The sequence below is a fragment of the Teleopsis dalmanni genome, chromosome 2 (genome assembly GCF_002237135.1).
Source record: "Teleopsis dalmanni isolate 2A chromosome 2, ASM223713v2, whole genome shotgun sequence".
In the NCBI taxonomy this organism is placed as follows: domain Eukaryota; kingdom Metazoa; phylum Arthropoda; class Insecta; order Diptera; family Diopsidae; genus Teleopsis; species Teleopsis dalmanni.
Genome location: NC_051847.1, coordinates 179,301,220 through 179,372,962, shown reverse-complemented (window position 1 = coordinate 179,372,962; position 71,743 = coordinate 179,301,220). Strand labels below are relative to the sequence as shown.

General features: G+C 28.4%; 9 protein-coding genes across 13 annotated transcripts in view; 1 reads left to right on the top strand and 8 right to left on the bottom strand.

The window, feature by feature from the left end:
• Nucleotides 1–727, bottom strand: part of LOC119676277 — a 2,862-nt gene extending 2,135 nt beyond the window's left edge. Inside the window, exons 1-2 of the mRNA XM_038087515.1 lie at nt 649–727; nt 528–572 (exon numbers count right to left, since the gene is read on the bottom strand). Coding sequence (XP_037943443.1) covers nt 528–572; nt 649–717 — 114 coding nt within the window. The 5' untranslated portion in view covers nt 718–727. The remainder of the gene's footprint in view (nt 1–527; nt 573–648) is intronic.
• Nucleotides 728–5,760: 5,033 nt separating this feature from the next.
• On the bottom strand, nt 5,761–6,464 carry LOC119686462. Its single transcript, XM_038101045.1, has 3 exons — nt 6,353–6,464; nt 6,173–6,237; nt 5,761–6,101 (listed from the first exon to the last, which is right to left on the bottom strand). Exons 1-3 carry the CDS (start codon nt 6,422–6,424, stop codon nt 5,918–5,920), a joined length of 321 nt encoding a protein of 106 aa, XP_037956973.1. The 5' UTR covers nt 6,425–6,464; the 3' UTR covers nt 5,761–5,917.
• Nucleotides 6,465–11,455: 4,991 nt separating this feature from the next.
• Nucleotides 11,456–12,369, bottom strand: LOC119681722 (sarcocystatin-A-like). Its single transcript, XM_038094988.1, has 4 exons — nt 12,340–12,369; nt 12,070–12,205; nt 11,857–11,966; nt 11,456–11,790 (listed from the first exon to the last, which is right to left on the bottom strand). The coding sequence occupies exons 2-4, from the start codon at nt 12,133–12,135 to the stop codon at nt 11,598–11,600; spliced, it is 369 nt and encodes a 122-aa protein (XP_037950916.1). The 5' UTR covers nt 12,136–12,205; nt 12,340–12,369; the 3' UTR covers nt 11,456–11,597.
• A 4,345-nt stretch (nt 12,370–16,714) lies between these two features.
• Nucleotides 16,715–18,332, bottom strand: LOC119681771 (sarcocystatin-A-like). The gene is made up of 3 exons (XM_038095049.1): nt 18,205–18,332; nt 18,000–18,112; nt 16,715–16,927 (listed from the first exon to the last, which is right to left on the bottom strand). Exons 1-3 carry the CDS (start codon nt 18,265–18,267, stop codon nt 16,741–16,743), a joined length of 363 nt encoding a protein of 120 aa, XP_037950977.1. The 5' UTR covers nt 18,268–18,332; the 3' UTR covers nt 16,715–16,740.
• Nucleotides 18,333–23,195: 4,863 nt separating this feature from the next.
• Nucleotides 23,196–24,176, bottom strand: LOC119675306 (sarcocystatin-A-like). Its single transcript, XM_038086502.1, has 3 exons — nt 24,100–24,176; nt 23,471–23,580; nt 23,196–23,405 (listed from the first exon to the last, which is right to left on the bottom strand). The coding sequence occupies exons 1-3, from the start codon at nt 24,154–24,156 to the stop codon at nt 23,207–23,209; spliced, it is 366 nt and encodes a 121-aa protein (XP_037942430.1). The 5' UTR covers nt 24,157–24,176; the 3' UTR covers nt 23,196–23,206.
• Nucleotides 24,177–26,009: 1,833 nt separating this feature from the next.
• Nucleotides 26,010–26,895, bottom strand: LOC119684878 (sarcocystatin-A-like). The gene is made up of 3 exons (XM_038099010.1): nt 26,801–26,895; nt 26,553–26,662; nt 26,010–26,263 (listed from the first exon to the last, which is right to left on the bottom strand). The coding sequence occupies exons 1-3, from the start codon at nt 26,855–26,857 to the stop codon at nt 26,065–26,067; spliced, it is 366 nt and encodes a 121-aa protein (XP_037954938.1). The 5' UTR covers nt 26,858–26,895; the 3' UTR covers nt 26,010–26,064.
• Nucleotides 26,896–29,487: 2,592 nt separating this feature from the next.
• LOC119682591 (sarcocystatin-A-like) lies at nt 29,488–30,803 on the top strand. 4 transcript variants are annotated; one of them, XM_038096068.1, is made up of 4 exons: nt 29,488–29,550; nt 30,004–30,188; nt 30,351–30,460; nt 30,550–30,803. In XM_038096068.1, the coding sequence occupies exons 2-4, from the start codon at nt 30,132–30,134 to the stop codon at nt 30,746–30,748; spliced, it is 366 nt and encodes a 121-aa protein (XP_037951996.1). In that variant the 5' UTR covers nt 29,488–29,550; nt 30,004–30,131; the 3' UTR covers nt 30,749–30,803. The 4 variants fall into 4 exon arrangements, with proteins under 4 accessions (XP_037951996.1, XP_037951997.1, XP_037951995.1 ...); XM_038096069.1 differs by having other exon boundaries at nt 29,517–29,678; XM_038096067.1 differs by having other exon boundaries at nt 29,517–29,749.
• Nucleotides 30,804–37,964: 7,161 nt separating this feature from the next.
• LOC119683584 (sarcocystatin-A-like) lies at nt 37,965–41,339 on the bottom strand. The gene is made up of 3 exons (XM_038097345.1): nt 41,211–41,339; nt 38,256–38,368; nt 37,965–38,194 (listed from the first exon to the last, which is right to left on the bottom strand). The coding sequence occupies exons 1-3, from the start codon at nt 41,280–41,282 to the stop codon at nt 37,996–37,998; spliced, it is 384 nt and encodes a 127-aa protein (XP_037953273.1). The 5' UTR covers nt 41,283–41,339; the 3' UTR covers nt 37,965–37,995.
• Nucleotides 41,340–52,910: 11,571 nt separating this feature from the next.
• On the bottom strand, nt 52,911–59,849 carry LOC119679170 (zinc finger protein 418-like). 2 transcript variants are annotated; one of them, XM_038091373.1, is made up of 7 exons: nt 59,638–59,849; nt 58,377–58,814; nt 58,014–58,309; nt 57,527–57,939; nt 56,927–57,318; nt 55,497–56,211; nt 52,911–55,431 (listed from the first exon to the last, which is right to left on the bottom strand). In XM_038091373.1, the coding sequence occupies exons 2-7, from the start codon at nt 58,802–58,804 to the stop codon at nt 53,833–53,835; spliced, it is 3,843 nt and encodes a 1,280-aa protein (XP_037947301.1). In that variant the 5' UTR covers nt 58,805–58,814; nt 59,638–59,849; the 3' UTR covers nt 52,911–53,832. The 2 variants fall into 2 exon arrangements, with proteins under 2 accessions (XP_037947301.1, XP_037947300.1); XM_038091372.1 differs by lacking the exon at nt 59,638–59,849 and adding an exon at nt 59,041–59,534.
• Between the last annotated feature and the right edge of the window lie 11,894 nt (nt 59,850–71,743).

The window sequence follows — 71,743 nt, the reverse complement described above, 5'->3', positions numbered from 1 at the left end:
ACCGTCCTGAAAGGCTTTGTACCACTCATAAACTTGAGTTTTCGATAAAACTGATTCCCCATAAGCCTTTTGTAGCATTCGCAACGATTCTGCACACGAAATTCGTTCGAAACACAAAATTTGATGCAAACTCTTTGTTCAATATTTTTTTCCATTGTTTTTTTCGCAACGCACTACTGAGGTGAACTGGTTTCAACAGCTGCCGAAAACGAACTGTCTGACAGATCGCGCTCATTTTTGGCATAGTAATTAAGGAAATTGCTGCCAAACTACATAAACTTAAAATATCGAAAAATATACAGCGCGCGAATTTTAAATGAGAATTTCCGAAAACTTTTCGGTCTTAATGTATAATAAACTATTTGTGTACAATATTTAAGAGAAGAAAAATATCACGATAATTAGTGAAAATTTATTACTAATTAAAATTTTATACGGAATATGTATCTACTAATTGTGTTAATATTAATCTGAATTTTTTAAAACAAAAAACTTTTGTTAATTCACCATTCCACTCCAATACTTACAGGTTCCAGACAAGCTCTATGTATTCTACCAACACAAATTCCATTCTAATGCAACATGCAATGTAATTATAGATTTTAATTAATTTGTAATTAATATAATTTAATCCATTAAAATACTTACAGTACCACAGAATTGTAAAATAAATAAAATTAAAAATTTCACCAAATATCGAGTATATAGCTTCGACATATTGTAAGCACTTCCACAACTTCCGAGACGTAAAAATTTACTAAAGTTGGTACTTTGTGTGCAAATAATACTGGGATTAACTATAACTAAAATTTTCAATAATTTGTAAAAGTTCTGGTGAATGAACACATATTGTATGTTTTATGTACTAAAATTTGTGGCTTTGTTTTATGAACGCATTTTTTAAAACAAAATAATTATTACTAATGCTTATTATATGTTAATTAATGCAAATGTATCTGATAATAGCTACAGATACGACTATACTATATGTGTGGGGTGTGTATGTATGTATGTAAAAATATGAACGTATTTTATCTTCTATCGCGTCAATTTTAATATTAAAAAGAATATGTATTTTTTTTGTCACTAAAAAAATTAACAAAATTTATTAATTAACAGTTAAGGTTTTATCAATACATTGTGACCGAAAGGTTTTCGGAGGTTCTCATTTAAAATTCGCGCGCTGTATATTTTTCGATATTTTAAGTTTATGTAGTTTGGCAGCACGTCTTAATTACTATGCCAAAATGAGCGCGATTTGTCAGACAGTTCGTTACGGCAGCTGTTGAAACCAGTTCCCCTCAGTAGTGCGTTGCGAAAAAACAATGGAAAAAAATATTGAACAAAGAGTTTGCATCAAATTTTGTGTTTCGAACGAAATTTCGTGTGCAGAATCGTTGCGAATGCTACAAAAGGCTTATGGGTAATCAGTTTTATCGAAAACTCAAGTTTATGAGTGGTACAAAGCCTTTCAGGACGGTCGTACGACCGTCGAAGACATGCCGCGTTCTGGACGACCTTCGGCCTCTACCACCGACGAAAACATTGAAAAGGCAAAGGAAATCGTGTTCCAAAATCCTCATGTGAGTGTTAGAGAGATAGCACGAGAGCTAGGCATCGGTCGTGAGAGCTATCCGCCGTAAACGGCCTCAATTGTGGAAGGATAATTCATGGATTTTTCATGACGATAATGCTCCCTCGCACCGAGCCAACATTATCAACGATTTTAAGGCCAAACATTCAATAAATACCATCAAACAGCCACCGTATTCACCTGATCTTGCACCGTGTGACTTTTTCCTGTTTCCCAAACTCAAATTACCACTCAGAGGAACGCGTTTTGAATCCATAGAAGACGAAAAACAGAATTCGCAGAGGGAACTCAAAGCCATACCGGAAAGCGCCAATAAAAAATGTTTTTGATGATTGTAAGAAACGTTGGCATTTGTGTACGCTTCTAATGGAGCATATTTTGAAGGAGAAAAATAAATATTGATGAAGATTAAGAATTTTGCGTTTTATTTAAAATTTCCGGAAGCTTTTCGGTCACAATGTATATATATTTCTTTTAATTGATTATTTGAAGAATTCACTTAATATCTATTCGATTTAAAGCATAACTCAAGTAATATTAAGGCCGTGTGCGAGTTCGAATAAATTGAGGTAAAGTAAATTGAAATTTTGTAGAGATTTTTTGCACTGCACTTATGTAAATATTTATTTATTTATTTATTGGACTTATTTATTATTTTTGTTTAAAAGTTTTTAAATTTCTTATAAAATCTTATAAAATTTTCACAATGTTAACTCCTAATTTAACTAATTTTTATCTAATTTACCCTACTCAAAACTCTGGTAAATACCAACATTCGCTGCTATACCGACATAACTTACTATTTCCCTCAATTTACCATCAATTAACTCGAACTCGCACACGGTCTTATTATGATATATTCTTAAAATACTATGTCACTATGTCGTAGTATCGTCTTCATGCATTCACACTTCAATATAACTTCGCTACCGGCAGATATCCATGAGCGAGTCCAGATCTCAAATTCACAATTATGTTTGATTTTGTTTACATCGAGCAAATCTACGTTGAATGATTTAAAATTGCCTATTTCACTTATTTCAAATCCTGTATTTAAGAATTCCAATCTAAATAAGTAAAAGTTATTAAAAATAGGGATTTTATTTTATAGTATAATTATTCGAAAAATTACTCAAAGAATGGTCCATCTTCTTTCAATATTTTCATTAGTATTATGCGTAATGCATGTTCTGCATATTGTAAATCTTCTCCAAAAATTGGTTTGATTCTTGAATGTTTTAATAAAGACAATTTATTCTAATTAAAAATTAATAAATAAATTATTAATTAAATTACTTTCAAATGTTTTTAAAAGAAAAGTTACTTACTACATTGCAGTCACCGTAAAATTCTGCTGAGACTAAAATAAAACTCAAAGTAAATATCATCAAATATGTATAATTCATCGTAAAAAATATATAACACTTCTTTTTCAAATTTTTAAAAAAAAAATTTAATAAAAATAAGAAGCTTTTATTAAAATAGTTAAAAATAAATATAATAATTAATTGAAAGTCGAATGCTTTTTTTGCTGTTATATGGGTTGAGTTCTTTTATTTATACCATAATTTATGTATTATCTTTCATGGACATTTTGATTATTAAACAATGCATTATGAGTAAACTAAAATATATTTTGCATAACTCAAAATTAAATAAATATTATTCACATTTCAAAATTCATAATATTTATATAAAAATTACAGCAAACAGCTTGCAAAATAAATAAAAAGGTTTTTCTCAACAAATATTAAATATTAGTTTTTATTTACACAATTTTTTTATTTCTGATATAATAAAAAAATAGTTAAACAATCAAACCAATCTTACTTTTTTTACCAAAAAACTTTATAATATATGGAATTTAATTTATATCTAAATCAGATATTAAACTACAAATAAAATAGATATATTACTAAATCTATATGAAATTATGTTTAAATAAAAAAATTTTAAGAGTTCTATGCCTGTCACTTACTGTCCAATCAAACTATATACGGACTATAAACTAATTAAAAAAAAATTAAAATATATCCTTAGACCACTGATGATGAGTACGTGACAATATTCGAAACAGCGTTGTATTATCAACCAAACTTCAATAAATTAACTAAATTTTTGTTCTTGTCTTTTCTTTGCCATTCGAATCCGTCTAACTTTTAAATAGTTTCTTTTTGTCATAAATACGTTCTGTTGAACGTATTTTTTTCTTTTTTTTTTCAAATGCTCACATGTCAAAAAGTTGCCTTCATCATCGTATTGGAAAAATTATATTTCTCTATTCCTTTCCATGCATCCATTCAGAAATTATGGCAACCCAGCAATCTTCTTTTCCTGTTTTTAATTAAATAGTTTTCACACTGTAACACATAATAAAAAATTCATTTTTTTTTATAAACGATTTTATCTTGCTTTTATATAGTATTTCTATATGGCCTACACTTCTTCATTATAAAAGGTAGAAGAACAAGAAATAGAATGGGCCGATACTCTCAAATACCTAGGCATAACCTTTGATAGCAAGCACTCCTGGAAAGCACATTTCAAGTCACAACGAGCTCAAGCTGCCCGTATATTACACTCCCTTCACCCGCTCATCAGCTACAAAACTCTCAACATAAAGAATAGAGTTAGCATATTTAAGCAAATTATTAAACCAGGACTACTCTATGGCAGTATAGCGTTTTGCCAAGCGCCAAGCTCAACTTTAAAAATTCTTCAAAGAGGGCAAAATATTGCCTTAAGAAAACTGGTTAACGCCCCATGGTATGTAAGAGGAGCCGATATCCACAGAGATCTGAGAGTGGATTCAGTTGAAAAATACATTAAAGATCGTGCTCTGAAACTGTTTAATATAATTGACAGTCACAATAATCCAACTCTCAGCATCCTAAAAATACAGCGAAATTTGATAAACACAGGCAGATACAAAGACATCAAATCCATCATATTATAAAGCCCCGTAAAGCCCCGTATTTAGTGTGACTTAAAACTGTCCACAGATAAAATAGAGTAAAGGTGCTGATTCACCAACTCAGATATCTGAATATCAATCAATCAATCTTGCTTTTATACAGTATTTCGTCCCAATTTTATACTTTTATATAGTATTTCTATATGGCCTACACTTCTTCATTATATATTATATGTACTTTTTAAAAGTCCTTTGTCTTGCTCTCCATGTATTACTATCGTCCCAATTTTATGCTAAATAGTATATTCGTCATCTAAGTTGGATTAAACTAGGATTGTATTATATCTCAAATAACATATCAAGCTACATACCTATAACACATAACATAATAATACATATTAAAAATTCGTCTTTGTCTTATAAATAATGGCTTTTATCTGACATTTCTATGTTTTCATTCTATATTATTTTTCATTCTAAGATTATGCGTCGTACTTTACATGTAATATTACTAACTAAATTTTTACCAAATAAATTAGTTAGTTGTAATTGGAATTCAGCTGATAACTTTCCGCTATCTTCAATCAGCTATTTTTCACTATTATGCTACCGCATTCCTTGCAAAAAACTCTAAGATATGCAAAGACAAAAACTGAATCCATTCCATCGAATTTAGATAATCTATTAAATAATCTATTATTTAGATAATAGATCTTTCGTCCTTATCAATGAACAGTCTGACAAACTGTCAAAAAAGTACTTTTCTAAAAATTTGTTTCTTCTGGAAACCAAACAACTACAATGCTTCGACAACCGATGTCTTACAACATCGACAACCGGCATCATCGGCATCCTATGGCATAGATGTATCAGTAATATGCACTTTTGGGAGTTGACTGATCAAACAGGTTCCATTCTGTCTAGACATAGTACCCCTTCTAGCTAGTTAATCGACCCTACGACTCTTTTTCTGAGCAATCTTAGTCTTAATACCATCAACTTTACCCCTAGTGAAAGCGGACAAGCAATTTCAGTCCTTACGCCCTTCAGACGATACTAAAGCCGGTTCTTTCGTTAAACCTACGGTTGTCAGTTTAAAACTAAAGTTCATAAAGTAAACATTCCTTCGTGGCATGAATGTTTTTCTTTCACTTGTAGACAGAAGTTGTGTTTTAAAACACAGAGCAAAACTTGCAATGCAGTTAAAATCACAACTTTTATTTTTAATTCCAAAAAAGATTTCATGTACACACATATCAAAACTAATACTTTATATTTTTGTAATTAAAGCTTAGATATTTTAGTTAACGATAATTAATAATAACGGACAGTTCAAAAAAAACAGAGATGCAAACCATGTACCAATTTAGTTAATAACACATCCCTGATGTCATACTATCCTTTTCTATTCAATCGCATTCAATGGAAACAACAGGAAAAGGTGTCAACTGTGTTACCCAGATTGTGGCAATGCATTCCCTAATAATATTTTGATTATCTAAAAAACTCCCTTCTACCGTAAAAAGCTTTCCAGTACTCTCTTCAGATGTCGTGAAATCATCTTCGACTGATCCGTAGGTCAATTCCACAAGGCTGTAAATATAAAATATTTCTTATTTTTTTATTTTAATACATTATATTATATACAATTACAAAGTTTTTACCTCACAAGTGACAGTGTTCGACCTTCAGCCCTATTCAAATATTCACTTAACATTTCCTCAACATCCTATAGCTCATCATTAGTTAAATCACCGGGATAATAGTCATAGTACAGAATAAAAAACAAGCCACTTAATAATAATGTATAAATATTTAATGAAATCATTTTCATTAAAATATACCTCATAATAATAATCGTCTGCATCTGGCACAATTTCAGTAAATAATAATAAAAATATTATTTTTCCAAGCATTCCAATCAATACCTTTTTGTTAACTTTAGTGTTTTTCAAATGAAGTTTAGCTTAAAACTGTTTTCATTTAACAAAAAATAATTACTTATATCCATAAAAATTACACTCATAAAATAGTTTTATAAAAAGAGTTCCGATATATATACCAATTTTACATATACAGGTGTGCAGATATGCAAATATACAGATATACTATCCGGTAAAACAGATATACTCTGTTCAAAATGATAATTAAAAAATTAATTTTACAGGTATCATTTAACACCAAGTTCCGCACCCACATGAGCGGAACTTGAAATCATCTTACAATATAATAAAAATATACAATAATATAGTATCAAAGAATCTATAGTACAAAGAAGTGCCACGCTCATACAAACGAAATACCCACTTTATTTTGCTGGTGGATTTATAATAAATCCACCCAACCTCATGCAACAATGTTCGATCGAGTCACAACTGGTATGATGTCCATTTTAAACCTATATGTGAGTCGAGTAAGGCTGACAAAAGCCCGACTGCATTCGTATTCAATCATACATGCAACCCTCTGTATTATATTATACGCATGTTTGTATGTTTGTTCGCTGTAAAATGTTCAAACGATCAAACAGCATTTCAGTGACGAAGTCAAAATTGTGTACGTTTGATAAGTTTTTGAATTTGAAAGCATATGAAACAAAATTACCTGTTTGATATTGTTATGAATTGTAGTGTAAAAACACATTACAAATTTATTTATGTCTCAAATCTGATTTTTTCCTTTTTCTGACTTTTCCAATTTTAACATTTCAATCCTTTGTAAATAGCATTTATGCGCTTCCTCAAACCAGGAAGCATTATTAGTGGTTTTAGTGACTTCTATACATTTTTTCAATATAATTTTTCTTACTTTTCTAATATTTTTATTTTCTTTAAAATACTTTTAAAACACTTTTATATGAATCTTAAAAACATTTTTTAAAATAATCACAAAAAGTCACCAAAAATTCAAACTATTAAGAAGTAGTTCCTTTTGAGGTAAAATATATGCACAAATGTGCAATAAAAACATACATATTAATATACTGTAGACTTCATGTCTCCAATATCACATTTGTACATACATAATGGTTTTTGTAGTGCATCATTTTTTGCAATAAAAAAAATAATATATTCTATTACTCTTTACTCCTATGATATGGGCCTTTCCAGTACAAGAAGATAAAGCAACAAAGTATATCGAAAAATTATTTGAGGGATTTCTTTACCATTCACTTCGTTACTAATCAATGTATATTAATAAAATAGACAAATAAAAACAAGAAAGGCAAAAGAAACAGGCGTATAAAAACAATTGTGGGTTGCAATGAGTTTGAACTGAACATCATACCAGTTGTGACTCGATCGAACATTGTTGCATGAGGTTGGGTGGATTTATTATAAATCCACCAGCAAAATAAAGTGGGTATTTCGTTTGTATGAGCGTGGCACTTCTTTGTACTATAGATTCTTTGATAGTATGATAAGTGCTATCTATATATAGTATATATAAAACCACAACTCAGGTAGAGATTTGAGTTTTAGTAGTAGAAAGAGTTATTAAATGGAATTAAATTTGGGTTAAAATTAAAGAGGATTGAAGTAGATTTATAAATACCATCATTTTCCCAAGTGAGGCCTGAAAAAAAATCTATTATTTTCTAACCGGGTTCGCAAATTTGGTTAATAAATAAATAGAAATTAGAGAACTATAAATCAGGCGCATGAATGTATGACTCCAGATTTAAAAAATCCATCGAAGCAGATTACGAAAACCTTCTTAATACAGGCCATGAAGGACACAAAGACAATAAAATGGTTGATTACTTAGACGAAATAATTGTTAATGTGCCCTTTATTCGCACTACATCTTGGATATGATTTGGATATTCATAAAAAATCACTTAAATGATATCATCAGGAAATGAAAGGAGAAAAAAAAATGCCAACGTCAAGCAAAACATTTTCATGTCCCAGCAAAGAGAAAACTTTCACGAGGTGGGACAGATTTGAGAAATTTTTATGCTTACTTTGAAGGTGACTAAACCTACGATAACACTTAAATAAGTGATGTTTAGGCAATAGACACCAGAATCTTAGCTTACATTCTATATGAAAGTCTAACTTTTGGCAGAAGAAGGCATCACAACTCAAGTGGTATTGTTATGCCTCCATTTAACAAATTCGAAACTATGTTTGGAGTAACAATATTCAGGGATAAGGTTCAGCGCATGGAATTTATTATTCAGTTAATAACAATACTAATTCACCAATAGAACGACTCTTCAACAAAATGCACTGTCTCTCCGATAAGTACTGACATTCTTACATCTCATAACAAAAATTATTTCTTAGAGTTCCAAAACCAAATTAACCTTCCATCCATTAAGATTTAATAGGGATATTAAGAGTAAATTCCTGGGTCCCGAAATTAAAAAAAAAACGAATTTATTCGTTACTTATTTAAATTTCAGACTTATTTTCCTGATTGCAGGTTTTCTACGTATTTGAGATTAAAATAATATATGGATGAAACACTCCGAAAATTCTTTAATTTAATGGTGTTAGAAATTGTATTATAATGAGATAAAGTGCATAAATCATTGATGGAAAATTATAAATGACAAAAGAGACCAAATACTATTTATGTCTTCGATCATTTGAGCGCTTACATGAATAAACTACTAAAGACTATAACAGACACTCTCAACTAATCCTTGATTTTGATGTAAAAATTTCTTTTTTTAAGTCTTTATACTTAAAGAACTAAGCTATAGCGGCTTGAAGCTTAGTGAAGAAAATTACTAAAAATAGACGACTTTATTTAAACCCGCTGTTAAATTGGGAGACCTCAGAAATAGGAATCGCGTCACACATGATACCATATATATGCTTACGACATAAACCAAATATTACTAAACAAATGCTTTTTATAATAACAATTTACAGGTTATATCACACAGTTATTTTTCATTAGCTATATAAAAAGTTTTGATGATGATTTATAGTCGCAGACTGTCAAAACCTTTAGCAACACATAAACGGCAATGGCATAACTTTCACATATTTTATAATAAAATTATATTAACATCAGAGGTCAACTTCAACTATGTTAGTACAGAATTTTGTATATATAAACTTTTTCTAACAAACTGTTTGAGAATTATAAATAATCAAATATATATATTCTTATAAAAATTTAATATAATAAAACATAACTAGTGCAACTACGAGTATAATGAACCTATAGAACGCGTCACTCAAGTCTTATATCTAAAAATTTTAATAGTAAACACTCATTAGTATATTACATACAACTGTATGGCACATATGGTCAAGTATATAACTATGTTATATATTTTTTCACAATCAGAAATTATTTTTCTTGATACCAAGATTAGGGCATATCTAAAGTTTAACAATAAAAACCTTCGAATACTTAGCATGTCTTTTTTCCATATGTTATACCGTAACATAATGGGCTTATAAGCCTAATAGGATTTTTGGGGATCGCCAGTATAACCTATCTACATGTGTTTTTGAAAGTTTAACCACAATTGACTAATATTAATTTAAATATCTATTAATAAAAATTTGTAAAATAATCTTGTTTTTGAATAACATTTTATAGGTTTTAGCAATTTAAATGAACTAAATATTAGTAAGTTTTTTTAGCTCAAAAACTTAAAGATAATGTTACCCAAATTCAAGCAAACATAATACATATACCTATATATAAATACAGACAAACGAATATTGCTTAAAAGATTCGTCAAGTGCTACCCATTTAGAGCATGAGTATATCTGGGTTTTATTTTGGTATAGGAAACATATGCTCGTTAGTTTCCCGTTGAGTCCAAAATAAAATGTGGTTCAAGATAAAGATCTAGATTTTCCTGAAACCAATAATATGATATCCGACTTATTCCGCTTTACAAACAATTAATATTCCCTTTTATTGACAATGAATTCTTAAATATAAAAGGTTTTTTTTTTGTTCTTTTTACCGAGGGACTTTAACCTACTAAAATCATCCCAATGTCCGACGCTTGTCCCTTTCCGCATCACCAGTTGGGTATTTTGTCAAAAGGCCGTCCAGATCACGAAGCTCAAACGTCAGTTTTTTGTCGTCATTGTAGCATTCTAATTTACTAATTTCTAATTGCATTCGTCATCATTGTAGGTGTATTACTACAACTGTTCTTTGCTCTTAAAACTGCTTGGACACATTTCATTTACAATGTTGCTAGGAGATGGTAGATATTCCAGAATCTCCATGAGTAGTTCCAGGTCTTCATCGCAGCGAAAGTCTACATGTTCTACGCTTTCTGAAACTTCGTGGCAGTTTGGGCAGTAATGACTATCTGCCAGTTAAAATCTCTAAAGATATTCTAAAAAGACTCCGTGACCGCTCAATATTTAAGTTAGATTATAATCGACTTCACCATGTGATACTCTAAAATTTGCCAAGAGAGGGTGAGCTACTTTGCTTTATACGCTATATTTTTATATAGCGTTTTATATATAGTATATATGATTAAATTCATTTATTTTAAATAATATAAACATATTTTTATTGTTATTCATAAGGGAGGGAACCTATTATTTTGAACATAATATAACAATAAAAGCGTTAGAACTACTAAACGTGTTATAATTATTTAAAAAAATGTAAGTATTGGCAACTCTACGCTGGTCAGGCAGATAGTTATATACCATACATATGAGAGAGATATTGTTTTAGAAAAGTTGAGACATTCTCTCAAAAAAAGCAAACAATTTTAGTTTTACATATTAAGTGCTAATAAATACTACTGAGAAAAAACTTCAGCGTATCTGCTAAAATTAACACTTCATAATACGTAACTTAGTGTAACTCTACAGCTTATATATATACATATATATTAATAAATATTATAATAATATGCAGTAATATACAGTATAAATAAGTGACGTATACATATGTAGATTGTTTGTAGAATATTAAAAGTGAAATAAATTTCAAAAAAGTATATTTTTGAAAATTTTTTATTAATGCAAAGCAGTCAATTTAAATAATACTAATTTGCATACAATGATATGTAAAGTAAATTCTTTGCTTGATAATTAAATTTAATTAGATTTAATTTTGATTGCTTCAATATTCATTCGCTTAGTAAGTTTTCGTAATCTCGTTTTCACCCTCGCATTGAAGAGTAACTTCTGTAGAATTTGGTATCCAAGGTCGAGTCCATATTTTGACTATGCATGATTTTGTATTGTTTTGATTATCCGAAAGCTCTGCATTGATATTATAAAGCGTTCCAGCAACAACTTGACGTGTAGCGCGGATCACTTTCACAATTCTACAAATATTACCAGTAACTTTTTTATTCAAAATCCATAAATTATTTAATATATACATATATTACATATAACGTGGTACGTCACCGCCAGCTATCTCAGCTAAAGAAGTCGCTAACAGTTCTTCAGCCTCTTTTAAGTCATCTCCAGTTAATGGCTCCGGACCACCAACAAATTTCTGTTTAAATAACAAACAATTTATATTTTATTTTTATAGATATCACTTTTTTACTTAAAAGTAAATTATACTAAGTAAATTAATTAAATTAAAATATACACACGTCAGATTGTGCCATCGCGACTAGCACGAACAGACTGAATAATAATAAAATTTTTTTTCCAAACATTCTGATCGCCGTCTCGTTATTCACTTTATGGTAATTGCGTGTTCTAATTAGAGTTTTACTCAAAACTGCTCTATATCGGCGAGAAACAATTATTTTATACAATTTGTGTGAAAAATATTACTGTTTCAATCATTTCATATATTTATTTTTCATAATACATCGAATAGATAAAAAAATATTTATTAAATAAAAAGTGTAAACAACCTGCACTCTACAATCGGTATATGCGAATTCAGACCTATAATTTAATACAAGAATTTATTATTAATGTTATTGATTTTTCAAATATTAATTTTGTTTTAAATATATATATTAATAAATCAAAGAATACTAAATGGTTTTAGTATTGTTCAGTAATTGCCAAAATCAATGTAAATATAAAATTAAATGTTTATCAAAACAATCCATCAATCCATGATAAGGTATTATGTATATGCCGAAACCTTGATTGCAGTGGAAATGATAACAAAATATTATTTTTATAAAATAAAAGATAAAATAATAAACAAAAAACGATAAAAAAATAAATAAAACCAAACTGAAAAAAAAATATAATATTAAATAATCTACATCCTAAAAAAATTACAGTAAATAATATACTTATATAATAATAATTATATATAAGTATATTATATAATTGTTAACTTAAGGCTGTACAAAATTAGTTATAAATAAAAATAAAGAAATTTATATACACGTAAAGTAAAAGTTTGAACCGATTAGACCCTTTCCATAAATACTCTTAACGCAGCGACATCTACAGGTGCATAATAATAGATGCATGATCTATATTTCAAATATATATACATGGAGAAACAAGTGATTATTATATTTTGAAAAAGTCTATTTTAAATATGGAAAAAGTGACTTGGAAGTGTACGAGTGTCGTACATTGATTTTAAGTTGATTTAGCTGAGAACTTTGAAAACTTTGTTCGAGCACAGCTACTCGCTATGGACAAAATATGGGAAAATCCAAAAAACTCATCAAAGACAGGATTCAGATATTTAAAAAGCACAATGCATCGAATTTTGTAACACATTTACATTTTTTATGCCTTATACACTTTAACAGATGACCGAAAATACTATAAAGTTCAACATTAAAAAGCAGATTGTCCTGAAAGGAATCAATTCAAGCATGCCAACCATTATTACCTATAATAAAACATGATGTTTCCAATATGAGCCAAAAACAAAATGTCAAGAGCGCGACATGAAATTCAACCGAAGATTCAAACGAGAAAAAGTAAAGCATTCAGAGGAACTAAACTACGACAATGTAGACTGGTTTCTTTGATTCAAATGCAATTGTCAGACAGAACCAAAAATATTATCTATTTGATAGAACTGATAGAATACGACAAGTTAAAAAAGAATACCGATAGCTAGGCTGTTGGTTATTGTCGCATAATACTGCACTGTTCCACAAAACCATCATCGAATGTAATCTCTGAACTGAAAGAGTCATAATTGTTATTGATCATTCATTGATCTGATTTTGCTCCATGCAAGTACTGGAACTATAAGCGCTTCAATATTATTTCGATTATCCAAAAAGTCTCGATCGACTAAAGATAATTTCGCTCGATGAGCATTAAAAATGTCTCGTCAAAAGTTCCACTATATACACCTGATTTAACTTTATGCAACTAATGGAACAATAGTACCAAATAGAAATTAATAACCGAATTAACTGAATTTCGGTGAATGAGTACAAAAAATCTATTTATTCAGAAGGAGATTATTTTATATAAACAAGAATAAAAAATTAAAATAATAAACATTTCGTGTTTTTTTTTTGTTGTTGTTGTTTTCGATATTGGTTCTATCTAATATGGAACTATACATTACAAATAAAATGCTTATAGGCCATAATGGAAAGTTTAGACAAAATTTAATTTCTTGCTTAACTGCACAGTTTTAAAAGATATATATAATTATAATTAATTAATTTTAAAATAAAAAACAAAATTGTTATTGCTCTTATATACAAAATATTTCAATCCATTAGATTTTTATTAATTTTATATAGCATAATTATATTAAAAATGTGGGGTCTATATGACATACAATAATTTTCATTCAAATTTATTATTAAAAAAATGTTAAAATTAATACTAACAATAATATACCTACAAAGAGATCTGTAATAGCATGGCGCTCTGAGCAATTTTTGAGCAATCTTTATGGCGTTGAGCAATTTTTAGAAAATTAATTATTTATATCTGGAACTAAATAATTTTGATCATTTGATATATATTTAGTAATTTTTCTTTAGTATTTTTATCATACTTTGTATTTTTAGCATACTTTGTATTTTCAGGAAACTTACAAGGATAACTACAATTGGTTACTGTAGGGTATCTGTATAGATCAGCATTGCCTATTTATTTTCAATAAGAATACTTATGTGAATACTCACAATTTGCTAATGTCTTGAAGTTATTTATGTAGAAGTCAGCATTTTATAAATAATTAAGTAAATTTTTATAACAGTTTTGTACATTTTAGTTAATTTTAATTGATCATTGTTTGTTTTCATATCCATTCGCTGTAATGAAATTGATAGTGAAATTGTTGAGTAAACAAAAGTAATACTCACTTCAATAACAGTATTGGTAATTGATTGCAAAAATATTAAATAAATTGATATAAATTTACAGATAATCAATATTATGAAGTAATATAATAATATTTACATTATTTAAGTGCAAGAATATATCGAACTATTTAAACAATTTAAAGAAATCTTAATACGTACTTTCAAGAATAACTTTCTATTAATAATTTAAGTCTTTTTTATATATTAAGCGATTTTCCCATAAATTGTTGCTAAAATACGATACTAATTCTTTATTATACTATAGTTTAACAAATTATTGAAGATTAATTAGTATTTTTCCAATTCACCTAATCCAATTCGTAACTCTTTAGTTCATAGAGATATTATCGGCAATTGCAGAGCAGACGAAAGGCTGCTTCAGGACCTCACTCGAAACACCTACCTATATGAGCATTTCGCTAACATCACGCAAATTGTTATTGAATTCTTTCTGTACTGAAATTTTTAATAAAAAATTGGAAGACTCAACGATATGCATGCATATGTATGCAATCTGGCCACGTTCTGATAAAAGAAAATCCAAAATTCTCATTGAGATACCCCGTAGAGATATCAGTCTTTTGATAAACTAGGGAACCATGCTAGAACATTAGGTCTTCCTTTCAATCAAATCTATCGCCTCTCATCTACTATGTTTTTGCCCAGCTAATGCAATTTAGCACTTTACCTCTCTTTCTTGAGAATTTTGAGAAATTACAGAACCTGACACTAAATACGATTTTGAGCTTCGCAAAGGTTCTAAGTGGTTTTAAATTCTGAGTTTTTCGTATATATACGGTAACACAATGGGTAAAAATGGATCCACTAGAGATCGCCGGTATAACCTAACCTAAACTAAGTCTTTAGTTCAAAATATATTTATCTGTCTGACGAAAAAAGATAATGCTGAAACATACTAATGAGGATATTCAGTGCTCGGTATTGCTAAAGTGCGAAAAAGAAAATAATTCTTCCTCTTACTCAGACTTATTATAAGCCATATTAAAGTATGGCAAAAAAAATTTATTCTGGTATATATTCTAATCCCTTTGACATAATTTTCAATACGCCAGGCTAATAATGTAGGCATTCAAATTTGTTTCAATTATTTTATTTTAAATTGTAATATTTTAAAAAATTTTTATTATTTTTAATACATATTTAATAATTTTTATTTTTTTTGTGAGTTCGAAAAACATTTTTATATATCGTTTACCTCATACATAATCATATTAAATAAAATTCCTCTTCAGTATCTAAAATAAATATTTGCTTATTTTAATTTGATAAGTTTAGATGAGTTTTTTGAGAATGATTATATAAATATGTTTGAAATCAAAAATGATAAGAGACATATAAAGCAGGTATCGGTGGTAATAACTGTTGTATCATTATCCCGTCTATAGATAGCTAGAAGCAAACTCAAGCTTCTGGTGCTCACAGTTTTTTTGTTTAATAGGTTGGATTTTTAACTATTTTTTAAAACAGATTGACAATAGAATACCTGAAAAAATTATACATATCGTTCGCCAAACCAAGCCTATAAGTAGTAGACTAAATACCATGCGCTGGAACTTCGTAACACTTTATCATCACAAGTTGAAAAAGTATTATCTTTTTGATGAAGATATAATTGTATAAAATCCATGCTGAAGTATTAAGCATTCCTGTTCTGAAAATTAATTCCAACTTTGCCGGATTGGTATGAATATTTATCTTTCGTAAGGCGTATTGAAAAATAGTCCTTGGTACACGAAAACTACCAGCGATGTAAACGCTTTTATATCAAAAATATAAAATCTATATCTTTTCGATAGAATAGTAAGTTTATTATTCCATATTATATATTAATACTGTAAATAAAAACATTTATAGGTTAAGAAAATTAAAAAGTTACAGTGTAATGTTCTGCATTAAATCATTTAATTTTTTAAATATTGTTTATCAACAATTTGTATAATATTAAGCAAAATTAAATGAAAATTCATATATATATTTTATTTAAGCTGGAATTTTTTTTACAATTTTGGGCTCTCCTTCACATTCGATACCAAGTTCCACATCGGGTTGTGATTTAATATTGATAACACATTTCTTATTTTCGTTCTTGGCATTGATGAGTTCGGCATTGATACTGTACTCATTTTCATTGTTATTGGGATGAACAGCGGATATAACCTTAGAGACGCTATAAAAAGATTATTAATTTTTAAAAAAGTATTTTTTTCAGTATTTTTTATATTATTCTAGTTATTATTCTAGTAGTATTCTAGTAAATTCTAGTAAAAACAAGTAACATAATTAAGTGGAACGCTTAGGACGAATATCGCGGATCATAAACACAACATAAAAGTCCGTTTAACCCTCAATGATCAAAGGACAGCATTAGCGACCCACTGCTCTACGATGAAACATTCTCAAAATTTTGAAGATATATAAATCGTTAACGAGGAGTCAAATTATCGACATACAATAATATTCGTAATGTTATATATGATTGATGTTCCAGAAAATCATAGACTAAACTACAGCAATGACACAGAGGGTCTTGCGTAAATATACAACTCTCTGACCAATCAGAAAAATTAACATATAATTAATAATTATAAAATTCTATTTTCTTTTCCATTAGTTAATCCTTTATTTTTGTTCTTTAATTTTGTTTCCGTTTATTTTTGACTTTTTAATTTTTATTATTATTATTTATTTTTATTATTAGTTATTATTTTAATATATGCTTATACTTTTCTTCGGAAGACGGAAAGTGTTCTGTTCGGTTAGGGTCTGTTGCAGCACAAAAGAATAACCATGGTCACAATGCTCCGCTCCGTTGTGAGCTGGTGCCCTGTTTATTCCTATTCCTATGCTTTTATTTACATGTATTTTAAATAATATCATTTTTACTTATGTACACTGAAGATGGTTCCCACCGAAATAGACCATCAAAATAGGTCTATCTAAATACCAAAATATTTTTCAAAAATATATTATATTAAAAATTTTAACACAACCGAAATAAATCTTGTAAAAATTATAAAACTTTTTGATAAATAAGTATTAAGAAATAATTATTAAAAAAATTTATCAAGTTTAAAAAAAAATTATTATTGAATATATTTTAAAATATTTTTTAAATAAATTACTTAAGTACTGTTAAAAAAATGTAAAATTATATTTAAAACAGTTATTCAACACGTTTTCTAATATCTTTATATTTTATAATAACGAAATAAAAAAAAATTATTTTAACGAAATCTTACCGGTATTTGGGTCCTTCGCCAGATGCCAATCGTAAAATGGAGTTCTCTAATAAATTAGCAGCTTTTCGTAGTTGTTCATCCTTTAGTTCTGGCATTCCAGTAGCATTTGCTGTCTTTTAAGAAATTTTTTTTATACATTTGTTTCATAAAATTGAGCACATATTTATCTTATTTTTTATTATTTTTATTAAGTTGTTAAACTTACTACATGAGCAGCAACAAATACAATTAGAATTCCCATAATAAGCGCAACTTTTAATCCAGCCATTTTGATGAGTTAGTTTCCTTAATAGTAATTCAAACTGCAACTTTGACAGTGAACTGAAAAACTTGATCTCGTTTTATGCCTTTTATATACTTTTGTAAGCTAAGATTTAACCCTAATTATTTAAATTAAATCTCATAAATATTGTTTTCAATTACTTTAAATAATTACATGATTAAAAAGTATTTAGTATAATTTCATCATTATTTACTTTTGTGGAATATACCAAAATGCAGTCTCCTTAAATGACCTACCCATTTAATCGAAAATATTGATTTATTTAATAACTATTTAATATATGCAATAGTTATTCACATATATGATTATATGAATATGTAAACATCGCTGGTGGTATTATCCTAAGTTTCATCTGTTTTATATTTTACGCTATACCTTTATAAGTAAAGAACTAGCTGCCATATTAGTATTGATTCTCATAATATGTATATCAGACAGATCTATCCAAATACTATATTTAGATAGTGGACTTAAATGGAAACCGATCTTCCTTTCCATTTTTCGAAACCTCTGCTATCAAAAAGGGGTAGACTTGTTAATCAACTTTAAAATCTAATGGGTATATATGTTTTCACCATAGATCTGTAATAAGTAATCGAGATAGTTACTTTACACTAAAATCATTACAACAATTTTTATTACAAATAAAACGATAAAAGATAACATAATAATAACATTATTATATTTCAATAATTTAAGAGAAACCACTTTTTTGTTTGATATTTTGAATCATAACACATCAATATATTACTTACTTCATTTGCCTTTAAAACCCGGTATCCAGTTTCGACCTAGCACATCACTCCTGTTCAGGCCATTCTGCTATGTGCGTGCCTCTTTAGTCTTGTACATCAAGTGCGATTAGTGTTCCCTTAACTTGATACCTTTACCGGAAATACAATCTATCTCTACACCTTCTTTCTCCAATTTCAGTTTCTATCACCTTTCTCGATGGTGCATCGATATCCGTTCTCACAACATGATCAAACCAACGAAGCCGCTGGATATTAATTCGCTGAAGTATATCAATTTCATGATAAAGATTATACAATTCGTAGTCCTTCTATTCGAATTAACTTTTCTCTCAAAAACTCTCAGTTTAACTTTATAATTCTGTGATTGCATTTATGTTTCTATGCCATACAAAAGCACATATTCCCGCCTAAAAATATTATAAAAGTTATGTAGATGAGAAAGAAGAACCGATGGAACACAACTGCTACAGTTACCTTCCTGAAAGTAGAAGCAGCACAAACTTTGTAGAGAAACAAATCTTTAGCACTATCGCAGAGCTGTTCAAAGCTTAGACTAAAATCATATAAACATTTTTAAAAGCAGCAAAATGGTAAAACAATTAAAATCTCATATGAAATATTGGTATTACAACAAATCCGTAGGACCAATTAATCAATCTACTACTACATTAACCTAACATAACCTTTTACATCTTGACTAACAACTACACTAATAGCGATCAGAAAACTAACTATGAACTATTAGCGATACGCGGGCGACGATTCAGAAACCACGATTTAGGCTAGTATTACCGAATGCCCTATTTCTTTTTTGAATTTAATTAAAAATCTGAATGAAAAATGCTCAAAGAAGAGACTAAGTTCATTCCAGTAATTAAGAGTGAGAGTTGAAATAAACAGCTTTAGTACTTAGAAATTTAAGTTTATCTAATCCAGAAAGCATGTTCTTAAAATAGATGTTCTTAAAATAGAAATACTGCACAAACACTGGGGATAGATTAATTATATACTCTGTGACCAAGGTCACGAAACCCATGGTTAAAAAAACAATAATTGAAGAATCTGATTTTTTTTTATCGAAGTATAAAAACAAGTATAGGTGGGCTTATAGGACATGACTAACAAAAGGTACGAGAAACGAGTGTAAGCAATTGAAACATTCTTACTGATAGAGTTGGAGAAGTGCTTGCCGTCAGGCTGTAATCTCATAGGACGTTGCACTCAAAAATATGGTTTCTTTTCATTTGATCAGAAGTGATTGCAGATAATATAGCGAAAGCGTAGGAAAGTAAATGATGGATGAAATGCTTGTATCAGAATTTTTTAACTTTAACAGTTAAGAAAGATGTGCCTTCAAATTTGCCTAAAAGTGATGTTTTAAATAGCGCATATTACATGTATAAAGAAAATGCCTAAGTGGATAGCACAAAACTCTAGATTAATAAGTTGGATATGAAAACCCCTAGGGTAATATCTTCTCTGACAGAAATCTTGAAGAGATTGAGTTTAATTTTTTAAGTAGTGTATTAAATAAAGAGGGTCCTGAACTGAATTAGAGTTTTGGTGAAGGTTGGACGGACGCATAAAAATGAGGCAGCCATCAGCAAATCAAAATTTGTTTGACACGGGGCTATGGAGAAGAGGTGTCTGTTATAAAAAAATTAAAAATTTAGAATATTGGAGAAAACCAACAGTAATGAGAATATATAGAATAATGACTTATACTACAAATTCAATATTTTAGGTAATAATATATAACATTACGAGCAATAGAATTTGATATGGTATGTCAATTTATGGGAAAGAGCCATGGAAAAATTCAATATTTTACATGATATTAAAAACAAAGTATGGAAACTACTAAGTAGTGTTAGAATTATATACTATGAAGATGAATTAAACTAAATTAAATACTCTCGTATTATTTATAATTACTTACTCACTTTGTTTTATAATTACAAATCTTTTTAAAATATGAATCATTTGATTAAGTGTTCTAATTACTGAAACACTCTTTTAGGCTACTAGTAAATCACTTATTTTACATGGAAATACTGGGTGTTTTATAGTGCTAGTAATAAAACACTGCTACGATTTTGTTCATAGTTTTCACACTTTACAGATATACAATATTATAAGTAATGTATTAATCAATAGTACATAGATGAATTACCCTGTAACTCTTAGTTCAAGTTCAAGGTGAGCTAAATCTTTTGAGTCATTGTTTATATAAATATTTATATTTATTAACTAACAATTAACGTAGATTATATTAGTTTTTTATTTCAAAAACTGGTAGTTTTGCTTTTGCCGATAGTTTGTTTCTATTGTATTTCCAATAATTGGTTAGAAAAGTAAATTATAATTATAATTTTAAATTTATGCACAATAAAAATAAAACGTTCTAATATGAAATTTATGAGTTTTATAAAATTAAGTCAAGCTACTCTTAATGACCAGATCTAGTCATCCGATTATTGTACTTTATACGACCTCCATTATTTATTATTTAATTTTGCATTAATTTCTTTCAGCATATAAGTATATAGCATATATTATTTAAATTAAGTTTAAAAATACACTTTAAATAGAATTAATTTTTAATATAATAAATAGTATCGAGTTGGAAGTTAAATTGATTAGATAAAGTTATATAAACAAAATCTTAAGAGCTTTTTAGGAAAAATTTGAGAGTAGAGTACAACGGCTATTGCAGCTGTAATATAGGTAGTTTATATTTCTAAGGAAAGGCTCGTAAGTTGACCTTCCTTACGAATGGTAAGGAACAGACATGAACTATAAGTAACACTTTACGTTGACAAAGACGTCATCTGTGCTTCACTATTTTCAAGAAAGGTAAATTGTGCGAACTTTCTGAGAGCTGCATAGATTACAGTTTGCCAGCAAAAGGTACCCCTGGGATAGAATTATAAACACCTTTAATTATTTCATCTGATTTTAGGTAGTTCCTTTCTAAAAGGAATTATAACATTATAATTTTACATTATAATTTTAATCATCGACATCTTTAATACGACATCTTATGGTAATACTCAAACTACTTCTCAGTTCAAAAATAATCCATCGACAGTTAGTTAATAACTTTAAAGGAATATAAATAAACCTTTATTAGTGGTTTACAGTTTACCATATCATAGAATTCAATACAAAATCTACTGTTTTTAACTTAGTATAAATTTTATATTAGTAATGTTATAGTTTAACATGTAAAATTTTACGAAAACATTGTGTAGCCAAAGTAAATAATATCAACAAAATACATACATGTACATTAATACATATATTAAAATGATAACATTCAACAAAAAAAGAAAATTGTTTAAATTTATAAACGAATCCTTGAGCTAAATTTTATTGGCATATAGCTCTGAAAAGTATTATACCAATCATTTCCTACTCTCGTTTCTCACCCGATTATGCCTAATTGATATATTAATTCCTCCATTAATCATTAGAATGTCTAAAATTTGAACTGAATGAAAGTTAATATCTTCCAATCCTTATTGTAACATAACATTTAATGGTGTTTGAGATTTTCAAAATTTGATTAAGAGAAGAGTAATCAGTGGAGTATCCAGGGAGCTGGGTATTAGGTAATAGACTTCTTCCCTCAGCAATATAATTTGCACATAATTTACTGCAAAAACATTGTTATTTAATATGCTTTCCAGTACAATCCAACTTAAGTCATTTATTTTAATGTGTAGACATGTTCGGGTTATTCAAATAGGAAAACTTTATCTTTCTCTACGCATAACAGCAAGTTCTAGAACTCAAACATGATCGAACATTAAAATGCTCCAAGATAAGCTGGACGATTCTTATCTTGATTATCTAATTAATATTAATCAAGCTATTATCTGTCAAAACCTTTTTCAAGTTATAACAAGTAAACGTACTATTATTATTATCTTAATAGACCTCACATATTTTGAAGATAAAAAATTTTAATATTGTAATATGGACTTAATGGATTTTTACACAATAATAACTATAATAATAATTAAAGCTCCACTGAAAACAAGCGAATTAGTGTCCAATATCTTAATAGAGAAAAAAATTAATTTAAAAAATCATAAAATCGCATATAACAAAATTTATTAAAACTATTCTTAAATTATAAAACCTCAACAAACAATAATATATTCCTATGCACTATATTTTTTCAATAATTTCTCTTCACCTTCACATTCGAACGTGACTTCGATGCCATTTTCTAACCAAGGCTGTCCCGAAATACTGACGTCACAAGTTTTAGTCGTTTTCTTGTCATCAATGAGTTCAGTTTTAAATTTGTATAATATACCGGAAACCACTTGCTGTGTTGCTGATATAACCTTGGATAGTCTAAAAAAATAAAAATATATTAGAAAGAATTATACCCTGATAAGGTCTTTGTGCGAGGAACTTACTTATATTTGGGTCCATCACCTGCAGCTATTTTAGCTAAAGATTTTTCCAAATACTCTTGTGCTGAAGTTAATTGGTCACCAGTTAGGGTTTCTATTTCATCGGCAGCGGGCTAAAAATTATCAAAAGTGTGATTAACTAATAGTTTAATTATTATTTATATAAAGTTTGTTCATTATTTGAAGTTGTCCACTTCTCAAATAATTAATCTTTTGTTTAATTATTATTATTAACTTAATTAAGTAAAAGTTCATGTTTATTTAACTAGATTAATAGTTTTTTTTAAACTATTTAATTTTTATTTAAATGTTCGGTGAAAGTTGACGTGTCCAGTATGTTCAACTTTTTCAAAGTGTGGGTTTTGTATTTTTTTCTTTTAATTATTAAATTTATTTCATTTTTCACAATTCTCAACCATTTGTGTTTAAATTTATTAAATTATTAAACTTTTAACTTTTATTTTTAAATTTATTATCAATTATTAGACACCGGATGTACTTGACACGTGCTCAATTTTTTTCGCCTTAGTACTTATCTCTTTTAAAATCTATTTTTTCATTTAGATAGAAATTAAATTCATTGATTTAATTTAATATTTATTTAATTCAATTATTAACAATTATCGACTCACTTCATCTTCGGCAACAACTAAAACAATAGTTAAACACAGTAAAAATAATAATTTCATATTTTTTGAATATATTTCAATGTGTTTATCTTTAAAAAAATTCTTTATAATTGAAGAAGATCTGCTAACTCTTCGTCTTTTATAGGAAAAGAAGAGAAATAAAGCGTAGCGAATTACATGTCTACCGGTTTTAGAATTAATTTTATGTTAATTAAAAATTAACGGTTTTAGATAAAATTTGTCTCTCTATTCTTAAATAAAAATCATAATCATATATATAACATAAAATTTATAATAAATAAGATCAATTCTATTACGTCATTATTGGGTTTTAAATGATCTAAATAATTTATTAATGTCTGCTAAATCAGATGTTTAAAGATTTGAAGATTTCGTTGATAAATTTTATTGAACAATGTAAGTAACAGCGGGAAGCGACTTTAACCTGTTAAGCTTATGTTAGGAAATTGTTTTCTTCTTCATTACTAGTTAATTTAAATAAATTTTGTTTTTTATTTCCTTATGTCATATTTTCATATGACCTACAATTTTACATATTTTTCTCAAAAATGTGTTAAAAAATCTACATATTTTCATTCAAAATTTATAAAAAAAATTAATAATTATGAAATAATATTTGTACGTCTATTTCGTTCTGTCAAAGTTAACACGAATGATAATTTTTTATATTATGTTTAAGGAATGCATTAATAATTTAAGAAGAAAATAATTATCCTGCCATTATATGTTATATATGTTTTTAAACACAATAAAGAAAAATTTTATTTCTATTATATTAATAGTTTATGACAAAATTAATATCTAGTTAAGTTTCTACCTTACACGGAATCAACGAATTTCGAACATCGAAAGTGTACAGTATGAAATATCCTATTTGTTAGTGGTTTAAAAAACAAGTGTACGTACAGTACTGAAAGTAAATACAAAACTTCGTGAAGTTTACTTCATATCCATAATAAATGCCATATGAGTGATATTTAGAAATCTTAATAACTTATTTTGCCAAACAATTCCTTAAGGGTATTTTAAATGAGATGAATGTGAACTCTCCTAATAACCCCCTAATAATATTAAATTATAAAAAAATTACTTAGTTCGTGTGCGAGTTAGGCTAACGACGTATGCGAGTTAGGCTAAGGTCGTGTGCGAGTTAGGCTAAGTTGCGTTCTAAATGAGGGAAATTCTAAGTTGTGCCGATAATGTAGTGATGTGGCGATACGTGTTGATAAATGGCTAAATGTGTGCAGTGCAAAAAATCCCAAAAAATCTTCTATTTGGTTTAGCATCAACTTAGCCTAACTCGCACACGTCCTTACTACTCATGTGGGTCCAAATGTAAAATACTTCAATCAAATATGCAATATAAAATAATTTGTTATGTAATGTTATTAGTTTTTAAGATTCTTAAACTTCTTGTTAAGCTTTAAATAAAAGCGTTTTAATGAAGACATATTGTTAAATAATATAAAAAAAAACATATGCAATAATGTTAGGTTATGTTATGTTACCATATAAAAGAAAACTAAGAAGTTTAAAAACTACCTTGTACCTTTGGAAAAGCTTAAAATGCTTTTAATAGAAGGTTTTGGAGGTGGTCCAAGGGCTTATTGTATTGAATATTTGTTGATTATTAAATATTTATTGTATAAAATAAATATACAATAAAAATTTATTAAAATTTTGTATATCTCTACATCGAGCGACGATAACGCTTTTGTTAATATCGTATTCTTACTAGTTGTTTATGTATCTATCATATATTATAGAATAAAAAACATATGTGGAATAATAGAAAAAGTTTTCAAGAATTTAAACAATCACTAAATAAAAAATCTAAAATAATAAAAAATTACAATAATTATTCTTTGTTAAGTAAAAATAATTTACCTCACTTCATATTTTATTTAATATTTTACATCTAAATAGTCTCTATTAACAACAATTTTCTTAAGCACTATGTTTTCGCACTAATTTTTCCTCGCCATCACATTCAAAAGTAACTTCGATTCCATTTTCCAACCAAGATTGACTCCAAATACCGATATTGCAGATTTTTGTAGCATCATTGGAATCAATTAGTTCAGCCTTTATTTTATAGGCAATACCAGAAACTACTTGAGATGTTGCTGATAAAATTTTAGAGAGCCTAAGAAACAAATACACAATCAATAATAATAATTATATCAATAATATTATATAGGACGTGTGCGAGTTAGGCGAAGTTGATGCTAAACCAAATGGGAGATTTTTTGGGATTTTTTGCACTGCACACATTTAGCCATTTATCAACACGTATCGACACATCACTACATTATCGGCTCATCTTAGAATTTCCCTCATTTAGAACGCAACTTAGCCTAACTCGTACACGTCCTTAGCCTAACTCGCACACATCCATAATATATAAAACATTATATAATGTATAAAGAACTTACTTATAACTTGGACCCTCGCCTGCGGCCAATTTAGTTAAAGACAGTTCCAAAGCTTCTTTTGCTGAATTTATGTCGTCGCCACTTAAGTTTTGTACTCCACCTAAAACAGGCTGTAAAATATGCAAAATATTTTAATTTAAATACTTTACTGAAAATTTCATATAAATTATTTATATATATACATATGCATATATTTATGTATATTTCTTATATGGTAAAAATATAATAAGAAATTAACTTTTACTCACTACGTCATTTGCGGCGACCACAATAATGGCAAGACTCAACAAAAATATGGTTTTCATTTTCTTAGGATTGTTCAAGGTGTTTTTCCTCGGAAATGTGATTTCTGATTGCTAAAGGCCTGTCAGATCTGCGTCTTTTATAGTTCAGGAAAAAAATAAAAACAGCATAGAGGCGCTTATGTCTTAACCAGTTTTGGCAGAGAATTTATGTTAATTACTTATTTACTATTTATTTGCCAATATTTATTTGATTATTATTCAAAAAAAAAATTTAATAAAAACTATAAATAAAAATAAAAAAATAGGTTGTGTTATAAATAAAACAAAAATAAATTGATTTACATCACTTTGACGTAATATACCATTTCACATTAAAATCAAGTTTTATGACTCTAAACAGATTGGCCCAGATTATTCTCCAATTTTTATAACATCAAATTAATTCAGTATTCACGAAAAAAGCGACAAATTAGTTCAAAAAAAACCCGTTAAACTTACTTTAATGGAACTTTTTAATTATATTAAATAAATATTTAAATTTTTAATGATTCTACATGTTGTTCGATATTTACATTGCTTTTCATAAGAACTCAGTTTTAAAATAATATTTATATTGATGTAAAACTTATACTCTTATTAGTGATATTATAGAAAATCGTTATCACTATAACTTTGAAGTTTGTGGTAAACCATTTCCTTCCTTACAATTTCCTTTACTCTTATCTATTTTTTACATTTTTTATTTTATAATTTACGTATCATTATTCCTTTGTTCTTCTTAACATCCTTTTGTAATCTGCAATCTGGATCCTTGTTTTCTCGCATCAAGAATCTTTTTTAGTATTCTTCCATTTTTCCTTACATCCTCAATAGAAATCCGTACCATCGCAACTATTGCATTTTCATAAATCTTTTAAAACTACTTTCATAAAATATATTTAAACAAAGATTATATCTGATATATATTCTTCTTAAATATTTTTGTAAGAGTTTCCCGTTTTCTTCTGATCCTATAATTGTTCTATATTGTCCATAGCTTATTAATTTTGATTTGATTAGTAGTTCTTGGGTCAAGTGCAATGTGTACATTATTTGATTGTTAAGAGAAAGGGTCTATTAATACTTAACACTAATCCCAGACACCTAAATTTTTGCATTGCTTTAAAAAATGAATTTTCTATGCTTTAATGGTTTCAACGGTACTTTCGAGTTTATAGATACATTTATATATGTTATAGTTTGCTTAAGACTACTGGAAAGGGTTTATGGCTCATTAGAAGGTTTTTTAATATCTTAAAAACTATAATATGTAGATAAATGAAATTTGGGATACAAAAAACTTGTACTATATTACTAAGGTTCAAAAAGTTTGGTGAATCTCTACCCACTGTAGGTCCCACCCTCCATGTAATTATTTAAAAAAAAAATTTTTTTTAAACAACAATTTTTGCTTCCATGAGACTACACTTATTCATTATATATATAAAAATACCACTTAAAATAAAATGCTAGTGATGTGCAAATTAGTTTTTAAATAATTTACGAGATTGTCCATTAGATTCAAAGCAATTTAATTTTTATTTCAAATTTGAATTATAAATTTCAAGCAAATCGGTTGAAAAACAACAAAGTTATCGCACATAATATCAGACGCATGTCCTGCAGTCCAACGATTGAAATTTAAGTCTGCTGTGCCCAATCCAGTAAAAGTAGGATCTCGCAAACTTCAACAATTATCGCAGGATTAGTCTTTAAAACATTGCATATAAGGTTCTATACCTATGAAAGGTTGAGGCTAATCGTTAAGCAACTGTTTGGACATTATCAGTGTGGCTTCAGAACTGGTAAATCCGCCATAGACCAGATATTCACACTATGTCAAATCCTAGAGCAGACCCAAGAAAAACAAATTTTTGTTAACGATTTTTGTTAACGAACTAATTTCCCGGATTTCGTGAAACCCACGTCACCGTTGTTGTCACTATAAGTTGGAGAGTGTAAGAGACTTTGTATATTTGAGAACCCACATTAACACGAAAAATTTCGTCAGTGTAGAAATTCAACGAAGAATCTCTTTTATCTAACAGATGTGACTTCAGGCTAAATTGGCAATTGAGAAATGAAGTTTTCTCTCGACAAAAAAAAAAACACCTTTACAAATCTCTTATATAATAATGCCTTTCTTGCTTTCTTTCGTGTGATACAGAAGCATGGACAATAACCTACAGTGATAAAAAAACATTAGAAACATACAAGAGAAAAATTATGCGACAGATTTATTGACACCTTCAAGGAACTCTATGAGCTATACCATTAATACCAACATTGTTAAGTGTATAAAATTAAACGGGCTCCCTGTCTGGATCATGTCTTACGAATGGCCGAAAGAGGTCCAGCTAGAAAGGTGTTTAATTTGGTACCCGTTGCTGGAAACTGCGGTTGAACCCGTCCCATCATCAGTGGAAGGACCATGTAACTAACGATATTACTGATCAAGCAAGTTACTGATTGAGCTATCAAGAGGAGGCTGCTGGAAACGACTCACGTTTGTAACGGCCAACTAAATTGTTAAGTAAGTAATATAATTTTTGTATTTCGAATTGTTTTTTTTTGTCAAATCTTTCGACAACATTAGCTCTGGTTTCATTTAAATAGATCTGTCAACTACTTTATAAAATTTTATATATTTCATTTCATAATTTAATTTGGTTTTAAATGGATATGATAATAACTCTTTAGATTGTTTCAAAATTGTAAGTCTTACAATTTTCTTCTCTTTTGTCTTTCGTGATCCTATAGCAAGGAAGTGTGGATCCTTTGCATATACCGCAACAAGATTCAGACAGTAGTGTTATTGTTGTAGTGAACGATTTGCCAGCAGGTTTATCAAATTGCTTATTTCTTAAAATCCTTACAATTCTCAATAGAACTCAATAGAGGCTGACTAATTCGGTAAAGAATAATTCGGACCAATGTTTTCAGAGCTCTTCTTCTTGGTTTTAATGTCAAATTTCATTTCATTTAAAATCGATGTAATATAACGATTTTGTTTGATTTTATTTAAAAACTTTTTGTATTCCTTATGTATTATGTATTCTTTAAGTTTATAGTTTTGTTTATTTTGATATAAACAAATAAATGTTAGCAAATATATATATTTTTATATATAATGATAAGTAATTAGCATAAATTCTCTACCAAAACAGGTTGAGGTATAAGCATTTCTATGGTTATCTATTTTTTTGCTGACTATAAAAGACGATGAACTGGCAGATCTTTGCTAATCAGAAATTACATCTCCGAGGAAAAACACCTTAAATAATCTAATAACAAAATGAAAACAATATTTTTGTTGAGTCTTGCCATAGTTGTGGTTACCGCGACAAGTGTGGTAAGTAAAAATTGTTTTGCCATTTTATTATTTAATAAAATAATGCAGAAAATAAAATAAAACAAAAAGGTTCAATAATTAAACATACCTTAAAATTATTAAAAATATATATAAATAATAATAAAATATTTAATTTGAATATATATATTTTGCACTTCGCAGCCAGCTCCAGGTAGTGTACAAACGTTAAATGGCGACGACATAAATTCTGCAAAAGAAGCTTTGGAATTGTCTTTAACTAAATTGGCCGCAGGCGAAGGTCCAAGTTATAAGTAAGTTCTTTATAGATTATATAATGTTTTATATATTATATAATATTGTTGATATAATTATTATTATTGATTGTGTGTTTGTTTCTTAGGCTCTCTAAAATTTTATCAGCAACATCTCAAGTAGTTTCTGGTATTGCCTATAAAATAAAGGCTGAACTAATTGATTCCAATGATGCTACAAAAATCTGCAATATCGGTATTTGGAGTCAATCTTGGTTGGAAAATGGAATCGAAGTTACTTTTGAATGTGATGGCGAGGAAAAATTAGTCCGAAAACATAGTGCTTAAGATAATTGTTATTAATCGAGGCTTTTGTTTTTAATAAAAAAAGTTTAAGAAAATATATGAGTAAAATAGTTATTTTTATTAAATAAAAACAAAATTAACTTTAATTTTCTTACATTAGTTACATTAGTAAATGACAGATATATATATATATATATATAAATTTAAAATCTTATTTTGAATTTCTTTTTACTTATTAATTGAGTCTAAAGATAACCTATTATTATTAAGTTTAATAGTTTACTTATAATGTAATGTCACTTAAATAGTTTCCTGCCTTTAGTTTATATCAGGGATAGAAAAAAGTAGTTATTTTAAAAATCTTCTAGAAACAGTCAGCAGTAAGAAGTTGTCTTAATTTTTATTTAGGTACATAGTTATCATTAAAACAACATCATTTAACAAAATTCATCCATTATAAAATGCATTCTCTTTTACACTCCGCTTCATTTCATTAGCACATTTGGATTCCAATTTCATTTATGAGTAGCAGATCATCATAATATTAATTTTTTTCGATTTATTTGTTAATTTTAAACACATTGTGACGATTTAAAGTAATAATGGGTCGTGATAAAGCATTAAACAAGGAAGAATAGGTCAAAATAAAAAGCTTCATTGATTCTGACCCCTCTATGACTGAAACATGAAAAAAAAAATCAGAAAAAGCAGAAAATGAATATACAATTCTATTCAAAATGTTCTTAATTATGTAAAAAATATTATAAGCCGTCTAAAAGCGTCCTCAGCTATGCAGATAAGGGTTTCAAAAACGCTCGGGTCTACGTACTAGAACCACGTCGACCAAGTACCGTTCAACACCTCCCAAAGTGATTTCACAAGCAGGTCCCTGCGGGTTACAACAACCACATGCAGATAAGCGGGTTTTGCAGCAAGCTTCGAATTCGCATGCACCACATAACCGTCTGTTTGTAGTATTAACACCCACAAATCCTTAAAATATTTTCTCTTTGTTTTTATATTATTTGTTCAGGAATGTTAGTGATGGTCCGTGCACAAAACCATTGAATATTCTTTTAATCCAAAGAATATTTTGGATTGAGAAACTCTCCTTTAATTTTATTTTATTTTTTAAAATATTTTATTTTATTTTTTAAAATATTTTATTTTATTTTTTAAAATATATACAGTGCACATTTATTTCAAATCTTCAATATAAATAATTTATATTTATTTTTATCCTATTGTTTCAAAATAAATTAATTAAAACTTACTCATATATTTTATATGAATATATTTTATGTTATACATTTTTCATATTTTTAATAAAGATTATACAAAAATCAGATGTAAGTAAATATTTAATAAAATAATTTACAAATATAACTTCTGGTACATATAATACATTAATTTAAATACATAAATATCAATATCGTACTTTTGCAAGTCCATAATTGGAATTCTTGGTCAATGTACATATGTTTATCCGCGTCCATAACTGGGACTTCATAATTTGTCGTGTGGCACCAGGATTCAATACAATTTCTACTAGTTTCTATCATTACATCCTCCGTCTTCTGTAGGTTTGTTCTTCATTTCGTTCTTGAAAATCATTTTTAAAGAATAAGAAAGCACCTAATACTGCTACTATACCGTATAGTAACTAAAATTTATATCCGTTATTGATATTTGTCAGAAATCTATTTTCAATTGCTTACATATCCACCTCCGTCAATGTTAATTATAATTGTATTTTTTTTTCCATTTATAACATGATCCATATTTGTTATTAAAAACAATATTTATATGATTTAAAATTTTAAATAAATTCCCAAGTGCTCAGACTGACCTCGATCTACCTTCTATTGCAGTTGACGACGTACTACAGAAACTTCTAGACATATGTTAAACCAAATAAGTTAGTAGAAAGAAGAGACACAAACACAGATATGCACATAACCACTAGGAAATTTTTTAAATCATAATAATATTCACAATAATAATATTCACAATAATAATAACTGTTTATTTTCAATTAAGGTCGTGTGCGAATTCGAGTAAATTGAGGTAAAGTAAATTGACATTTTCTGGGGATTTTTTGCACTGCACTTATATAAATATTTATATATTTAATTATTGCACTTATTAATTATTTTTGGTGAAAACTTTCCAAATTTATTTATGTATATATTAAACATCTTATAAAATTTTAAAAATCGGTACACCAAATTTACCTAATATTTATTTAATTTACCATACTCGAAATTCTGGTAAATACTAACATTCGCTACCATACCGACATTATTTACTATTTCCCTCAATTTACCATCAATTTACTCGAACTCGCACACGGTATAAGCAAAATAATTTATATACATAAATTTTATTTTTAAATTTATGTCGATAAGTTAACTTAAGTATATAGTATATTACTATACTAAAGTATATTACTATACTATAGTGTATTACTGTATATAGTCGAATAGCGATAATTCATACCCCGACAAATCGAAAACCTCAATAATTCGTAACAAACTAATTCGTGTTTTATTTGAAATAAACCTCAATAAACCTCTTATAATTCGTAATGCAGAATAAAAAATCTGTCTGCAAATTCAAGGTGCTTCAAGAACATTTCAAACTTTCCAATGCTTCACCGATACAATAAGAATGTGTGCATAATAAGTGATCTATTTATCGAATAGCTTTAGATGCATAATGATAGCATGAAAAATACATAAACATCGAAAGATACTGTTATTTATAGACGTAAAAATAAATTTTTTACCAGTAAACACTACTTCCAAGCTGCAGCCCCTTGACCAGGGTGTTATAAAAATTTTTAAATTATTTTACCGCAAGGAAATGGTTATTAATCTGGCTAATAGCATTGATAAAAAAAAAATTTTAATGTACGCTATTTACGACAATTCAAACTGCTTATAAAGCGTGAAATACTGTCAGTAGATCTTGCATTCGAAACTGCTACCGGGCTTGCGGTTTTAATAAAGATTGAAACGAAAATTTATGTCAAGTCGAACAATTCAACATAGATTATCTATGGGACCATATAGTTCTGTAGATTATATTGTAAGAACGATTATGTTGTCAAGAATTACATCAGATTCTTAGCCGTCTGTCTGTTAACAAAATTTTGGAAGAAGTTGTGGCTATTAATGAAAGAGCGATGAGGATGACAGCGCCGTTGGAGCATAACTTATAACGAATAAAAAAGCCAAATCGGCCATTTATGATGTCCAAAAAAATATTTTTAATAGAAGTTAAGTTTGGAAAAATCAATTGAAGAGATAGGCGACACAACAATTACAAACATTTTTAAACTTAAAATTTGATCTTTCTCTTTATAATTTTTTATGTTTTTATTTTCTTATTAAATTAATAGTACGTAGGATGTATATTGAATTATTTAGTTTTTATAAAGTGATATATGTATATAAAATATGTGAAAATCAACTAAAATGTAAAATCCCCCCTTAATTTGTAATTTCTTCTTTTTTAACCTCATTAAATCAAAAGCTCGATAATTTGAAAACGCCTCTAATTCGTAAAAAATGCTGTTCCCTTACGAATTCGAATCATCTGGATTCGACTGTACTTACTTGAATTGAAAATTATTACTTTATATACATAACCTTGGTTTTACATATATATGTAAGGAATTTTAATCGATATGTATTCATAATATATATAAGTTGTAACGACACTTTTTTGGTGACGTTCAAAAATATTTAGTTTTTGCTGGGGTATCCTCAGCCGTCGTCCAGAGTCATTACAATGAATTTATTTTTTTCGGGGGACGTAGGTTTAAAAAAAAAAAAAGAAAAGGAAACGTTCGTTTACTAGATTGAATTGTATAGTTTATTTACTTTGAAAGACAATATTCCAAAAGAAATTATTCCAACGTATGATAAAGTTATTTCAATTACAATGTGATTATAAATAAATTTATAGTTTATTTACTTTGAGAGACAATATTCCAAAAGTTTTTCCAACGTATGATAAAGTTATTTCCATTACAATGTGATTATAAATAAATTTATAGTTTATTTACTTTGAAAGACAATATTCCAAAAGTTATTCCAACGTATGATAAAGTTATTTCAATTACAATGTGATTATAAATAAATTTATAGTTTCTTTGCTTTGAAAGACAATATACCAAAAATTATTCCAACGTATGATAAAGTTATTTCAATTAAAATGTGATTTTAATTCAATAAAATAAGAACAAGAAATGTGCATCTTCTTTAGCTCAGGCTTCTGTTGTATTTCCTATCGTACTTGTCGATGAGATCTTCACTTGCAGTGGTTTCCCGAATTTCCTCCTCTGTTGCCTAAGACCGACTCCTTTTACACCTCTGTAAGTTGCTTTAATTTTACAATTTAAAATTGGAAAGGAAACTGATTACAAAACTATCCTAGAAGAAGAAAGATATAGTATAACTCGATATGTATTATTAAAAGAAGGTATATATATATGTTTCATAGACATATAATTATGGCCGTTGTCGTAACACCAACGCAGGACTTATATATTTCTGATATATGTTTCATGGACACATAATTATGGCCGTTGTCGTAACACCAACGCAGGACTTATATATTTCTGCTATATGTTTCATAGACATATAATTATGGCCGTTGTCGTAACACCAACGCAGGACTTATATATTTCTGATATATGTTTCATAGACATATAATTATGGCCGTTGTCGTAACACCAACGCAGGACTTATATATTTCTGCTATATGTTTCATAGACATATAATTATTATTATAATTTTTCGGCGTAATACCACCTTGACGAATGTTCATAGACTCGCCTCTGCTTCATAATTTCGCTGTCTTAAATACTCCTACGCCGGAGCTTTCGTCTAGCGTATTTTAAATTCTTCCGTTCGTTTACCTGCTGTGTTTTGCAGCGTAAACTGCTGTGCTTTTATTCTTGGCCGTGTAGCCGCTGTGCTTCTGATCTTGCCGTATTTCGCTGCGCTTTTGACTTTGTTTTCGTCGTGTTTTGTTTTGACAGTTTGTTATTTTAACACGCGTTTTAAATTCGTCAATAAACAATAATTTTTTGTTATATAAAATAAAATTATTAAAATTAAATTTAAATTATAAATTATATTAAATTAAATTTTAGTATTAAATTGTAGTATTAAATTATAGTATTAAATTATAATATAGTTTAAATTATTGTAAATAAATTAAATTAACCAAAATTTCAATTTTTGTGAAATTCAATTCTGTGTTAATTCAGTGCCTAGTTTTTTATGTAGGCGGAAATTTGGTGTCAAAATTTCCGTCCTTACAAAGTAGATATATTATTTTAAAAATAGCATTTATAAATTGTTTTCTAGTAACCTTAACTATTTACTGTAGTATGGTATATGATTTTGTTCTGCTTTTATGTACTTAATCCAATTAAAAATCATTTTCGATAACATTAGGTCTTAACTTCAAATTTTAAATCTGAACACCATTGATGATGGATATTTGAGAATACTCGAAGCAACTGTATGGGGTCAGACAAAAAATACAATTAATTATATAAAAATGTTTTTGGTTTTGCAATTTGCTACTGTTTGAGTCTTTCTATTATAAAATCTTATGCTCAATGATAAGCAATCTATTTTTCGAATAGAAAAAGAGATAAAACAGTTCTTAAATAAAACTAATTCTTAGTCGTGCTTCTTCTAGTCAATTGTATTCAGAGAATAGTTTTTAATTTTGATTCCAAAAATATTTAATACTTTTAGATACTAGGACTGTTCCACGAGCTACTCGTAGTAAAACTCAAATAAAGTACAAACTAAGAGCGTAACACAAATAAAGTGACAAATTACGCTCTTTACACAGATTTTCATGGAACAGCTTTGTATAAAGTCTGGTGAGAATACCAGTGCCGCGGAAATAAACAATACAAAAATTTAAATTCAAACCAAAATAGCTGATTCACACATCAGCATCACACATCAACAGCATTTTCAAACTTCGACAGGGATGTTATCTCGCTCAGATCCTTTCATTTACTTGAAAATTTGCTGGTGGAACGCACTTGTGTATACACAGTGTTACTCAAAGTTACTACGAATAGCTCTTGAAACACACCTATTATTTGATGCTTTAATTATTATTTTGATTTTTTAAAAATATTTTAAAAGTTGTAAGAAAAGGTTTCAATTCTGATTTCAAACAATCGACAAATATCCACCTATACTTTATCTAAAAATCATTAATAAAATATCATGCATCAACAAATATAGTTACTTTACCAAACTGTTCATACAATAATTTCGTAGAATTATTTGATAAAAATAGAAATCTAGTAAATCTAAAAACTGGAAACTCATTTATAATAAATTTGTATAATTAATAAAAAATTTCAGGTAAAACTACTTTTTGCATCCTAACCTGAACGTTAAAAGTCATTAGTTCTAAGATAGTATTAGTATTTAATAATACTAATAGTATTAATATTTATTTATTAAGATCGAAAAAACATTATTTGAGTGAGAAAAGATTATTATGTATGTCATATTTTAACTACTTTTCAATAATTTAAGCACTATGCTTAGAACATTATTTGAGTGAGAAAACATTATAATGTATGTCTTATTTTAACTACTTTTCAATAATTTAAGCATTATGCTTATAACATTATTTGAGTGAGAAAAGATTATAATGTATGTCATATTTTAACTACTTTTCAATAATTTAAGCACTATGCTTAGAACATTATTTGAGTGAGAAAACATTATAATGTATGTCTTATTTTAACTACTTTTCAATAATTTAAGCATTATGCTTATAACATTATTTGAGTGAGAAAAGATTATAATGTATGTCATATTTTAACTACTTTTCAATAATTTAAGCACTATGCTTAGAACATTATTTGAGTGAGAAAACATTATAATGTATGTCTTATTTTAACTACTTTCCAATAATTTAAGCACTCTGCTTATAACATTATTTGAGTGAGAAAAGATTATAATGTATGTCTTATTTTAACTACTTTTCAATAATTTAAGCACTATGCTTAAAACATTATTTGAGTGAGATAAGATTATAATATATGTCATATTTTAACTACTTTTCAATAATTTAAGCACTATGCTTAAAACATTATTTGAGTGAGAAAAGATTACAATGTATGTCTTATTTTAACTACTTTTCAATAATTTAAGCACTATGCTTAAAACATTATTTGAGTGAGAAAAGATTACAATGTATGTCAAATTTTAACTATTTTTTTTTAATATATTTTAAGCACTATGCTTCTTCACAACTTTTTCTTCTCCATCACATTCAAAAGTGACTTCAATGCCGTTCTCCAACCATGGCTGAGACCAAATTTTGACATCGCAAACCTTGGTGGAACTGTCATTGCCCACAAGTTTTGCTTTGATTTTGTAAAGAGAACCAGAAACCACTTGACGTGAAGCAGAGATGATTTCCTCAATTCTGTAGCAATAATGAAATATTTTATATTATATTATACAAAAATTTATAATTATTTAAATACTTATAATTGGGTCCATCGCCTGCAGCCAGTTTATTTAAAGAATTTTGTAATGTATTTTCGGCATCCTTCAAATCGTCACCTTGCAAATTCTTAGGACCTCCAATAACATGAAGCTGTAAATATAATATAAATTGTAAATAACATTTAATTAACATTATGCAAGAAAAAAAATTGATCATTTTGGAGGTGTATGACTTTACTTTAATGGTTTTACTATTTAAATTTAAAAAAGGTAATTAAATTTAAATTATCATCAGTTTAAATGTACTAATGTGAGTCGGCTACAAAACTCCTCACAGAGCATCCTCAACTTTAACAATGATTCCTGTATTAAAATCTTTAAATTTTGTCATGCAACACAATAGTCCAATAAAATCTTAGAATTGCGGTTATAAACTGGCCTTACCTAAGTTAAAAGGCCAACAATATTGACTTTACCGAAGTTATAATCCTTTTTTCAAAGCTTGACCAATAAGCAAGAAAAGGCGAATGAAACTATCTTCCACAAGAACTAATAGAATCACAATTGACGATGCTTTTTTTATTTGGATGAAGTCATATTTTAACAAACGGTTTTTACCTACTAAAATACTTTTTTTACTAGCTAAAATATACCTCTTATAGTTTTAAGTAAAGTATTCAAGGATATTGTTTCACATTAAAATAACATAGTCTAGTAAAATTGATCGAATAGTAGATCTATTATGGCAAATTTAAGATTATTTAATTGATGGCAATATATTATTATATTTCATTATATATTACATTATATATTATATTCTTCTTCTTATTTGGCACTACAGACCAGTGTGAACCTTGGCGTTCCTACAGGGTTGCGTAGCAAAAAAAACTTTCCGATCCAATGTTGTTGGCCTTGCGATCTATATATTATATTATTATTATATCTCTATCACTTTCTAGCCTAAACCATACAACTATTGTAAATATCATCATAATTGCTGAGATATAAAGCAAGTTCAGATAAAATATCAGATGCAATTACAATATTAGGTCGTGTGCGAGTTAGACTAAGTTGCGTTCTAAATGAGGGAAATTCTAAGTTGTGCCGATAATGTAGTGATGTGTCGATACGTCTTGATAAATGGCAAAATGTGTGCAGTGCAAAAAATCCCAAAAAATCTCCCATTTGGTTTAGCATCAACTTAGCCTAACTCGCACACGTCCTTAATCACTAAAATTATTGTTAATTATTTTAGAAATAGCGCAATGCCCACCTACAGTTTAATTCTATAATATAGGGAATTACAAATAATTGTTTTTAATACATACATACATATATTTTATGAACATATACATACATACATATATATTATGAAGATCATAATATAAAAAATTTAGAACTAGTTTGATGGAAATAAAAAGCTGCTTAACAAGTTTAAATTAATTGTTTATAATTACAATTACTCATTTTATACGATATCTAATGAAAAATTCACACAATTATAGACAGTTTATTTATTAAATTATAAATTTAAGCGTTATATTTACTTAAAATATTATTAGTTTGTAGATTAGTTATAAGTAAATTAAATTCATCAATTTAAGACAAGTCTATTTACAAAACTTTATTTAAATAGATTTGTCTTAGCATGAATGTAATTTACTAATAAATAATTTACAAACTATTTTAAATGAAGGAACTCTCAGTTGATGAACAGGTGGTCCCATATTTTGGTCATCAATTATGCAAAATGTTTATACATGGAAAGCCAATCCGGTTTGGGTATAAGTTGCGGTGTCTTTGTTCGGCAAGAAACTTGGTCTGGAAGCCGATTTATAACGCGATTACTAGAAAATGTTGTTTCGAAATCAGAATAAAGTATACCTAAAATATACTTCGAGCATTTTTTTACACCCTTCCACATCATGTGTGTTCTGTCTGAAAATGCAATATGTGCAACAGTCAATGTCAGAGCAAATGCCGGTGCATAACATATTCGCTTATAATGACATAGAAAGAACAAAAATTTTCTAGTGAAAACGCCCACTCTTCGATTAATCGAACACCACTTTTGTCCAAAACTAGAAATTGCAAAAAAATTTTTGACTTCATATTCGTGGTTTTTGACCCTAACATACCCAATGTATAAAATTTTGACCAAAAAACAAAAGAAATCCTTGGGCGTATAAGGGTTAATTGATATTTTTGTCGGCTTTTGTAGTCGATGGTATTGCACTGCATTTCCCATCCTTAACAGATTCACAACCACACCTAAACGCTTGTTTTTGATAAAATAATGTTGCGGAAACTCTTTGCAACGTATCCTTTGCAACAATCGGAAAACACAATCGGAAGGAGATGCACTCTCGACAACTTGAGAGTTAGTATACATATTAAATCTAAAAGGGTTCGTAATTAAATCGATAAATTCGGGACTTTTTGGTCAATTTTTATTGATACTGCGTTTTTAAAAAGGTTTCGAAATGTCGTCAATATTGTTATATAGAAATAAACTATATAAAATAAATCTTTATATCAGTTCAAGAAGCTTTATTTTAAAAAACTCAGGAAACCAATAAATGATGGTGGATATATAATAATATCCGACACATCCGGATTTGTGGTTCGGATATGCCACAGTTTTCGAATCAGTTTGGTTTCAAATACTTTTTTAACTCGTTTGACAAGTTTCTTTTTCAACACTAATGCATTTAACTTTTTAAATGTATATTGAATAATTAGTTATAGATTTAAATTAAGCCATGACAGCAACACAAAATTTTTTATCACTATTATCAACAAATGAAATCACAAAACAGGATATTTTCTTTAGTGTTGACATAAACACATTACCAACCATGACCTTTAACATTTTTGTTTTTATATTTTTAATTGAATCCATAGAAATTCCGGTATATAAGCATTTGTATATATAAGCACATAAATATTTATATTTATTTAGTAATTATTTTTTAAGTTTGATTTTTTCTTACATCATTCGGTTTAGCATAGGTGATTGCCACAAATAGGGCAAAGAAAGCAAAAACAATCTTCGGATTAAACATTTTGATTTAAAATCAACACCGTACCAAACTGCTTAGAGCAGCTCACAACACTGAGTGAAATTCTAATGGAATGCATTCATTTATATTTGCTTCTGTACAAATACGAGAGCAATTTATAAGCCTACATATTTATGCAACGAGTGATGCCACCACTGACAATCGTATTAGGGTTGCCAAAGTACACTATTTAAAATAATTTGTGTAATATATCGAATGAAATACATATAAAAAAAAGATTATTATTTGTATTGTTAATTTAAAAATTCATATTTATACTATGTTCAGACAGCCAAATTTCCTTAATTTCATAAAAATGAAATTAAGTTAATTTAGAAAGTGTTCATCAAGTGCCCTAAAATTAAATCATATGATTTTTAATTACAATTGTTAGAAATTATATGCTCCAAACACCATTTGTATCTGGGAAATTTTTAATAATAATTAATAAGTTGATTATTATAACTATGAAGGAGGTAATTCGGTATTTTTATTAACTTTAGTAGATTTCATGTACGTGGGTTAGTATTTTTCACTCTATTTAATTAATAACAGTTATTCTCTATATTCAAATTCAAAAATGTCCACTATTTTCAAAACATTTTTCAGGTTTTATTAAAGTCAACTGCGACTGACATTTATTTCAAAAAAAATGTGACTTTTTCGTTATCTCAACTTAATCTTTTTCTTGATTTCAGCCTTCGTTTCAAAGAAATTAAGACCATTTTCCTTAATTTTGATTTAACCTTAAAACTGAATTTTGTGTGAAAAAACAACTTAATATGGCGTTTACATTGGCCGAAAATGGCTCATTTTGGTCAAAAATCGAAAATGAGTAGCGAATGGCGCATTCTTGCATATAAAATTTCAAGCGCGAAAATGAGCATTTTTCTCACATTCTGTATGAAAGACGTTCGAATGCATTCCACATATGTTCCAAATGCAAGGGAATCCATTGAACATACCCTAAATAAAAGCTTTTCATGGCATTTTCACAGTTTGAGAAAGCTGTTTTTGACATATTTACAAAAAAAGGTAAACAAATGTTTGGTGGTTGCATTTTCTTGAAAACGATGCACCTCTTTTTAGAATTTCTACTTCCCAAAAGGTAATTAATCGAAGTTAAAAATATGTTTTAAGTTTATATTGTAAGGTTTGAAAGCATATTTAATCTTCATGCAATATTTTTTTGGCACAGGCCAAAATCAAATCAACAAGCAAGTTGAAAAATCAGCTGTTTGAAATGAGAACAAACGAATTACAACGAATGTAAACACTTTCAAATGGCTCATTCAAAATGAGCCATTTTCGGCCAATGTAAACGCCATATAATATTGCCAAAACGAAGATGAAATTAAAATTTTTGAGATTTTATGCAACTATTTTTATTTTCTTTTTCGATAGTATGGAAAATTAAGTTGGTATTATGATTATGACTCCTGGTAAAGTATCATTACGGTATGAATAAGATGAAATCAACTTATCGTTAAATATAAGAAGAAATGATAGTTGGGATAATGTATGTGCTTGTAGTTAATTGAGTCTTGAAGCACTATTTATGCTAAAGCATTCGAAGGTGTTATGATTGAGCGGACAAGTCACCGAATTAATTGGAAATACATTTGCAAGATGTTGTTCTATTAATTGTAACAAAATTTATTGATTCGCACGTTTAGTAGGTTGTGTCGACGCAGAGCATTTATGGACACAATTAAATATATAACTATCGTACTTAACTCATTTTTGGGTTTATATAGATAAACCAAACCCAAATGCAGTGTTTAATTACATTTTGTCATATAAAATCCAAACAAATTTTATGCAAAGATATGTGATGTAAGCGCGGAGTTTTTGTTTAATCTTATAAACTTAGTAAATACTATGTATTTCAAAAATGATGGATAATATCATTTTGGAACATGGGGCATTTATAGTCAGTGTATCAAACTTCTTAATCTACGTTATTTACTATACCATAACACTAATTATATTAAAATGTTCTCATAATAAAATAATTTCAATCATTCAAATTACTGACACACTTAATTGCTCAAAGTCAAACTCTCCGAAAACTCTTCAATGCGCCATGGTATATCCGCACGAATGACATGCTAAGAGACAAACTCTCCGAGAACTCTTCAAAGTGCCATGGTATATCCGCACGAATGACATGCTAATCTGAGAGCAGTCATAAGCCGTACGCAGCGGTATGCAGATCTTAGATCAGTCATCGCATAATCAGAGAAGCTTGTGACGAATATGTAAATTAGTCAAAGAGAAGGGAGAGACTCTGTAGAAAGCCCTTAGCTAAGAAAGAGTAAAAGTGCCCAGTTGCACTAACTTTTTTGTTATTATCATTTAATTTAACCCATCTTGAATTGCCTTTTCATAGCATTCATGGTCATTAGATCAATCTCAATAGCACAAATTATTCAAATTAATGACTCACATTTTTAATGATATTTATTCTACCCATCAGGCAGCATCGCAAATGTCTGTATATATTATCTCTCATAAAAACAATAGAACTTTCAAAGCACAGTACGAGTATAAACATTGTTTTCTAATGCATCGATATGCGGATTAGCATTTTTAATTTTTTTTTATCTGAACATTAGCAGAAAAAATAAACTTTTATTTATTTACTATAATGAATATAATTAAGATTTATGTACATTTGTGTATATATGATACAACTGTTTTTAATTTTTGTTGTCAATTAGTATTTGTCATAAATTAATCATCGGATCGCATCTCTCTGTTTGTATTTTTTATTTGCTTAAGCTATTACGATTTTTAGGATTACTATTTTAAGTAAATTTAAAGTTCAAGGTCTTTCACTCTTAGATAGAGTCAAGTATCTAATGTTATATTATATATATAGTTTAATAGGAGAATCTGACTGTAAGATAAATATAGTTTGGGATCTGCCCCCAATGTGATACCTATTAACATTATGTAGGTATGTATAAAGATATACATACACAGCGACTGTTTGTCCCTATTATCGAAAAAAGTTGTCTCTGTTAATGGATGAAATGTACTTTAAAAAAATCTTCTGAGATCTGTTTGTATAGAGACTATAATTACTATAAGATCTTTAACTATTATGGTTATAAATGTATATTTTCAAATCGCTTTTTATCGAATTTATTAATTAAATTCTTCCTTAGTTAATTTAAAGTCTTATGTCTTTATCGTATTAGATCTTATCAGTATTCAAATAATAGGACCTTTTATCGTCTGTAATTCACTTATGTAGCGACCAATCTCATTATATGTGAGTAATGTGTGTTATGTTCTATAGTATTTCGACTATTGTACTTAAATTAACATGAATGCAGCAATGTGTGCCCTTACTCTTACAAAATCTATATAAAAATATGCTCAGGAGGTTCGATAAGTCTGGACGTTAACAATAGCATAAGAGTGAATTATTAAAGGTTCTGAAAATAATCAGATAGTATATATGTATATAGAGAACAATATTAAGTAGTGAATTTTTTTTACATAATAATAATTTAATAACTGAACTGATAAGGCAGTTCAGTATACTTAAGGTTACATATCAAAAGATATATCATTACTTATAATGACTTTAGTCTTATAACTTTAAGGGTTCTACATTAAGAAATTAAAATATGAAACTGAAATGATACTGGAAACAAAGGCACTTAACAAGTTGGTAGGAGTAATTGGTCGGAATAAAAAATTTTATTATTAATTTTTTGAACGGATGTAGTTACAACCTTCTCAAGCACTTATGTTTTACTTAGTAACTACTGCTTAGGTTATATATATAATTTCCCATATTTGCTAGGAATAGTTAAATCAAAAACACTTTTTTGCACCCTCTCGGACATTTTGTGTTCTATCTTTATTTACAGTACTAACAGGGCACTGTAAATTAAAATATTACCTGACGAGACTGGGCATACATACGGATGTAAACTGTAGATTCTGCGAAGAGAATAAGAAGTTGGCCACGCAATTACTGTTAGAATGCTCTGCGCTAAGGCACAAACGCAATAGACTCCTGGGAATGTATATTCTTACGGAAGAGGCAATAAAACTCTGTAAAGTAGGTTCTATACTACTTTTTATTCACGCAACAGGGCTTAAAGACCTACTTTAAACCTAGAAGGGGTCACAATACACCTGACCTCGCAATTCCCAATTTCTTAACAATAATAATAATTATTTACAATAGTAAATAGATCAATATATTGCATTACGAATTTCTCAAACTTACTACAAAAGTAGATATATTTTCTATATAGATATAGATATAGATTAGATTCTATAGATAGATATAGATTTTATTGTAATTAAACAATTTTAAATATTCATACAGAGTTCATCCACAGATTTTTTTTCTGTTTTATTCCATATTTTTAGTGCACTTGTTTTTGTTCTATTCTTTTTCAATGTTTTTTATTTCATTAGTGCTTTATATTGGTGGTTTGACTTCTGCTTATTTTAATATAGAGATATGTGTGTGTAAGTGAAGTGAAGGGTTTTGCTTTATAATTAATTAGGGCAATTCATATGGATTGCGATATATATATTCTATGTATGATTTAATTGCTTTATTTATTTGTGGTATGTTGAGAACTCTCATTTTTTATTTAATTATATTATATACACCCATATATATATATGTTCACTTTCTGTAATTTTTTGTGCTATAAAAATGGATTGATATCACTGTTTTATTATTTTTAAAGAAATTTAAACTCAGTTGGAATTCACATAGTGTGGTTTTTAATAACTCATTAGCTTATCTAGGGGTATTGTATTATTTTTTACAATTTATGAAATCAAATGTATAATATTAAGAACAGAACAATATTAATTTATATTTATTTTTGAGAGATTATGCTATATGTGTACAGTTGAGTATTAGCTTTTTTTATGACTATGCAGAATAAGATCTTTTGAACAGAAACTGATGAGATCAGCATTTCTGTCCGACTAAACAAACTGACTGTTGAAAAAAAAAAAATATGTATAGAAAAAGAAAACTGGGGCTTTAACAACATTTCACTGTTAACTTAGATGTCCAGTTTACAAAGCGTTGACCATCCATTGTTATTTATATTAATATATTTAATAATCTATAGATCTGTTTACATAAAATATTTTTTTATTTTAATATGTATCTATTGCTTTTATGATAAATTCAAGAACAGAAGTCAAAGCTAAGTAACTTAACTCTAGATTAAATGTCCATACGCGTTGTATGACTAATCAAATAATTGGTTTTTATTTATATAGTAAAGCCTATAATTAATTAAGAGAGTATATACACATTTTTCACATTATTTCATAATATGTAATTGCGAGTTACAAATATTAATATTTAGCTCAGAAGTAACTGTATAAATAAATGACATCTATTCTCCTACACACACTTATGCAATTAAAAATAAATTATTTTTGAATTTCTAAGTTATATATGTCTTATTGCATATATAATCTAAAGTCAATTTATATAAATAATGTATACACCTATAATATTGTAGGGTTGGACATGAATAACTTGTATTGATTCAATAGATTCTCGAAGATGAAAGTTCAATGTTAATGTAGTATCTAGTATAATAACAGTTATAGGTTCATTTTAATTAGATTAAGTTAGGTTATCCCAGAGAGATCGCCCATAGACCCATTGTACTGCCGTATTTTTAAAAACCCAAGAGGTAAAACTTTTGGCAGAACTTGTAGTGCTATTTAAAGGTAGGTCTTGAAGTTCGCCAAGATCCTCAAAAAAAAAGCCAAAAGCTAAAATGTTAAGGCGGCGCCGCGCATGTGCCGGACAGAAGTAAAACAGGTGGGAGACAGTTTCATCATCCTTATCACAACTGAGCCAGATATGGTTGAAAGGGAGATTGAGTCTCCTAGCATGATTACCTAGAATACAATGGCCTGTAAGTAAACCTACTGCAAAACTGATATCTCTACGGGGTATCTCTATGAGAGAGTTCGATTTTCTTCTATTGGTATGTGGCCAAATTGTATACAGATGCCTGCATATCGTAGAGTCTTCCCATTTTTCTATTAAAAAGTTCATCACAGGAAAAACTCAATACCAATTTGCAAGATGTCAACGTTATGCCCAGATTGTTTAGGTGTTCCGAGTGGTTTCTTGAAGCACCACGTCTGGCTAGCTTATCTGCCTTGCAATTGCGGATACAATATTGAGTACAATATTAATGAGTACAATATTAATGAATACAATATTGAGATAATAAGTCTATACTGACCACCAATACTATATAAATACTACGAATAAATAGTTAAAAAAAAACAGGCAAATAGTGAGTGGACCCTTACTGCCTCAGCAGCCACATCAAGGGCTACTTGGCCAATCTATTCCAAATATAGAACCTTTGACTTCATCTGTAGAATGAAATCTGAAGTATCTCAGCTAATATCTGTCTTTACGGGACACTGGTCCATAGGACGGCATGGAGCTAGACTCGGCCTTTCCTGTGGTACCTCTTGTAGTGCGTATCTACTAGTTGTTGAAGAAATGACACCAGAACACCTGTTGTGTCTTTGTCCAGGTCTGGCCAGAACTAGATTTAAGTTTCACTTAGCGATATCTCCAGCATTAGCATTAGCCAGATTCATGCCTTTGTTAATGCCTCTCGCTGGTTCTAGTTTGACCCACTATCTACTACCCACTATCACGAGGTTTTTTGTGGGTTCAAAACGGCTTTTTCTTTAGCTAATTGAGGAGGACTCGTCCTCCTTCCACCACAACTAACTAACTATCTCGAATTACTCTAAGCTCTATTAACTTTATGCAAAATCTAAACTCTTCATTTGAATAAATTTTTAATAGATTATTCTGATGGAGCATATATAGTGAATGCCCACAACAAAATAACATGTAGAGTCTTGAACCCACAATAAATTTAGATTAGATCCACAATGAGTATGAAAAAAAATATCTATTGAAAGACCAAAGTCGAGTTGATTAGTTGATATCTTCTTAACATCAGAGTGGGATGTACCACAATGGATTTCAAGTACTTTTACTTTCGTCCTATGCTAAACTATATTATAATACATTTTTACATTATAATTTATTCTCACCATTAATCTTGAGCTTATCTCTTTTTTTTTTGTCAAAATGAGCAAAGAATGTTGAATGTTTCTTATCAATTGGAAAATTTTTTGAATATGTTGAGAAATGTAATTAAATTACGAAAATATTATGGAATATTTTTTTCTATTAAAATTTTTTGAATTATTAAGGTCAATATGCAGTATTTTTACACTTAATCTTTATTTCTATACTAAAGCTAAATTTATGATAAGCAGAATTAAATTTAATTGCACAGATGTTGATTTTTGAAAATATATATTTTAATAAATGTAACTTAGAGGTAAATATATTTCCGATATATTGGTCTTCAACATTTGAACTAAATTAAAAGATATGAAATATGAGTACAAGAAGTTGAGACGAAGTTTTTAAAATGTGAAAATAAATAATTATTTAATTAAATTTAAACTTTCATTAGCAGATAATAAAAATAAAGTTTTAAAAATAATATTAAAAAAAAATGAATAATTTTATTATATACTAAATAGCTATACACACTTATAATTAATATGATTTAGTTTCTTCTTAATAATTATAAACGAGTATTTTATAAATTTATTCAGAATTGAATTTATTGATTTCTACTGGAAATCCCCTTAAAAAATTTAAATAAGCTTTTTGTTAAATCAAACTTTCATAAAAACTTGCTTAAGTGATTATAGTATATTAATCCTAATAATACTTTTGATTTCTAGAACATATAATACACATACCTAATCCAATTTTTTTGCTGTACAGTGAAATATACGAAGCTGTATCATTCAAACCTGTAAATAATACCAAACTTAAAATTCCAATTTAAGAAACAAATGTACAATCTAACTTATTTATTTTTATTTATTTTCCCAAATAGTTGTACATATTCCCAACAGCAGAGAGCTATAGTTGTTGACAACTAGACTTCGCCTGACAACAGACTTCGTTCGGTCTGTGCTACCATCTCAATAGATTGGGATTGTTTAAGGTCACAGACTGAAGTCACAGTCCGGATTACAGCTTGCAGTCACATGTATCAATGCTCAAGTTTACTCTGGGACAGGAAATGGGTGTTACAGTGAGAATTCATAATAAACGCCTCAACGAAGTATGCTTCTCATCAACAGAAATCATGTGAAGCAATTATTTTTGAGAATTAGAAACTATTTCAAACACTGCTTATATGTCCAGTGTAGAATTTTGAAAACTACTTTATTCGTTCCTATATTGCTGAGGACTTACCGGAACTTCGGATCGTTGCTCATCAACGTAACTATATCCTTCTAAATTAGTCGGGTCGTTACCAAAAATTAGTTGTATGGTATGTTTGCTCACCAATGCAACTGCATTACTTTTAATTGCGGTAAGCATAGACTCCCATAGCGACCAATTTATTTAATGGTCGGTTGCTTCCAGTGCTATCAGAGGTAACTCTTCTCTCCGAGTAGTACATAGAAGCTATTTTGATACCACAAACCCGATTATAAAAATATCAGTTTTAAAAGCAATCTTCGCTGTTGTTAAAAAAATTTATTTTCCGGATGTTTTAGATGCCCATCAGACTCCTAAAATCTTGAATTTTCATAATGGAAAGTCAGTCTTTGCACACCTGGGCATATACACAGAAAGTGTCCAATTATTTATTTCTCCCCCTTTCGTCTTCCTTGCAGTTTATGCATTTTTGGTATTCATTTAATAAACCAAGTATTTTTGAACACTACGAATGAAGTAAATAATTCGGAAATTGCGAAAGAATTATGAATGTCGATGACGAGTGGCTCCGGGACTTGCCTTGCCGCTCCTTCAGAGAAAACCAACGGAACTACCATAACTACTGCAACAACAGACATTTCGGAAATGAGTGTTAATTACTATTGGCCGTTAGGTTAAGTTTTAATACTGATTAAAATCCCCAGCATGGATCACTTAAGCATTAATCATATGATTCAATATTACGCTATGATTCAAAAGCCTACTTAAGTCGAACTTAAGTTATATATGTTACTTAAGTCATACTTAAGTTATGAATGAATTGTCATCATAAGATGCAAAACCAATTTTAGAGTTTAATCAAATTATTGACTATTTTTCTATGGACCCGAGATTCTATTTGTACTTTTACAATAGTGATGGAAAAGATTTAAATCGAAATCACTCTTTAAAACACAAAATGCTTCAAGACATGGCAGAAATAGCGTGCGTTGAATTAATACTTGTAACTACTTGATTGTTGTTGTTGTTGTTGTTGTAACCCGCAGGAACCTGCTTGTGAAGTCTCTTTGGGAATGTTGAATGGTGTTTGGTCGTCGTTGGTGACGAATGGCTCCGGGACGTAGACCCTACCGTTCTTGGAACCTACTATTGGATAGTGGTTACAGTTGTTTATAAACAAAAAAAAATTACAAGTATTTATATTTAATATTTAAATACTAATTATTCATTACTTGTGAAGTCCCTTTGGTTTCTCGACTGGATTCTGGTTAGATTCAAATTATTCTCACCCCTCCCCCTTCTCTCCCCCTTCCCTCATCCCAACACTCACTCCCACCTTTTCCATTCCTTATCCCATATATTCGTCTTGTAATCCTTTCATGTTATCTGCTTTCAGGGCCCGGCGGCGGGTTACAACAACAACAACAATTATTCATTACAACTAATTATTCATCAGTGAAACAATTATAACCGCCCTGTTGAGCGGATAAATCCTTTGGGTAGACATGACTACTTTTGACCGGACACCCTCTCGAACAGACAAAAGTTGTTCAAAGATTTTTTATGTATTTTCGAACTATAATTTTATCTTCTTAATAAAATCTTTAATGGCAATCAATATTTCTAATTAATTTTAATAAAAAAAAGTTTTGTAACATTTTTTATTTCAAGTTAATTTCTAAGAAAAAAAATTATATTTTTCATTATAAAAATAATCTTATATAAATGTGCTTAATACGATCTAAACACAACTTAAGTGTTAAGCGTGTATTTGTTACAATATTTGTACTTAAACAATAGCTATTTAAACTGATACTAAAATAGTACATAAATAAAGCATGTTAATGATAATGTTTGGCAGCACTTTTATAAAAATCTTTTGGCAATATTACAGTAACATTAATGGAGGATTAGCTATTTTTTATTCTTTTATATAAAATGTTTTTACACAACATTCAAAAAGCACTTTTTATAAATGTAATTCGTGATATTTACATAATATTTATTTTACAAAAAAGATACTTTATGTATTCATATATAATAAAATAATATAAAATGATTTATAAATTTTAGAATAACTAATTGTGCTTTATTCAAATTAAAATTAAATTTATACGAACTACGACGAATAATATATTGTCATTAAAAAATAATTTACTATATATGCAAATATATATTTCATAAAAAAATAATTTAAAATTTATTTTCAGGTTATTTATTTATAGTGTTTATTAACAATAACAAAAAAAAAGTGAAATTACAGTTTATGATCATTGTTAGTTTAATATATAGTTTCTCAATCTCATTTACTATTTACTATTTATTAAATACTTAAATGGCTATTATTATATCTTTATGTTAAAGTCATTCAAAATTATCATAAATAAGTTTTTGAAAATATATTCAAAGTAATTATTGTAATAAATCGCTGAAATAAATGAAAGAAATACATATATTATATAAGTCACTATATATAGTTATTCATAATTTTTTACAAGGTATTTGTAATGCACAATGGTATACTAAAATTTTAATAATTATTACATATTGTTGTAATATATTTTACTCATTTTTAACCGATTTATATCAGTTTTGTACATATTTAAATTTATATTCAGTAAACAACTTAAAAATTTAACTCAAAGAAGAGATCTTTTAAGTTTTAAAGTAACCGCTATTATTTAGTTATACAAATTAATATAAAAATAAAATTGTATACAAAATAAAATATCAAATAATAATGCATATCAAATAAAATAAAAAAATTAAAAAAATATAATAATAATAATAAGGAAATAAATAAAATATATATAAAAAGAATAGAGAAAAAAAAATTATAAAAAATAAAAAAAAAAGGGAAACAAAAATATAAACTAAAATGTGAAAAAAAATTTATAAAAATGTGATATTTTTCAATATTAGAATAAAATTCAAAAAAAAAGAAAAAGCAGAGAACAATTGAAATATATATAAAAAAAAATTAAAATTTAAAAAACAATTAAAATTTAAAAAAAAAATTAAAATTTAAAAAAAAAATAAAATTTAAAAAAAAAATAAAATTTAAAAAAAAAATAAAATTTAAAAAAAAAATAAAATTTAAAAAAAATTAAAAAATTAAAATTTAAAAAAAAATTAAAAACAGTAAAAAACTAAAACGTGAAAAAATTTAAATTTGAATTAAATTATATATTTTTTAAAATTAGAAAAAAAATATGAAAAAGGGAAAAATTAGAAAAAATTAAATTAGACAAAAATGAAAATAAATACTTAAAGCAAAGAAAAAAATTTAAAAATAATAAAACAATTAAAAATACGTGAAGAAAATTAATCCAAAATTTATATAAAAGTCAAACATTTAACACACTATAGTATAAAGTTACATTTTTCAAATTAATAAGAAATATTGCTATTAAGAACTTAAGAGCAGTTTCAAAACGTACTGCATTTAAAAGAAAATTACTTAAAAAAAACTTACTATTTAATAGATTAAGATTAATAAAACTACTGCGTTTTAGCACCACTGATCTATCAATCTGTTTCAAGTGAATATAATTGGAGATGCATCATATTTGCCTGCTGTGTATTTATTCATCAAATGTTCTTTTAACTTTTAAAGACTGTAAGAAATCAGCTGATGCGTTTTAACTTATAGAAAACAATGCATTCGATTAAAAATCGTGCCGAAGTGAAAATAGAGGAGAAACGTACGAACCAATTAAGTTTTAGTTTTTTGATGGAAGCATAGCAAAAATCTTATTACAGCTAAAACAGATATTGAGCAATTATATTGAATTTATTTTTATGCGAAATATTTGTTGATTGGATTTAATTTATGTTTTGTGATATGACTGCACATTTTCATTGATTGCTTGCTTTATAAACTTATTGCATTGTATGGCACCAATAACGGCCGGGCCCAATCAATGGTCCCAATCGTCGACGTCGACGTCGACGACTAAATGTAAAATCAAATGAAAAAGTTGTATGGGCAATCGCTTTTATCATTAATAACATTCCACTTATATTTAACGCATATATTCCACATTGCACCACAATGTGGAGCAACTCAATATCTGGTTGATTAGATCAGTACTTGCCGAAACGCAACTAATGTTAAGTTTAAATAAACAATTTAAATTGATTATAAAGAAATTTCAAATATATTAACTAATTATATATATATACCATATATATACTTAGAATAAAAAATGAAATATATTTTAGTGAATAATTTTTTTAGTTCTTCAACTAAATATGTATAGGCACATGTCCTAGTAGCTGCGCACGATCACTAAAAACTAGTGAGCACATTTCACACTCGAAGAATCTTTTCTGTTCGATTTTTGTTGGCGTTGTTTCTGTAGTTTGGTTAATACTGTTTATAACAGCAGACATCGGCGAATAGGTTGAGTTACTAGATGAGCTTGTATTTAAATTATTATAATTATTATAATCAAGAAAAGAATTTTGTGTTGAATTGAGCTTCTCTCTTTGGCTTTTTATAGGTTTGTTTTTATTTTGAGTGACCTCACGCTTCTGGGATGAACTACTAGGTTTATTAAGTAATTCCGTTTCAAAATCTAAAAATTTGCGATTTACGGTAGTTAAACGGCTACGAGTTGAGCGGCGTTCGCCTTTACTGTGATGTTGCATATCATTTGCAACACTAACACTACCGCTACTACTGCTGGGATACATGTCACGCAATTCGGGTGATGATGTTTCTATTTTAATATAATTTTGTAAATGTAGTTCTGTTTGATCTGCAAGGTAGTGTGTTGATGATTCACTTGTGAATCGTTGCCTTTCTGTTCTTTCTGACTTCAGAGGTGAACGCAATATATCCTCCAAGTCATTTACAACGCTTGGATTGAATTTTTCATAAACATCTTTACGCAGCGCAGCAGCTTCTAATAAAAGTTGTGCATCATATAAATTACGAGAAGATTGTTGTATTTGATCTGGACACACATATTGTTCTGCATAATGTTCAGACTTATCAGTTTGGCGTTCCTCTTTTATGACTATAGCACTTGGATTGATTTGATTTAGCGGTTCAATATTATTTGACAATATATATAATTCGTCTTGCATTTCTACATTGGTCTTATTAGTTTTATTTGTATCTGTACGTGTTATAAAAGTTTTTGCACGCTTTTTATGATTATCGGCTTTGTTTACACGTTGCTTTTCGGTATGTATCATTTTTGGTCTTATATTTTTTGAAACTTTTTCTGTTCTTTTACGATTCCTTGTTTTATTTGGAGTTGTTAACACTGTATCATTTCCGTATTTATTTCCGCCCTTGTCAAACTTGACTTGCTGTGTACGTTGTGCTATACATTCTGATGAATTTGTTCTTTTATTAGGCAATTTCAATCTAAATTCTTCGTCTGAAGTGTCACTATTAGCCTTATCATAATCCACAACAAGCGTATCAATAGTTTGCAAAGTATTTTCAACATTGGACAGCATTGATTTATAAGCTTCAGATTTAGTGGTGGAATTGATCAATTTTGTTTGCCAATTTTTATCCGAGCTGCTAACAGAACTGTTGCGTTTTCGTACTTTCCTTTCATTTATATCTATGTTATCTTTTTTATTTGCACTTCCAGGTGCATCTTGTAAATTACTGCTTATAGTTGAACTGTTGCTTTTACTATATTTAAATTTTTTAGCATTACAGGATTTACTGGTCTCAGATTCATTTATGTTTAGTATGTCTTGCATATTATCCATGTCTATATCCGATATATCAATATCGCTTTCATTGAAAGATTTTTCACGCATGTGTTCCAATTCATGTGGCTTCAACTTTCTACGTCTTTTGTACTTTCGGGGTCCAACCTTCAATGGATGATATTAAAGGATTAAACATACATTTATTTTACATCTATAATATTTTTACTTACAATTGGTTGCCGTTGCATGGCAGTGTTTTTATCACTGTGCTCAATTAGATGCTGCATCAAATCACCAGATGAAGGTAATTGCTCACTGCACACAGTGCAAAAATATACACCACGTTTCGTATCTAAACCAGAATGATGTGAACGTATATGCTCTCGCAGCACTACACGTTGATTGAATGCACGGGGACAAACTGAACAAGCATATGGTTTTTCCCCTGTATGTATACGTTCATGTTTACGTAGTGTACCTCCATCTGCAAAGGCTTTCCAACAAAATCGACAACCATACGGTCTCTCACCAGTGTGAATGCGAACATGTATTTGCTGTGAGCTTCTTGAACCAAATGTTTTGCCACATTCATTGCAAGGAAACAATTTACCAGTAGAGTTTACACTATGTGAATGTCGATGATTAGATAAGGTACGACCATCGGGAAATTCTTCATGACATACATCACATGAAACGGTTTTATCACGATGTGATGCCATGTGCCGTCTGAGTCGAGCTTTACTGTAAAAACTCTTGCCACATTTGGAACATGAGTGACATTTTTCTCTTGAGTGATCCCATGAATGTTTCATTAAAGCTTTACGATCACGACATTCTTTTCCACATAATATGCAGGAGTTTTGTGTCATTTCTCCACTATGTTTCGTCTCTATGTGACGTTTTATAGTGATCTCTTCGATAAATGATTCACCACATAGAAGACATCTAAACAAATAAAAACAAAAAAAATTTATTTAAATGATAGATTTTCTTAAATATATTATTTTAGCAAATATATATATAAATAGAAGAGCTTCCGTTGTTGCTGTTAAAACCCGCAGGGATTTGTAAAATAGATAACACGAAAGGAATCAATGACAAATACATGGTTTAGAATATGTATGCGCAATAGTTGTATGCAAGAGAATAAGATTTCCACTTATTAGGAAGTGGTTGTGGATTGGGGATGCGTGAAATTTAAATCAATCAGGATCAAGACGGAGATCCTGATTTCGTGCGGCACGAAAACAAATGAACAACATTCAGGGGAGTAGAGTTGCAATTATGACACACATTGGAAATTGAAGCATTATGCGTGACAAGTAAGTGCTTAGCCTATGGCTATATTCTTATCTCAATTGAGAGATGTACAATCATAAAATATCTTTTCTGAACATATAATGAATATATTATACTGTATAAGTCATTTATATCTATAACACATTATTTCACACACAATTTTAGATACAAAAGCTTTAATAACAACAATGAGAAACTGTATCTACAACGTGAAATTATCAACAACACACTATTTAATAATAAATTTTCATCAAATCAATTTTCATTTCATTAAATTTACATTTTTTTCATAAATTTAATACAATTGCTCCCTTCTTCAATCCAATAATTAATTTTTAATAAATATGTAAGATATACTTACTTAAAAGGTGGATATCGAGCATGTACTTCAGCATGCGCAAGAAGATCTAAAGCTTCAGCAAACGTTTCACCGCATGTAGTACAACAACAATGGTGTTCACTTTTATTCCCATCTTCTCCATTCATTTTTGTTTTATTAGATCCTTCGTGTAACTTTTTATGACGATTCAATAAGTTCTTGCGATGAAAAGCCAAGCCACATTCGTTGCAATAGAATTCGCCATAAGCATGTTCGGATTCGGAATCACTCTGTGTTAAATCACCATCAGCAGGATCATATTCAGAATTGCTTTCCTCAAATTGATGTGTTTTCATATGTTCCTGCAAACTGTTTGCATCCCAAAATATTTCATTGCACTGATTACACTCGTTGGCAGTATCTTTTTGATGGTTCTGCAAAATAAATAAAAGTTTTAATCAAACGATAAACGATAAAGAATAAATTTAAAACATAATAAATAATTTTAAACGATTTTAAGGATCAGCTGTTATCATGTTTATTCTGTTTGTCGTAACATTTTTTGTTGAGCGAATAAATCTCATGCATAATAGCAAGATGTAACTCAATCATCATCTCAATTATATTATATTATATTATTACCTTTGTATGTGACAATAAAGCTTTTTCTCGTGCGAAAGCCAGTCCACATTGTTGACAAACAAATGGTTTACTTTCATCTATAATTGGAAACTGAAATTGATGTTCAGTCGGGTCTGTAGTTAAAGTGTTGGTTGTTGGACTGTGCTCTAATTCTTGACCCTCAACAAGTTGTATGTCACCACCATGATCCGGCTTCGTTTCAGTTAAGGTATATCTATTATCACTTAACTTTAAGCGACTAACTCTGCCACGCAAAGGAGCAGAAATTAAGGAACTATTAGCGCTTGTATTTTGCGATTGTGGCAATGTTTTTTTTGTAATTGCAATGTTACTATGGCTTTCCCAATCATTGTTATAAAAATGATCGTTAACATTTTCCTGTTTCTCATGCTTTCGGGTAGTGAAATTCACAACTAAAAGTTATAATTAATATTAATATTCTTTTAAACTTAATATTATAAATAGATATAATATACAGTATACGTACAATTTGTACCCTCATAGGAAGTGGCGTCATCATATGCGTGGCTCTTTAAATGATTAATTAAATCTGTTCGTTTTAAAAATCGTGTATTACACAATTTACATAAGAGTGAGCGATCGCTTTGATGAGTCACCATGTGGTTCATTAATGTAATTTTTTTACGAAAACGTCTAGAACAAAAATCACAAGGATATGGACGCATTGTTGTATATTCATCTTGCGCTGTAGGTAAAGGTACTTCTATATCTAAAAGTACTTGTGAAGCAGAGCCAATAAGTTGTTCAGCAGGTATTTCCACACTATAAAAAAGAAACAAAATATTATTAATACTTAATAACAAATATAAGAATAAAGAAGCATATTTACAATTCTTCTCCTTGACGTTGTACCCAATCATCTGTTATTACTTCTTCGGTTACTATTTGTGGTGATGTATCGCCAAAGTCAATAAAACGACTTTCAGAATCACTATGATTTTCTATGCCATCTTCTGCTGTTATAGTACCAACTCCAAAAGCACTATTATCATCGGGACTGATAACAACCGAGCATTGCTCATCTTTAGCTGTTATATATTCTGCTAACATTTGCCCATCGCTTGCCATGAAAATTAGGTTTTCAGCAGCAATTTGTTGTATATTGGCCTCATCTTGCTCGTCAGCTTTTATTATATATTCATCAACACCATTTGATATTAAATGTGCATCCTCTGGTTGCATAGCAATTAGTTGGGAACCTTTTATATCATTTACCGCTGCTGTCAACCAATTAATGCCATATGCTCGCCCTTCCATATTTAAAACTCTACATTTATTTAATATAAGATAAAGATATGGGCTATTATATTTATATTTAAATTAAATTAATTAATGTAGCCGCATTTTGCTGAGTTTCAATGAATTCAGGTATCAAAACAAAATCAATTATGAATTTGGGTAAGAAAAACATGTGATTGCAACAATGAAATGTCATGTGAAAGGTAATAAAAAGTAACCGGATCACACACTGAAACTCATTGATATATTTTTACCGAGTCAAATACGTCATTTTACACATTTCAATTAATTTTCATTTATAAAAATAAAAATTTGCATCAACTTTCTTAAGGCATTCATGTACACATATAAATAACTTGAGCAATTTAATTGATGGGTGGCATTACTATTTCTTTTCTACACACACATAAAACATCACTGGGTTAAACGTCAAATCAGGCACTGCCCTACCGACAAATGTACGACATGAAGTCGGCTCTTTAATGCAATATGTACGTTTCTGTGTGCATATTTCACTGCTTATTCCAAATATCAAATTTTAATGCAGGAATGAAAATGAGGTTAAGTTGGAATATTTATTTATATTTCTCCAGCTGAAAAACATAACCTCTCGATAAACAATACAATTATTAATTTTAAAGTTTCATTTAAACACTGCACTAAAATTCATGGATATCCGATACGCATGTATGGGTGTATTATCAAGCACGAGGTTACATCATAGCAAAAGATTGCAGATCACATAATTTAACAATATTTTTTACAATTATTTTAATGCATACAGGATTTGAGGTTATATACTGTTTTAAAATTTTTTATTATTTTTTACATTCATTTATACTGAAACTTACACTTTATAACACCGCGAAAATAAAATAAAAAATTAAAATTTCGTAAAATGCGTACGTTTCCTGAGGTTTGCTCGCGATTGCCGATTGCCTTCTCCATCACAATTTTTTGTCCGTATGTATATTTGAATAGAATTACCAAGTGACACACAACTGAAACTGTCAAAGTAACTCACGACTACTCGTTACTTGAAAAAGATTTTGAAGTTCTACATAATTTTATAATTTTCTAAACTTTTGTTAAATATTATGTTAAAATATTATTAAAAAGTATTGTTTATATACAATAAAATAAATTTTAATAAATAATTTGAGAAACTGAAAGAACTTAGATATTCACGATGATAAGGCAGTGCTAAGATTTCAAACAGCAACAAATAATATTAATAATTATGTAAATATTTATAGTAAGTTTAATTATAATCTTTCTTGTCAGATTGCTTGAATAGAAATATTTTCTATATGTTTTTGTAGTTACCGTTATTTATGCAAAACGTTGCAATAATTTATTATTTCGTTTTGCTTTTAGGCATGAGAAGTATTTTTAATACCGGTACACAAATCCATTATATTGAACTTCGAATTTAATTTCAACTTAATTTTATACAAATTATAATTTAATTTTGAATATCATTGTCTGCTTATTGTATGGAATTGTAATTTTAAATTGATTTTAAGATGAACTGAGCAAAACTTCAATCCAAATTATAATCCTCTGTGCTATATTTATAGTCATTTACTCAAGCAATTTTAGTTTTATATTCGTATATTTTCCAAAATAAAATAATTAAAATTTTTAATTGGGAAGTTAACAATTTTTGTTTTGCAAAACAAAAGATCATCTGTTATTATTATATAATAACATTATTCGATATAATAATGATATTGAATAATAAAATACTAATATTCAGTAAATAATAGATAGATTTTTAATTGTAAATATAATATTATCAATATCGTTAACTATTCATAAAGCATTATAATATTTATTATATTATTTTTATACAGATTTTATTATATAAATTGTCAACAAATATTTTTAACTATACGCCATATGTTATATTATGAAGATTATGGAGATAACTTATTTTTAATGCATCTCTAATTCTGTTTTCAATTAGTTTCTTAAATAAAAATAAAATTTCTCACGTTGAATTCAAATAATTTACTTTTACTATAGTTTCATAAAAAAGTATATATACTGCACAAATATAGAGTCTTACCCTAATTAAAAGGATATTTAATAATAAAACCACATGTTTAGATATAGTACATTGATATTATGACTTCTGTGACAGTCACCATAGATATTTTGTCTAAAACTTCTCATATTTTAAAGAGAACTATCATCGAAGGCATCATATATTTAGTTTAAAATCTGCCTTATTACAATATCAATCAATCGGTGAACAACCGCTGAACATTTTAAAATTATTAAAACTTACTACGAAATTACCAAGTGTAATGAAAAATGAAAAAAAATTTACAAATTTTTTATATATAACTCTAATATTTAAAAACTTTACCTAAGAGTAGTTTGAAGCTAAGAGTATAGTATGTTATCACGACTATTTCTCTCGTTTAATTTTTATATCCTAGAAATTCTGACAGGTCATAATCTATTAGGGACACATGCCTACAAGATCTGAATGACCATGCACCGATAATATATGTATGCTGGAATTGCAGTCAGAAAAAAACGAAGCCAATGGAAAAAATAAAAAAAAAAAGTTAATTCACTTTGCAATGGTGACATTTATAATATGTGAATTAATTATTTCTAGAACGAAGACTAAAGAATCATTTTGGAATAAATCTCTAAAATTATACTCTGTGACAAATTATACTGCAAAAATAATATATAAAAACGATGAAGGCTGTGATGTATTACTGGAATCCCTAAGGATCATGTTATGCAAATGATCCAACGATCGTCAATCACGAAAATATACATTCGCGTTTTGAGTTATAGACTTAAGTATGATGTCAAGTATACAAACAATCATAAACAATATCTTCATATCATTTTTATTTTAAGCGAAGATGGTACTATTCCCTTTGAAAATTGTATCCCATAACTATATTCTGATCGGTAATATGACATTAAATTATATATCGTCGGTATCATGATCAACATGCCGCCAATTTTATGATCTTATGTTCAAATTTTATGATCCCTTACTCAGTTTTTAACTTGCAGTGAAAGCAAGAACAGATTGGTGCTCTCCAATCTGTTCTGTTCCGAAACTAGATATAGTTTCATTATGTTTTGCAGCCTAGTACAAACGGTAAGGTATTGTTTATATTCCTGGTATTTTGTATCGATATTTACAAATTAGGATAAATGGAGTTAATAACCCGACACTTTACTTTACTTAATAAATTAATATTTTTTACAAAATTATTAGTTTAATGCTAAGAGATTATTTTTTAAGCCTACTGAAATTTAAAAAGTTTGACTTTGATGGAGCATTGTTAAAAATAATGAAGAAAATAAAACTACAAACTCTTTTTTATGGTATACCCCAATGTTCTTGGATTGATAACTATTTGAAAAATATTATTACAAAAACTTATGGTACACCACCTAAGCTATTAATAACAACATGTCTTTGTTCAAGACTGCATTCCGCTTAATGAAAATCATATACAGATACTGATCTATTTCTTAATAATTTCAAGACGTGATTAAGTATAATAGAATGTTGTTTTAATCACCATTTTCAAAAAATCTGTAGGTATGAGTGTAAAAACAACAATGCGCTACGATTGCAAGATCTATATCAGAAGAATTTTCGCTGCTCTTTTCAGTCATATAAGTACCATATATTGATATTATACATTGTTTAGTTATTTATCATTCAATATATTAATGAGTAAGCAAAGTAACCCCACAAAATTATATTCATCAACTAAAATCTCTCATCACTTTCAAAAAATCTATCCCGAAAAGATCTCATCTAATCCGAATTCACTGTATTTGAGTAAAATTAAAATAGACCCCAATGCTTAATTCGAAGCTTATAAAATAAATTCTTGTGAATTCCAAGAAAAATGGCATTCTTCGAACCGCACATCAGAAGAGCTTAAGTCTCGAATCATTCCAATCACATTCACATACGCGGTTGCACACATTCGCAGAAAATGCCACATTGCCGTGAAAATGCCAGTGCGTACGCTTGACGAAAAAAATGCGGCCATTACTAACGCCATCTTTCGCACCGCAATAACAACATCCATTTGCAGCCAAACAAATAAATGCGAAATAAATAATAAAAGAGAAAAATGTTTAAATTTAAAGAGAAATAAAAATAAAATTAAAACATTTTCATTCTGGTTGAGCTATTTTAAATTTTTTCGCTTTCAAGACGAGTAAACAGTTTTGCGTCGAACGGTCTACCGACACTGGCGAGCGTGATTCTATTCAAATTTTTGCGTTTAAAGTACGCGTATTTCAAACCGATTACCGATTTTGTATTCAATTTAATTACTTTAAAATATATTTAATTCTATTCTAAATATATTTATTTCTGGAGCAATATATCAAGGGCGCATATATTTATATACTTCAATAAAACAGTGAGTAACGAGTAACGAGCGGGAAAGTTCTTGGCACTTAAAATTATGCGGGTGAAAAGCAAATATTTTTATGTCGAATAAATTATTCTTTAAATTAAATAATGTTGAAAAAATTTGCAAACATATTTATATTGAAAATATATGTATAAATATATAAAACATGAGAAAAAAATATATATATGTATGCCTGATCCACAAGACTGTCTCGACTTAATAAGTCAACTGTCGATCAAATCAACTGAAACATATTTCCAATGAAATAAAAAACCCAAAAAAAAAAAATATGAACACAAAATCTAAAGAAAAAAAAACAACATATTTGCATGTCCCAAATATAAAAAAAAATTTATAAAAAATTATTTAAAAATTTTTCAGAAAGCATAAATAAATTAGTAAACGAATTGAATAATTTTGAAGAATTCAATTTATATGCTTATATTATCCACATATAAAATCTGAACGTAATATCAAATACTAAAAAAAAAATTATTATAAAGGGAATTTACATTATATTCACCTTACATTCTATTTTAATAGAAAAGTGAAAACTGTTGTATTATTAGTAAAAAAAAATTTTTAACATTTAATATAAGTGAGTAAGGCTATTGTCTAGACATTATGAAATAAGCTTACTTGCGTTTCTTTAAAATTGAAATAAAAAAATACTTCTTATTTTCAATTAATTTTATTTTAATTTATAATCATTATAAAGTAAACCCCCTTATTCATGCAAGCAGACAGTACAGAACTCACCTTACAGATTAAAAAAACACAAGATAAAGCACAGCATTTAAAACGAAAGATGAAAGTATAAATAATCAAAGTCCCAGCTAACAGCACTACGCTAAAATAATAAACAAATTAAAATTAAAAAAAATTCGAAAAAAATATCTATAGGAGTTGATGTGCAAGTATTTTTAATTTTGAAAAAAAAGTAAAGGTATTAACCCGAAATAACCCACGATTATCTGCGACAAAAACAGTTCTGGGCACTATCGGGCAAACTAGGCAAAAGATACTTCAACTTTCGAATAAAGGCCAAAATGTCTAAATTCGAATGAGGATAGAAACTCTCGACCTACCAGTTTTCTCATGGCCCATATTAAATTTGAACACAGAGTGTATCTAAAGCTATCATGTGCTTCTGAGCATAGACAGCATTCAGCACATTTTAGACAACACGTTCTATTAGAGAGTTGAACCACAGCCCCAGCTCTTTAACCTGGCGATTGCCTACAGTGTTACGAATACCACAGTGTTTGTTCTTCTTCTTAGTTTCTAATAGTGGAGCATAGGGCACAAACAATATTTTTAAACATTACTCTATTGAGTGCATATTCTTTTATCCTAACTCTTGCTGTGTTCTAATTTATTTGAATAGTTTCGGTTTCGTTTGTAATTGTTTCGACACTAAAAAATCTTGCGTCTCTAAAATAGATGTGCTTTCTCCCAAAGCATGAAGCTATCGCTAAGGGTAGAAATAATTACAAAGTATACGCTAAGTGATGAGCTAAAAAATACTATAGCTTTTAAGACACGATACGAATGGGAAGTATCCAAATATATCAGAATAAATGGTATATCTTGTAAGTGATCTATTCCATTTCTAGCTTTGCACCAGTTGATGCTCTTGCGTATTAGACAATGTTATGTCAGTACGACTGAATTGTATAGGAAATTTCTAAAACTGCGACTTCTACAATATGGACCAATTAAAGTGTGTTCGTCCTATTTACGCTTATAATGATAATAAAAATCTCTTGCAATAATAATTTAATTTCAAGTAAACAAATCTGTTTGATCATATATCAAACAGTTCTGTGTCCCTGGGAATATTTTATCTAGAATTTTTTTCAATATTATAAAGTCTTTTCATAACTTTGGTTATGTTTTCGGCTTCATTAATAACAATAAGAGAACAGATTAAAAAAAATATATATTCAATACTTTATATTCATATCACCCTAGGAATGTGATCAATTTTTTTTATCTTTTGGATTTATTTTCAGATATTTTATTATTGTTAGTTTTTATGTATTGAAAATGTGTTGCTGTTCCACATGTTTTGCCACCAACATCACAAGCCGCGTATCTGCTATAAACTACTGGAATCTTTTAATATATTTTTTTATTGTTAATCATGATCAAAAGTTGTAATTAATATTCCAGGCGCTTCTCTATAAATGATTCCCAGTGAAAATTTTTTATTTTTGCTTGGCTTGTCTGCCAGGCATGCGCGCATTACTCGCCAAATAAAAACAAAACTGTTTTGCATATCAAATGCAAATTATTTTTATTTATTTTTATTTTTATTTGTTTTTTTTTTTATTATATCTTTTAGATATTTTTACATATTTTACGCCTTCGACTATATGATAAATTATTTCGAAAGATTTCTGATTACTGATTTTCTTATAAATTTAATTTTTTTTTCATAAAAGAATTTAATATATGTGTTTGGAAAATAAAATTATTAAATAAATTATATTTATAATATTTCAAAATTTATAAAAAATTTTAAATTAAATTCAATTTTGCTTAAAGATAAAAATCGAAGATAGTCGAAATATTGGAAAAATATTTTAATAAAATAAAAATTGTTTTTAAATATAAATGACCATAAAAGCCCGCTAATAAATTATTATAAATTCAATTTATTTCCATTTTTTGGTGTGAAATATTATTGATAAAACTGTAATTAAAAAAAAACATTATTGAGAAAATTTTGTCTTCCTTAAAAGGATAGAGGAAAATTTTCTAATTTTTTTTCATTTATATATATGATGATTGATTCTTAAGCTTCTTTGCTTTATTATTTCCTAAAAGGCTTAGTATTAGGTATATCACTGGGAAGGGTTTTATATTATAAAATATTGGAAAAATCCAATAATTTTAACATAAATAATAAATTTATAAATTTCTATTTCAAACTGTTGACAGTTTGAGTGATACTGTTTTCTTTTTGTATTTTTGTGCGTCATCAATATTTCAAATTTCATACAAATATAATAAATAAATACTTTCATCAAATTTTTTTTTGATGAAAAAAATAAAGGGAAGATTTCATATAACAAGCGCTCTAAACAAAATGCAGTTTACTAAAAATAGAAGTCAATCTATGTCAAGACAACGTCTGCCCGGGGTTACTAGTTATCTAATAAAACTAGCACTCAGAAAACGATAAAGAGAGATTTTAACCATTAGACCGTAAAGATTTAAGTGCTAAGAACACCAGTCCAATAACTGACAACAAAACTTAATATATAAATTTAATGTTTAAAAGTCTTAACTTATCCAAGCCAAAGAGCAGGGACGGCTATGAAGGAAAAAACTTCTACTGGTGAAATTGTGAAACATACCAAAAAAGTTCTGTAGAAATTCTATATACCAAAACGTACGATTGTATTCAGGGTTCAGTTACACATTATAAGTTACACATTATTGAAAAAGAATGTGAGATATTTGGATCAAAGTAAGGAGGCGGATCATGCAGCCGCTTAAGCCACAGTTTAGTGACAGAGTTCACAGTTATTTAACGAGTTTAGCTGCCGTGAAGGCTTAATAGAGTAGTGCTTTTAGCAGACATATCGGTATAAAGTGCCGATAACCACGCCATTGGAATTTCAACGTAATCCAACGGTATCAATTTAAATCATTCGTTTGGATATAACTCTCCCCTTGGTGTAGATTGAGGCTATTCTATATATCTTTGCTATTTTTTGAAGAACAGCACTCCGTTGGAAAATGCAATTCTACTTCGAATAAAAGTAAATTAATAAAATCATTCTACATACGTATATTTGGATTTGAACCACAGCCACCACGACATTTCGTTCGAGCTGCAAATCCTAACTTCCGTGGTTTCAGTTTTACAGCTTCGTTCGGGTGTCGCAAGTGAAACTCACTCACTACCAGTAATATTTCAAACAATGGCTAATGCCTTACGAATTTTGATCGCCTCTTAAAACAGGCATGACTTACTTCCTGAATATTCTAACCTCTATCCCGAAGGGTGCAGTCTTCTAACAGTAGGTAGTCATCAATGCGAGTAATATGAGCCTTGGCCTGATAAATTAAATGCAGTCGACATTTAAGCAATATTTTTTCATTTCACCAATGTGATTACAGATAACATAGAGTGAACAAAAAAGAAGCCTCATCTTTCAATTAAATTCATTATGCCTATGGGGGACATTTTTAAGTTCAATATGTTTTAACTTATCATTTTCAATGCCATAACTTAGTATGTTAGTCAGTTATAAATGCTATGCGAGTATGTTAGTTAGATGAATGCTTATAATAACTTATATATTGCTTATATAAGAGATAGACATATATAATTTGCTTGCATTTTTACTAAAGTAGGCCTCTCCTTATATCTAGAGATACAGTTTCTATTATAAACTTCACATCGGAAAAAACTAAGAACCAAATAAAGAAGATTAGACTTAGATTTGACTGAGAGAGAGATGATAGGAGTGTGATTATTATTATTACTTTTTTATAATCTGTTAAATTATAGGAGATTTTTTTTTCCAAAGTTTAAAATTGGTTTCCAAAATGTTCCTTAAATAGTTAATTAGTTTAAAATTACTTCACAATAGTCTACACCAATTAATGAATTAAATTTTGTAGAAGATCGCTTCAGTGATCGTGCTTTATATAACCTGAACCGTAAGATTTATATTTCACCTATTTATTTATTTCGGTCGATATGACTACATATAATTTCTATCTAATTTATCTAATAAAATTAATCTCTTAAATTTAAACTTTGTCTAAATAAAGCTATTTAGAATACATTATGAAGAAACACTTGTCAACTTTTCAAAAAAACATTCAATTTATTTTGCCAATTTCCACTTTTTTTTTATTTGGTCTTTCCTGAAAATAAATTTTAATAAATTTTTTCGTCTGCACTACTGTGCAAGTCCATTGCTGCCCACTTAATTTGGCACAAATACCCAAACGTAATTCGGACGTCGATCGAAAACAGATGCAAAGACAACAAATCGTTGAGTTGTAAACATTAACAAAAAAAAAAAAAAGTAAAACATTTTTTTTTAAATCATTTTATTAAAAAAATACCAATAAAACAGACAAACTGTTAAATCGTTTCATTTTAATATGGACAACATGGACAACATAATTACATAAAACTTATTATTAAACAGAAATTATCTAGACTTATCTATTATAAACTTCTTATACTTCTATATCATAAAACTAACTGAGAATTATAATTTTCAATAGTATTCAAGATGTGTTATATATCAGGTGTTTTTTTAGTTGCATGAGAACTATCGATATCGATAACTTTGGTTTAATGGCTGAGAATGTCAAACAGTGTTGAGATTTCTGTTCATTTAGGTTTGGCAAGCATGTATCGTTTAACGCTAGAACAATGCTTTCAAATCGTGGAAATTTACTTGGAAAAAATAAATCTGTTCGCGAAGTTTATATCGAAGAATTGTGTTTACTGATGAAGCTTATTTCTGGATAAATAGATACGTCAATAAGTAAAATTGCGAAGATAATCCTCAAGCTCTTAATGAATCACCATCACATCACATCCATTGAAATTGACTGTTTGATGCAGTGTAAACGTTGGTGGTATCATCGGTCCTTATTTTTTTTCGAAATGTGGAAGGAGAAGTTCAAAAAATTAATCAGTTAAACATCGACGTTGGCTTTGCCGACAACCCACAAATCAGCAACTCTTGAAGCATTGAAAGTCAATGTTCATGCCATTAACGCCATACGGTTACATTTCTTGTAGTCCAAAATTAAACTGATCGAATGGAAAATGTAAATTCTAGCCGCGGAGGAGAAGATATTGAACCAATGTACTTGTCGTGTTTACGACAGATCATAGTTTTAAACCTGAAACCTATAATCCATTATTGTGATTCGTATTCTATTAACTTTATCCACTGAATATTAAGTTCTTATATTTTCTAACTATTCGAACTATTCTTTGTTATTGTATTGCATCATTCTTTAAAAATCTTTTTTTCCGAGTAAAAAAAAAAACACAACTAAAAAGAAGAATAAAGAACCAAATTGTTAATATGTATAATAATATTGGTATTTATGAGATATTAGACTATTACAACTTCATCATATAATATTCGCTGATGTTATAGAAACAAAAAAAATTGAATATCTGTCATATCATTGCCCAAGCCTATCCATTTCCAAATTGAAATACATAGGAGCATAACTCTTCAATTCACTTCACAACACCTGTTAATCAAGTCAAATTAATTAAGTGCTTATATTCATCTGTCTGTCTGCTTACAAAGAATTTTTTTCCCAAAACCACAATAAATGTGGTGTCATAGTTATTAACATAAGGAATATAGACGTCCTTACACTACTCCTACCTATCTACCTATAGAAAAAATAGATAAAAATTCAAGTTTCCATATCTTTTACAAGCATCGGTTATTCTATACAAAAATGATGTGTCAATAGTGACTTTAGAATTTTTCATTTGACCTTTAAACAGTGTAAGATCCATTTACCCAGTTTATTGATCCTGTCCATGGCTCGTAAACATCTGCTGATTGTTTCTTGTGGCACATTTAATACTTTTGCCAATTGTTGTTGAGTGTGAGTTGGTTTATCATCTAATAACTCCTGGAATACCTCAGCACTTTTAAATTGATGAAACCATGTCTCACATGTACTAATCGATGGAAATGATGACATCGATGCGTACTCGAAATGTTCTTTGTTAGGCATAAAATTCGACGTAATCCCTGAGCCTTAAAACAAACAAACTAGTTTTTGGCGGACTCGTGTATGTATTTGTAGTGTAATATCAGTGGTTCACTTTTCGGAGACGCCATCTTTTAATTAAACCGGGACAAACTTTTGCATACACCTGGTATAATTGATTGTGGAAATAGAATTTGAAGTAACTTAACTTGAAATAACTTGCATTCATTAAGAGCGCACAATAAATCTCTATGCTGCAATACAAGATTCACCAATATAGTAAAAATACCGGAACACAATGGTTCAATAGACCAGAGTGTATCCTTGAGATAGCTGTTAAAATCTAACCTAATCTACTGTTTATTATTATTTCTACTAATTTGTGCGCCACTCCGTGTATTATAAATATAATTACAAAAATAATTTCATTTCAGAGAATATTGAATTAAGTTATCGTCTTATATATTTTTAGATATATCATCTCTCTTCCGAGAAGATCCTATACCATAATGCATTCGATTAAATCTGTTAGATCTGCTAGCAATCACATTGTCGATATATAGACGGTCAAATACTATAGAATTTTTTTATTTACTTATATTCTCATGATAATTCCGTGAATATATGATATATATCGCCTTCAATGTTTCCTTCGTTAAGTTACAAATATTTTGACAATCCTAATATATTCATACCCTTTTCATGCTATGTGTGTGAAGGCTATACCAAATATAAATAAATGAGTAAAACATATTTAAAATAATACATAAATTTATTTCACTTTTCAAAATATTTTAAAATAAAAATTCACTTAATTTGTAGCACAAAATTCTGAAGAATTTTTCGTTTAGTACATCAGTGAACTAAAATTTTATTTATAAACCCAACATTGCGTATGATTGATATTTCTGTAACTGCAAATTTGTTTACAAAGTTTTTAAATTTCAACAGCTGATTTCACAGTTTGTATTTTCGAACACACAGCCAATACGCCTATCCTCCCATACAAACACTGCCCAAAACATAGCAAAGACAACATTTTCTTGATTTACTCCTAATCAATTTGTTCCAATTCTTTTTCAAAAAATTCTCTCTTTACATTTAAAAATTTCGAACTTTTTTTTGCTTCTGTCTATTTATGCTAGTGTTTGTTGTTGCTATTTTGCTAATTTTTCCATATTCAAATTGTTGTTAGTTTTTTTTTCTTAAGTCTGAAGAGCGTATTTTTGGTCGCAACATATACGATAGTTCTCTTTGAACGAATAATTTTTGCTCTTAAGTTCTCCTTTAAATTTATTTTAATTGTTTACAAACATTTTCATTATTGTTTTCTCTGTTGTGCTGTTGTGCATACAAATTTGTTTTTTAATAAAAAAAATTTGTATTTATTAATTTTATTGTTATTTTTATTGTTCATTATTGTTGTTGTATGCGATTTGAGCTTTTGAACGATTTTAATTGGCATTGTGACAAATTCGAAACCGTTTCAATTGATTTATTTTTGATGTTGCTAAATCGAAAAAAAAACGCAGTCGATTGTTTTTTTGGCAAATTAATTTGTTTCGTTTGAATTGTCTAAATACTTACACTCAATTATATTATATATACTGAACATCATTTAAATATATATAAACATTAATTTTATTTATGTATGGGCCACAGATTGTGACGTCTTAACACTTTTTTTAGACTGATATTTTTTCTTGAAAATAAAAAACAAATATTTTATGCCAAATTTAATTATAAGTAGCGACTATTTTGTAATAAATCATATTTTTTTACAAAAATCGATCACTATATGTATATT

Coding starts and splice junctions, on each gene's coding strand:
- LOC119682591 (XM_038096068.1), top strand. CDS start 30,132: ATGAAAACAATATTTTTGTTGAGTCTTGCCATAGTTGTGGTTACCGCG. Junction 30,189..30,350: donor TGGTTACCGCGACAAGTGTG/GTAAGTAAAAAT, acceptor TGCACTTCGCAG/CCAGCTCCAGGTAGTGTACA. Junction 30,461..30,549: donor GGCGAAGGTCCAAGTTATAA/GTAAGTTCTTTA, acceptor TTTGTTTCTTAG/GCTCTCTAAAATTTTATCAG.
- LOC119684878 (XM_038099010.1), bottom strand. CDS start 26,857: ATGAAAACCATATTTTTGTTGAGTCTTGCCATTATTGTGGTCGCCGCA. Junction 26,663..26,800: donor TGGTCGCCGCAAATGACGTA/GTGAGTAAAAGT, acceptor CATATTTTACAG/CCTGTTTTAGGTGGAGTACA. Junction 26,264..26,552: donor GGCGAGGGTCCAAGTTATAA/GTAAGTTCTTTA, acceptor TTTGTTTCTTAG/GCTCTCTAAAATTTTATCAG.
- LOC119675306 (XM_038086502.1), bottom strand. CDS start 24,156: ATGAAATTATTATTTTTACTGTGTTTAACTATTGTTTTAGTTGTTGCC. Junction 23,581..24,099: donor TAGTTGTTGCCGAAGATGAA/GTGAGTCGATAA, acceptor GATAATTTTTAG/CCCGCTGCCGATGAAATAGA. Junction 23,406..23,470: donor GGTGATGGACCCAAATATAA/GTAAGTTCCTCG, acceptor TTATTTTTTTAG/ACTATCCAAGGTTATATCAG.
- LOC119686462 (XM_038101045.1), bottom strand. CDS start 6,424: ATGCTTGGAAAAATAATATTTTTATTATTATTTACTGAAATTGTGCCA. Junction 6,238..6,352: donor CAGACGATTATTATTATGAG/GTATATTTTAAT, acceptor GATGAGCTATAG/GATGTTGAGGAAATGTTAAG. Junction 6,102..6,172: donor CGAACACTGTCACTTGTGAG/GTAAAAACTTTG, acceptor TTATATTTACAG/CCTTGTGGAATTGACCTACG.
- LOC119679170 (XM_038091372.1), bottom strand. CDS start 59,066: ATGTGTAAAATGACGTATTTGACTCG. Junction 57,940..58,013: donor TTCCTATGAGGGTACAAATT/GTACGTATACTG, acceptor TATAACTTTTAG/TTGTGAATTTCACTACCCGA. Junction 55,432..55,496: donor CCATGCAACGGCAACCAATT/GTAAGTAAAAAT, acceptor CATCCATTGAAG/GTTGGACCCCGAAAGTACAA.
- LOC119681722 (XM_038094988.1), bottom strand. CDS start 12,135: ATGTTTGGAAAAAAAATTTTATTATTATTCAGTCTGTTCGTGCTAGTC. Junction 11,967..12,069: donor TCGCGATGGCACAATCTGAC/GTGTGTATATTT, acceptor TTATTTAAACAG/AAATTTGTTGGTGGTCCGGA. Junction 11,791..11,856: donor GGTGACGTACCACGTTATAT/GTAATATATGTA, acceptor TAATATTTGTAG/AATTGTGAAAGTGATCCGCG.
- LOC119681771 (XM_038095049.1), bottom strand. CDS start 18,267: ATGGCTGGATTAAAAGTTGCGCTTATTATGGGAATTCTAATTGTATTT. Junction 18,113..18,204: donor TATTTGTTGCTGCTCATGTA/GTAAGTTTAACA, acceptor ATTTCTTAAAAG/ACAGCAAATGCTACTGGAAT. Junction 16,928..17,999: donor GGCGAAGGACCCAAATACCG/GTAAGATTTCGT, acceptor ATCTTTTTATAG/CGTCTCTAAGGTTATATCCG.
- LOC119683584 (XM_038097345.1), bottom strand. CDS start 41,282: ATGTTTAATCCGAAGATTGTTTTTGCTTTCTTTGCCCTATTTGTGGCA. Junction 38,369..41,210: donor CCTATGCTAAACCGAATGAT/GTAAGAAAAAAT, acceptor TTATATTTACAG/CTTCATGTTATTGGAGGTCC. Junction 38,195..38,255: donor GGCGATGGACCCAATTATAA/GTATTTAAATAA, acceptor TTATTGCTACAG/AATTGAGGAAATCATCTCTG.